The sequence below is a fragment of the Lichenostomus cassidix genome, chromosome 1 (genome assembly GCF_008360975.1).
Source record: "Lichenostomus cassidix isolate B80296 chromosome 1, HeHo_3.0, whole genome shotgun sequence".
NCBI lineage: Eukaryota > Metazoa > Chordata > Aves > Passeriformes > Meliphagidae > Lichenostomus > Lichenostomus cassidix.
The window spans coordinates 43,385,239-43,457,327 of record NC_139479.1 but is presented as its reverse complement, the minus strand read 5'-3'; the positions used below and the strand labels follow the sequence as shown (position 1 = coordinate 43,457,327).

General features: G+C 36.2%; 1 long non-coding RNA gene across 1 annotated transcript; it reads left to right on the top strand.

The window, feature by feature from the left end:
• Positions 1 to 29,459: 29,459 nt before the first annotated feature.
• Positions 29,460 to 63,428, top strand: LOC146444605 (uncharacterized). Its single transcript, XR_014851542.1, has 3 exons — positions 29,460 to 29,949; positions 52,626 to 52,721; positions 63,164 to 63,428. It is a non-coding gene; the product is annotated as an uncharacterized LOC146444605 (long non-coding RNA).
• Positions 63,429 to 72,089: the final 8,661 nt, after the last annotated feature.

The window sequence follows — 72,089 nt, the reverse complement described above, 5'->3', positions numbered from 1 at the left end:
ATTTTTTCATTACTGTATTTTCAAGCAAAATGCAGACTAGGAGTAGTAAATGTCTGCTGGTCCTAAGATTACATCAATAGTGGGAAAAATCATAGCTGTTCTACTGATTTATTAGCTAATGACAATATCAAATATTGAAATAGGGCTGCAAAGACATTTAAGAATTTTAAAATGCCAGGTAAGTGCTCAACTATAAAGTTATCATTAAATTATATATATTTTTTTAACTGAGAGAGCAAAAATAAAATTTATCTATGTGTTTCTATTATATTTTTCTTGGTAATATTTTGTAGAATTATAAGATTCCTTATTCCAAAAAAATAAACCAAAACAAAAGCAAACAGGTTGTTGTCTGTGCTGTAGGACTTAAAAAGCCCATTTTCCCATGGGTTTATATTCATTATTGTCTTCCCACTCTGCTGCAACCAAATGCCTATGACAAGTGCTTATACCTAAAACAGTATTTTTTCCATGCGCCTCAGTCCGTGTTAATGGATGTATGGAGCTTCTAGATCCTAAGCTGGTTGAGCAAGCAATTGAAGATCTGTGTCTGCTTTGGAACTGTGCTTCTGTCTGCCTGGCAAACATATATCTAAAGCAAAATAAAGAAGGGCTTATTTCTACCAGTTTCTTCCCCAGTGCCAGAATAATAATACCTCCAAGCTCTACTTTAGCTCTTAGGCCCTTGACAACATTTAGAGTGGGATTTCGGTCTCTAACAGCTCAAACCAGGTACTGCAAGGCAGGTTACTACTACCTAATAAGGTCCTTAGGATATCTCAGAAAACAGAGCAGATTTGACACAGAATACAGCGAATATATCAACATGCTTCCAAGTTAGTAGCTGGAGGTCAAGATGGATAATTTAGGACACTCCAGATGGTGTTGCATGCTTACAGAACACCTGAGGAGAACACTGAAGATAAGACTCTACATGATAACCCGGTCTCTCTAATCTTATTATAACTAACAGTGATAGTCAATAAAGTCAGCTACAGCTGAAGCTGGAACACTGGAGTGTACTCTAAAGTTAATACATACTAAGACATTGGGCAACAATCTAGTGATTTGGAAATATAGGAGTCTAAATATAGATGGTTATGGTCTGTATGATGAGTCCATCCTCATTACTCAATTCAGCTGTGTGTCTACAGGTGGGAAAAGCAACGTTAACCTGGTCAACCTGGTCATGAGAGTTTTGAAAAAGATGCATCAAGAGAGGGAGAAGATGATTCACAGTCAGGTGAGGAAGCAGTGGAGCAGGCTGGCAAGCAAGGGATGAAGGATGTTGTGGAATTAAAAGATCTTAAATATAAAAATAAACTACATCAGAACTAAAGGAGAACCATCCTGAGTATGTGCACACAAATACAGATATGTTGAGAGTACATATGTTACAAGGGAAAGTCAAGCCACCACACCAACCAATCTTATTTATTTACTTAATTAATAAATTAATATTTTATTGGTCCAAACCTTTATCTTATGTTATTTGTAAAGTCTTGTAGTGGGTTGACCCTGGCTTGATGCCAGCTACCAAACAAAGACACTCTATCCTCTATCTCTTCAACTGGACAGGGGAGACAAAATAGAGCAAAAGTCTCATGGGTTGAGATAAGGACAAGAACTGACCACCCAGCGGTTACAGTCATAGGCAAAACAGACTCAGTATAAGGCATTTAGTATATTACTGATCAAATCAGAGCAGGATAGTGAGAAATAAAAACTAAATCTTAAAATACCTTTGCCCCACCCCTTCCTTCTTCCCAGGCTCAAATTCAGGCATGAGTTTTCTACCTCCTCCCCCTTAGTGGTGGTGCAGAGGATGGGGACTGGGGGTCAATTCATCACGGGCCATCTCTGCTGCTCCTCCTTCCTCAGGGGAGGACTCCTTGCAATCTGTCCCTGTCCCAGCGTTGGTTCTGTCTCATGAGTGAAAGCCCTTCAGGAGCACACTGCTCCAGCATTGATCCCCCATGGGATCTCAAATCTTGCCAGCAAAGCTGCTCTGCTGTGGGCTCCTCTTTTCACCGGTCCACAGGTCCTACTGGAAGCCTGCTCAAGTGCAGACTTCCCATGGGGTTTCAGCCTCCTTCAGGGCATATCCACCTGTTCTGGCACGGGGTCATCCACAGACTGCAAGGATTTCTGCTACATCATGGGCTTCTGTGGGCTGCAGGGTCAGCCTGCCTCCCTATGAGCTTCACCACAAGCTGCAAGGGAATCTCTGCAACAGCACCTGCAGCACCTTGCCCCGCTCTTTCCTCATTGATCTTGGTGTCTGCAGGGCTGTTTCTTTCACGTATTCTCACTCTTTTTTTTTCAGTTACTTTTGCACAGCAGGTTTTTTTCCTTCTTATATAAGTTTTCCCTGAGGCACTGTTAGTGGTGGGCTGGGCTTTGGCCAGCAGTGGGTCCCTCTTGGAGCTGGCTGGCATCGGCTCTATCAGACATAGGGGAAGGTTCTGGCAGCTACCCCTATTGTTGCCCCATTAACAAAATCTATGCACACAAAATCAATATAAGACTACAGCAAAAATGAAAATAAATGACAGGATGTTCTAGAAGGTATTCTTTTCCATATTAGATAGAGATGATAGTAAGGTTGAGTGGCAATCTGCAGAAAGCTCTTTTTTCCCTTTGAGGGAAAAGATTCTATATAAGTAATTGAAAAAAAGGATTCATTTTTTGAATGCCTGAACTTAAGTGAGATAAAAGTCAATGCTAGTGCTTAAACTGTTATGTAACTCACTATTCCTGAAACTAAAGCTTAAAAATCAGATTTGGCCCACTGCATGAAATTTCTTAAAAAAAAAAAAAAAAAAAAAAAAAAAAAGAAGAAGAAGTGGAATCCCTTTGCTCTACTAGCAAGCTGATTTTTATTTTTAACTGTATAAAATACTCCTCTGTGTGACTTCAAAAGCTTTCTACTTGTTTTCCCAGAAAGCAAAGCTTTTAAGAATTCAGAACTAGATCAACAATGGTAGATCCTTCATCCAAATACTACATGGTGTAAGCAGCTATTTGAACACTTCGAGATTAGAATCTTGCCCTTTACAAACACATTTGATACATACAGAGGGCCTGTTGGCTGATTATTTTCTATCACATCTGTTTGGATGGCATCATGCCCATTCACAAGCTCATCAAACCCTTGCCCAAGGGCAAAGCTACCAACCAAGCAAGCTCTAGTTAAAGAAAGGCCAACCAAGAAGATACAGTAGACTAAAATACTGTAAGGTAAGGAAAATAGGAAGCACCATAGATACTTTAAATATAGAATAGCCTTTGGTTATAGTGAATGTGAAGTCTAGAGGAGTGACAGGTTTTTTTTCTGAGATAACAGTAAAGAGTTGGTCAAATGCTATCTGAGATAACAGGCAACACTTTGCTAAATGTATCATGGTAGGTGCAAATATGTGTACAAGTAAGTACAGAAACAAATATTACCTTTGCTGCCAAATTTTGAAAAGACAACAGTGGTGCTACTAGTAAGATCAGTAAGCAAGCAGATGGTGATACATGTATTTGTAGTATTTCACTCAGCCAGCATTAAGTGCTTTAATTAGTTCAGCTGTCCAAGCCTCTTTCTCCCCCATGTCATCCTTCACATATTATGTCAATAGACAAGGAAGTATTAAAATTATTAGCGTTATGGTACAGATGGAAAAAATGGGACAAAATGATAGAGGTCATAAAACAAAACTTGGAATGCCTTGGAAAAAATATAATTCTATTTCCAGTCATGGAGTATAATTTCAGAGTAAAAAACCTGAAATGGACAGAGTGCTTAAAGCTAAAGTATATAAGGAAATTAAGATTGATCTAGATATCTAAAGATTTAAAAAATTGGAATAAAGTCGTGTTTATAATCACAACAATGGGCTGTAATTACTCATTAAGTTATATTAATAAACAATATGAGAATTTAACAAAGATGTCTAAACACCATTCTTGAAGGTATTGGGGATAGTTACTAACTGGGGAATAGTCCTGGGTAGAAAAAAAAATGGGGTTTTAATTCTAGTGTTCTCTAGTTCTTTCATCATACCACAACTGTCTCAACAACTCTTTTACTTGCTATGCTAGCAAATAAAGTGTGTCCAATCCTGGTTCTCACATCAGCCTTTCTGAACTTTCTACAAATGGATTTTTGTATTAAAAAGTAAAGAAAGGAAGTGAGAAACTCTATGAATACTTTCTGAAAATTACATGCATTTGTTAATTTCTGAGTCTAATTAAAATTAATTATTACATTAACAATGATTTAATGAATACAGTATTTAATTCCTTCTTTTAAAAATTTCAGCTACTTTTCCCTGGAATGACTTTTCTGTGTTTTATGGTAAAGTTACCTATCTTCTTCAACATGAAGATGTGTCCATGATATTCCATAAAATTTCAGTTTGCATGAAGTGTCTCCAAGTGTGTAAAGTAATCTCACTTCTCCTCTAGTTTGTGCCAGTCCAAATGATGGCTGATAACCAAAGCAGTTATTGCCACACTTCCATCAGTGATTTTCTTAATGAAAATATTTGCACATTTGTTTTGTAAATAAATTTGCAACTTAGATTCTTCTTTTCTTTCTCTTCTCTTCTCTTCTCTTCTCTTCTCTTCTCTTCTCTTCTCTTCTCTTCTCTTCTTCTCTTCTTGTCTTGCTCTCGCTCTCGCTCTCGCTCTCCCTCTCCTTTTCCCTTTCCTTTTGTTTCTTTTCTGAATTAAAACCAAGGAAAAAACCAATTTTTCACAATGAGCTAAAGTAAAGTTTCAGTCTATGAATATGTTTAAACTTAACTTACCGCTGCCTTGTAAAGTATAATAAAATAAATAACTTGTGTTGCAACACAAGGTTAATGCCAGAAAATAATGACAAACTTCTGGAAAAATTTCCTGTTCATAGTTCTGTCTTCATAAGCAACATCAGAGCAAGTCCATTACTCCCAGTAACTCCTATGATACCACACTAAAATTTGACGATATATGTTAATTTACAGACAAAAACATATACTGATAATGTCTTGCTTTTATCATATCTCAATTTAGACTATACATTAAAAATCCTAGTCAGGGCTCTAGTCCCCATCACCAAGACAGTGTGAATATGTGGGCATGAACAGATGTCAGTCAAGGTGATGGACTACGCTTCAGACCTCCACAACAAAACTTTTAACAGATTCGTGCAAAAAACTCTTCCAATATTAATTTTGTTTTCTCCTGCATAGTTCCACAGGGAGCTCTGCCTCTGCTTAGACCAATTTAAATGTTTTAATATGCTGAGCAATACCTTGGGCAAAATCCCCATGATCCCTCTCCTCAGGCTGAACAGCTCCAAATCTCTCAGCCTCTCTTCAGAAGAGATATATTGTGAGATCATCCTTGTGATCAAGTTAATGGCCCTCCTCTGGATTCATTCCAACAGGTTAACATTTTTCCTGTGGGGGCCCTAAAGCTGGACACAGTACTCCAGGTGTTGTCTGACAAGAGTGGACTAGAAGGGAAGAATCACCTCAATTTTCAACTTGCTGGTCACACTGCTTTTGATGCAGCTCCTGATGTGGTTGTACTTCTGGGTCGGAAGTGCACTCTGCTGGGTCATGTGGATATTTTAATCACAAGTATTCCCAAATCCTTTTCCTCAGGGCTATTCTTGATTCATTAACAACTCAGTCGGTATTTGTGCTTGGGAGACTGCTCTGACCCAGGTGCAGGACCTTGCGCTCAACCTTGTTGAACCTCATGAGGTTCTCATGGGGCCACCTCTCAAGCCTATCATGGTCCCTCTGTATGGCAACCCTTCCACCCAACGTGTCAATGACACCACACACATTAGTGTTGTCGGGCAAACCTGCCAACAGTGCACTAAATCCCACTGTCATGTTGCTGACAGTCAGGTTAAAAAAATGCTGGAATCCATTCCATATAAAAGACATTTGACATTTTTCAGATTTGGTTCAGGCTGCTCTTAGCAGTCTAAATTTGCAACACCTTCACTGATTCATTTAATAAATCCCTAATGAGAAATGCCTGCAATCGGCGAGGTAAATTTGCATAACAAACCATTTCAAGTACTTGTTTAATCTGTGTTAATTATTCATTATTTCTTGCTGTCGGTATTTTTAAACTCCTGTCCTCAATTTAGTTAGAAGTCTTTATTTACTCAACACCTGGATACTTATTTATTTTCATTCCACTGGAATGCACTTAAAAGCACATATCCTACTACAAGAGGCACAATACATTTCTCTTCCTTGAAGGTTTGTGCAGGTTTTTCTTTCTGTACCATTTATACAATTACTATATAGAATTCTACATAAAGTTGAGCTTAAGGAAAATCTATAAGAAGTTGTGGGTTTATATATATATATATATATGTATGTATGTATATATATAACCAGAAATCAGTTTTTGTGTATTAAGTCCTTGAAAATAATTTTTTTCACATTTTTTCTAACTCTTTTCTTCTGTGAGGTATGGAATCTGAAGCAGTTACGGTGAATTAAAAAATATAATAATAACACATTTAATCCAACATTTAGGATGAAATAGAGAGTAGACTAGTTAGGCATTGTTGAATCTGGTAACTGGAAAAAGGCAAGGTTTTTTAGTTCCCTGATCCTAAGTCCAACCAGTAGAGAGGCTAAGTTTATGCTCTCCCTAGACACACAAAATCACATCTATGCAATACACATCGACTTGCAAGTACAGCCAGTACACAGATTAACAGACTCAGGATACACAGCACCCATACAAACACAAACAGCACTAGCAGCCTTGTTTCATTCTCTATACTGACTGGTAGCCTGTTAAACACACAGCTATACCTTTTGCCCATCAATTTTCTCATGATTGATCCCTCCCTAAGAACCTGGATGCCTCCTTTTCCCTTCTGAATCTTCTTCTAAACATCCCAGATGTCCTGAACAATCCCAAAATGCACTTCCCCTGCATCTTAAAATGTGTCCCATACCCACTAGGCAGTAACTCTTCTCAGCTTTTGAGGTGATCTGGAGAACCTCTACCATTTTACTCATAGTAATGGGTGTCATTACTGTCTCATGAAGCTGACCATCCTGCAGGAGCAGAATGAGGGTTCTTGTTTCTCTGATAGTTTATGAGGATTTCAGCGTTTGCCATTGTTCCTCTGTATTTCTTTATGCTCGTGGAGAAGAATCTTATCATATATCCTATAACATTATTAGAATATTTTTTGGCCTTAAGGGGAGAAAATGGGAAAAACTAGGGTACTAGAAAAATGTTGCCTAGGACTCACAACCTTCTTGCAGAGGCAACAAGCAAATGTTGCTGAAAAAGAAGCTTTTCAGTCTTGTGTTGAAAAATAGCAGCAGACTCCAATGTTCTGCAGTAAATTTGGGGTTGAATCATTGGAAATGGGGTTTTCTGAGCTGAAAATGAGCAATTAAGAAAAATTATACTTATGTGATCCCTCCTCATTTCCCTCCCTTCCTCCCTTCCTTCCTTCCTTATCTGTTCTATCCTTTCTTCCTTTGCTCTATCTCCCTCTTCTTTTCCTCTTTCTTTCTTTTTTTATTCCAATATGAACAATTAAATATTTAAAGGTTTTAACACTGCTTTTACCCTCTCTGTCCATCTACATTACTTACTGCCAGGTAAAAAAAATCCTTTTAATCTCTGCCTGCTCTGGAATATCTTTGAGACTTGAGATTCTGCCCTTAGCATTGGAAAAAAAAAAAAAAAAAAAGAAGGATTTCAATTATACTGAAATATGGCAGTGAAACAATTTTAAAACATTTGCAGATTTTTTTTCTCCAAGACTGCTTTCCAGCTATCCAGGAGCAGAACAGGAATTAGAAAATATTAAAATCATGTTTTGCAAAGACTTCTGAGGGTATTATTTTATTTGGGGATATGACACTGTACAGAGATCAGTGATAATGTGGTATCTACCTGTGTTATAGATTAAATAAAAGACAAAGTATACTTAATTTACTGTACAGCAATGACCCATATGCTTTATAATGCAACAAAAGTAAATGAATGTAAAATTTATTTTGTGCATGAAAAGTAAATGGAGGTAAACAGCATACCATAACCATTGTTCAAGTGACATTTGAACAGATTAAAACATGGAGAAAAGAGAATATTCTGCTTCAGGGAGGAAATAGCATGCAAAATTCTTCTGCAGACTGAGAGAATATTCTTTGTATAGCCTTTTAGTGGGTAAGGCATCAGACATTATTTTGTTAAAACAATAGTAATTTGTACAGTCATCTGTCTGTTTAAAATGAATCATGAATTCATAGTGATATGGGAAAGAAAATATTTACAATACTTTGAAAGCCTTCTAGTCCTGAATTTTTTCAGACATTTTTTCTTGGTACGTGGACAACGGAAGAGCAAGAGTGATAAACCTTAAATTAGTTTAATGTTCCTCTAAACCCCCTCACAAAAACCATTGTTCATACATTGCAGCTGGAGGCATATTCAAGCTTTACAGCCTGGGTTTAGAGTCTTCTACAGTCAAATGTCTTCTGGGAAACTTCAATGATCCCCTTTTGTACAAATCATATTTCTCATATTAATTTTTTTAATTTTTGGGGTAAAAGTATGTAGTGATAGTCTGCTAGTAAGAAACCATGAAAAGATGATGTCTCCAGATGGTTCTCCAGAACTAGGACAACCTTCTGGGATGCTATGAAACAGATCCACATACATTATGTTCTGTGGTCAAAATAGACAAAAAAGAGACCTTTATAGCATATTATCAAAATACCTCTCCTAATTGCTCCTGGGAACAAATGTAACCCTCTTCAAACAGGTGCATAAAATGCCCTCTAACACATTCCCCTTTCCTTTTTCTTTCCCTTAAAATAACTTTCAAAATGAGATTACTGCAGATTTTTCTTCATAGTAACCATTAATTATAGCTAAGAAAATGTAAAACAGAATTGTCTTTTTCCTCTGCTTACTATGGATACTCCATCCGAAAATGTATTGAAAGATAACATTAACTTGAAGCTACTCATTTAGTCTGTCTGTGAAGTGGCCACTTTGTGATCTGTGAAACTAAACTGACAAAGCAAAGGGGTAAATTCTATCCTGTAAAACATGAAAATAATTTCCAGCTGAAAAAAAAATGGTGCAGAGAAACTTTATTTATTTTTAATCATCTGAAATTTAGTCATATTTGGACATCTTGACAAAGCAAGCCTTCTGCACTTGTTCCTGTGGAGAAAGACAAGGCTTTCTTTCCCAAGGAGGCTGAAAATGGTTAATCCTCTTGTGCATATCTATGGCAAATTATATAGAGAGCCTTAAGGTCTAGATACCTGTGCTCTGGTGAAGTAATGTTTAGTTTAACATCCAAATACATATTTGAGAAGTACTCTTTCAATTTTTCTAATTTTAACTGAAGAATGAATTTTTAAATGGAGAGGAAGATGGTGATGGAAGTGCTCATCCTCTATGAATATGCCAACTGTTTTTCACTTACTCTTGTAGTGAAAAAGCAAGCATTATGCAAGTAAAAAAACCCTAGATTGAGAAATGAAACGCCATGTCTAAAGGAAAAAAATCCTCTTAATAGATTTGAAAATTGCAAATTGAAATACAATTGCTGAACAGAACTTGCTGAACAGCAAGCTGAACAGAAAACTGAAGACACAAAAGATGTGTTTAATAACCAAGACGTCTTGAGGGCAGGAGCTAAGCAGGGTGGTCACAGGAACTTTGCATTTGAGTCAGTGAGGAGGAGAAACAATCTGAAACAATGTTACCCCAAGGAAAATGAACAGGAGTCACTTTTAAACAACCCATTTATGAAAAAAATATGATTTTCCATAAGAAATCTAATTCTGCTGAAATTGATCTACTCCATCTCTTTTTAGACAAAATTAGGAATGTACAGATCAGTTATATGATAACCTTGTCTATGCTTTCCATGGGCAATGAATTTTAAACTTAATTAGCCATAACAGAATGGTGAATTTTTTCTCTATTCTTCCTTATACATTTCTCAAAACTGAACTCCAATATGATTTTTTTTCCATAGCAGATATATCTGCCTTTCTTTTTGTAGTTAACAAAATGATATACATATTACACCTACAGAGTAAACTTAAGCTGTTTATTTTATTTTTAAACTATAATTTTGTTTAAGATTAAAAAATGTAGCATTTAGCTGTGCAACACACCTAACTTGGGCTTCTCAATAGTAAATTGTCCAAAGTCTTGTCATATGAGGGGAGAGCACATGGTGACAATAATTTATATCAGGCTTTCTTTTTCTGAAATAACCTATTTTTCTCTGAGACTGGACTTCAAAATTATACTTATTATCCTGATAGCTTGTTTTATCTTTGCTTTGATTCACATAATGTCCAAGAGACATCCATCTTTTCTGAAAATAGATTTAGAGAGAGTAGTCTTCCAACACCTGCTGTTAAAAGATTTTAATTTTAAGGATCATAATAATCAGACTACCCAGTGGATGTCTGCAAGTGTAATACATCTTCTAGAAAAGTGCTGTTCTTTTTCCATTTTTCTACTTAGTATTTTTGAGTTTCTGAAATAGATTTTATGAGAATTTTTTTCAGTTGGTGGACATCTACACAGTCATTTATGTAAATTTAGAAGAGCAACAAAAACTACATTGTCCAATGCATGCATGCAAGTACAACAGTACTTGCAAGTATTGTTTCCTTAGGTTTTAAGCGAGAACAGCAGGATAATCCATTGAAGACTTGTTTCTAAAAACAGTAAATTCTTGAGACAAATTCAATTAAGTGTTTCTGGGAATGAAGTTTTCTTTTTAATAAAGACTTTCTTGAATGCACAATGACTATATAACTCGTCAAAAACAAAATTAATATCACTAGGGAAAAAATCCCACCAACCAAAATATTTTTTTACTTGATTTAGAAAAAAAATGTTCACATATTTTGCAGCTTTTTCATCAGCCACTAAGATTGTCTCACGTGCCAGAAGCCTAATATGGCAAATTAGACACAATACTGAATACAAAGATAAATATAGTCAACAGCCTCGTGTAGCTACCTAAGCATGTTTGCATTCTGTGTCATCCATTTTTATAAACTGTATCCATACTTCCCCCTCCCCAACATTAGCGACCTCTCTGAATGTGTTTCCCTGTTGGTGTACACAAACACATTCTGTTTGACATATTCAGGGCATGCTGGATGTATTCAACTTACACAGATTGTTGGCATCAGCAGCAGATTTGATTTACACCCAATATATTTTATATTTCATTTATATATATTTCATTTATATTGTGCTAGCGATATGTGTACTACAAGTTTGACAGTTCTGACTGTCCTGTGGCCTTGTCAAAACTCCAATTTCTGAATGTGTCAGAAGTCCTCAAGATCCACTGCAACAAAATTTATACGTAGAAAGAAGAAGAAATATCTTGGCAAACACGAACATATGGTAGGCTTAGTCTTATTTCCTGTGATCTTGTTTCCTCATTGAAAATGATGAAGCTGAAGGACATTGAGCATGAACTAGCTTCAGAATTGTTACCTAGGAAACTCTTCAAGTCAGAAATCACAATTGTTCCGTTCTGTTCCTTTCCATTTCAACAGAATCATAGAATCACAGAATCATAGAATCTTAAGGCTGGAAAAGACCTCCAGCATCATTGAGTCCAACCTTTGACTGAATACCACCATCAATGTCAACTAAACTACAGCAGTAAGAGTCACATCCAGTCATTTCTTTAGCACTTCCACAGATGGTGACTCCACCACTTACCTGAGAAGCCTGTTCCAATGCTTAAACACTCTTTTAATGAAAAAACTCTTCTTGATGTACAACCTGAGCCTTCCCTGGCCTAGCCTGAGGCCGTTTCCTCTAGTCCTGTTGCTAACTGCCTGGCATAGTTCTACTTCACCCTTTCTCCCCACATCACAAACCCAACATATTATCAAGGCCAAATTTCTTACAGCATACATTTAGGCAAGTCTTGAAGCTCAAAACTCTTGGGTCTGACCTCCGGCTACTGGGGCAGGAGAGAGTCTGGTCTGGAGCAACTGGAGAAGTGACAACAGTCCTTACACCCCTAACACAAACTATTCTCATCTTCATTGGCTTCTGGATGATTAACTGTGGGGGTATTTATAGAGAAAGAACAATTACTCTGGTGAAGTATAATCTTTCACTAGTGCCCTAGTGTCCTATTCCAAAAACATTGATGCCATTGGATTTGTTTGTTACACTGAAAATCTTGCCACATTAAAAAAAAATTGAGCAGAGTTTATAGGTGGAGCTGTCAGTCCACTACTGTCAGTCTAATCTGTGCTTTAAGTAGGGTATTAGTCCACATAATTAGTACAGTTACAGAAATTCCTGGTTTAGAGCACTGTGGTAACGTGCAGTAACACAAGTCTTCCTACTTGAAAGGATGTTAAGTTTGTGATGGAGATCTTGTCTCTTTTCTTGGAGAAGCATGATTCTGATGCTGACATTGGGCCTTACTTTCTCCTTAGGCTGGGGGTCATGCTTGGAGACCCAAATGTGCATTCCTGCCCCCCACTGCCTGCATTCAGAGAGTCCCTGCATGGGAGGGGAGCAGGAGGGAAGAATCAGCTCCAGTCAGCCAAGGCTGCTCTGGCCCTCTCAGAGACACCTGTTCTGTCCTTGCTGTGTCTGGTGTCAGGGGATGAGAATCCTGCTTGTCTTTAAATCTTCAGCATACTGATCTTGCTTGAAATCTTGCGCTCCACTTCATACATGGGAAAAAATGGCAATGGCCAAACTATTCCTTTTGTTTTCCACAGTTCTGTTTTTCATAGCTACAAACACAGAAAAGGAAAACTGTTTCTATGGGAATAGATGAAAATTTGTTAAGAGAAGTTGAGTTGTGTATTTTTAGCATTATACCACTAATAGACTGATTTCCTAGTACTGAAAAATGTTCACAGAAATAATAAACTTACATTATTATTTTTGCAAAATTGTGCATCATCTCATTGGGGTGGGTGGGGGTGGTTTTAAGTACAAGGGTCCTTTGACAGCACAGGTTGTGCATAGCTCTCATAACATCTATTCTGAAAACTGATTCATTCCTGAAAAAAATTCTTGGAAACACCTCTAAAGCTGGAATAATTCAAGATTTATGACTCTGTCCCGTCTATAGGTGCAAACTCCCTATTGTATGAAGCTATGCAAGGACAGCTGAACCACAGCATTCTGACAGAGAGAAAATCTATTAGTTTCCTAAAGAATATTATTGCACAGATCAATTCTTCATTCCCAGTCTTATCCTATAACTTTTCCCATAGACTAAACCTTTAATCAAAATTTATTTCTATTGTCTCAAGTAGAAGAAGAAATTATTCTTCATGGACATTGCTGCTTGCTTTTAAGGTTTGAAAATTGGATATGCAAATAGGTTCTGTCAAATGCTAGTGGCAATGTACTATATATGTACTCTGAATTTGTAATTATTATTTGCCAGATTTTATTGTCGTAGCAACCAATTAACTTCAATTGGAGATTTGTACTGGTTCTAGCATGGCAACTTGCTGGAGTCTGAATAGTTGACCTTTTACCATTACTAATTTCATGCATCCTCCTAAATGCAACATATAACAACACAGGATTCTTTGTTGGATGAAATGTTCAGACAATCCTCTCATCTACTCAAAAGAATTTTTCCCTGTCTTAGGCAGTGCAATATTTCTGCAGCATATTTATCTACGTATTCATTTTTCAGACTGACTGGGGGGGAAAAAGGGAGAAAAAAAGGAAAAAAAAAAGATGGGAAAACACAGTTATGTGGTAAAATATCAATTTATACTTGGTGGAAATGCTTCAGTCTACCTCTGAAATTATTTTCAACTGAGTACAAAGAAGCTTCAGGGAGATAGGAATTTATGATCTTTAAACACAAAAAGCTTATATTTCAAAAGTAGCCTCCTTTATTCAAAGGTACTACTTTTTTTAAAAGTGCTTCAATAACACGAGACCCTTTAAGTAATAAATAATATGGAGAATTTTTATGCTTAAAATAATTACATTATGTCTGGGTTTAATATAATTCAGATTAAATAGTATGTATGCTTATTGTTCATATTTTTATGGTCTCCTTATATCAGAAGTTCTTTTATAAAAAACTCCTAATTTATTATGCGCTTTCAATATAAAATACATTTTAGAGACAGTAAATGTCTGGGGGTTTTATTATTATTGTGAGAAGAATGTTCATAAGCAACATATATTGACACTGTTTAGAAAATCATGGATCTTCCATTTGTATTGTATCTTGAGAAATCTAAATTGTTTGACATCAAGTCAGCTTAATGGGTGGTTGAATCACATGATAGATATCTGTGACAAATTCTCTGCTACCTTTAAGATTTGATAACATTTCTCTCTTACATTTCTCACTTAAAAGGAAGTGATGTCACTCAGAATTAATACAAAAGTCAGCTACTGATTTGTCTTTGTCATTAGCTTCCCTTGGCTTTGACATACTGCCTTGTAGCATATTTATCAGACAAAGGACTTAATTAGAAGGGAAAGAATGCTGTTGGCTGACCAAGAATATGGACCATCTAATTATTAAAAAAATATTTATCTACTATTGTAAAAAAACCTCACAGCTTTTCCAGCATGAGGTAGTTTCAGGTAAACATCCTGCATTAAGTTCTTGTTCAAGTATTGTTATCCTCACAAAGAGTAACTTACTTCCCTCAATAATAAATCTATTATAATTTAGTCAGGAGATAGTAGTCTAGTTGCTGTAAAGAAAAAAACAACATAATTTTTGTTTATCCAGTTAATACATCTGAAGAATTTGATTGGATATGAATTATGTGTTGGCAGTATTATACCATAGTGCTGGTGAAGTAGAGTTTAGAGTTCATTACCTGGGACAACAAATCACCTAGGCCTTCATTAAAACTGGCAAATGACAGTTTCTAAGTCATGCTTCTCTACATGATTCTTCTGTTTTCTTTTGAAGCTAGTAAGCATTCCTCCTTCTCAGTACCACTCTTTATACAACTTAGTCAATATCATTCTCAACAGGTAACTGATATACAAAATTCTTGAGGTTTTTAGCTGCATGAGAGGGAATTATTTTGCACACATCTATTGTCCAGTAATTTCAGAATCCACTAGGAATTCAATGAATACATTTCCCTGTGACATTCTCTTGTATGCTGATCTAGATGGGTTTACAACAAATTTATAATCACATCTTTAGGATGGGAAGATTAGAAAAAGGGAGTATATTGGACTGACTTGCATGACCTGTGATCTTTCAGCAATGGGTCTTAGAAATTATCATGGCACTCTAGGGTATTCACTTAGTTATGCAGGACATGGATAGAGATGGACAAGTGAAAATCCATATCAAGACCTAAAATTTCTGATAGATTATCAGGAGGATCATTTACAGGGACACTGAGTTGTTAGTATTGAAATTTAGGTGCCTAAATTCTACTGTTCCTAATTTGTGAAATTTTGTTGTTAGGACATTTAGATGAAAAAACAGATTAAATTCCTATTCACTTCTTTGGTTTTGGTAATTTTTTGTGGGGTTTTTTTCAGTCCAAAAAATGTAAATTATAAACTGAAAAAAATTGACACCTAAGGTCTACATATTCTTAGTTATGTGTTGAACTCATTGGAAAACTCAAATTTCTTTTAGTGTCTTCTTCTGAACTCAGAGTTTTTTTAACTTCACAGTTTCAAAAAGTACTGCCTGGCCTGTCTGCTGGTAGTTGAGATTTTGAGATTTTTTTTTTTTTCCCCTAGAGAGATCAGGTCTTCTAACTTTTGCTGAGCTATAGTTCTATAGAAATATATTTTCTTATCTGTGTTGATAAGTCTCTTCTCTCCAAAAGGCAATTTGCTGTTTTAAACTCCAGGTATAAACTAACAATACAAAGCCATATGTGAAGGGCCTCTTTTAAACATCCTTCTGGTTTCTTATTTTTCTAATAGTAGTTTGGTATACATTAACAGAAACATTTAACATTTTATTTATTGCATGAAAAATGAAAGATTCCCCTTAACACCCTGATGTGGCCTTCAAATGTTTTCCGTTTTCTTCGCTGACGATACTGATTTACTAACACCAAAATTAGGAATGCAAAGAACTAGTAACCAGTGGGAAAGTAATCTTTGATGCTACAAAGGCAAAATTAGAAATTTCATGTAGGAGGTTAAAAATAGTTTACAGGTATGTTTTACCTTCAGCTAGCTCCACCTTATCCAGCCTGAGGACCTCAAAACTAATCTCTAAGTGTAATCACAGAGTCTTCTGCTGGGAAATTACAGCAAAATCCCCTCTACTATTCTGTCTATTATTCTTTCCAACAGAAAAGAAAATGTACAATTTTGGTCTAGCAGAATGTTTTTTAAAGCACAGACAAAGTTTAAAACAAGCTACAGCTGAAAATAAGGATAAATTATTTGGCTTTTTTACCCTCTCTCTTCTGAAATTATTTTCTGGCTATGAACCATAGTGTGGGTGGATAATGTGGCCATAACAGAAACTAATTTAGCAATGTGAAACACTCTAAGAATATGTGTATTTCCCCTTTCCACCTATATTCTTTCAGGATAGGGAATGAGGACACATTGTCCCAATTTCCAAAGTCAGAAAAAGCTCAAGAAACTTATAAAACATTTTTTCTTCTTCAATAGTGCTGATGCTCACAGGAAAAGATGAACTCCCAAAAACATTTACAATAAGACTTCAGAAATTCTATTATATAATTAAAAAATCAAAACCAACAAGAAAAAAAAAAACACAAAAAACAACCCAACCCCCCCACCCATGACCTACATAAACCACTTTTCATTTCAATATGATGCAAGCTAAAGACACTTAAAGAAATAATGAAAAGCCCAACAAAGAGTTTAGATCAGATATAAATATCTTGTGATTAATTATACTGGTATCTGGTAGTAAACCTGAGAAATAAAAAAATCCAGAAGAAGATGAGTAAAAGTATTCTGTCTTTTGAATTTGCCTGCACAGAAACGCAGAAACAATCAGTCTTTTATTTTTAATATGAAAGAAGTTAGGTGAGGAAGTTTTAAAAAAAATAATAAGATATGAAGTGTTCAAGGATCTATTTTGTAGAAAATCAAAAAACTAATTTCAATAGTGAACTAGTGGTTTTACAGCAATTAGTAAAAAACTATGCTTAAATGCATGTGTGTCTTCTAATAGCTCATGAATTTTTTACAGTGGGCTTTTCAGTGACCTTACAGCTAAACTCATGAGTAACTGGCTTGTGTGAATAAAACCACAGCTTAAAGGTTACTGAAGAAATATGGGATTATATCGGGGACTCCCAAAACAGCAAGTAGAAGCTGACAGCAATAGCCTTGAAAGTGCAAGCATGGGATAATGGACGAGGTCCCAGGCTGTAATCACAAATCACTGGTGATTAATTACTGATCACCACAGGAACACAACCTTGGGAGCTGGGTGGAACCTATTTCAGGGTTAAAAAAGAAAACAGAAATGAAATCTCAAGCATCTGTAAAACACACCATATAGAGTAAAACTTGGAGGCAATATGAAGGTTATGGATGAGAGAACAAGGAGGAAATAAGTAAATAGTGTTGACAAATATTTTCAGAAATTATGTAAGCATATCCAGGCATCGGGAAGAAGATTATTTAATGCACTTTTCCTTCAGGTATGTGTGTCAAAAATACCTGAAATACATGGGTTACTAATAATACAGACCGAAATGAGATCTTGAATAAATTAATCCATATAGCAAGGACCTACCTTTACATAATATCTAAAAAGTATACATTCATGATTTGACACTTATCCCTGATATACAGGTAGAGTGCCTACTTTCCTCCTCCCCACAAACACTTGTACATTGTGACATTGTGAATATATTTTAACCATGTTTCCTAAGTTTTGTTATGAGATAATTTGTGACAGTGGCAACTATGGCAAATAAAAAGCTATATTACATATGCTATTCCCTGTGGCATTGTGTCCCCGAGAAGCAGCCGAAAGCCCCAATGCCACACAGAAAGGCAGTTGGCTGTGCCGTGATGTGCGCCGGGCTGCGCCGGAGCTCGGGAGCACACAGGAGCCACACGGGGCTCGGGAGACAGAAACTCAGCAGGAAACGAGGTGGGACGAAGAAACATACTGATGCAGTCTGTGGTCTTCCAGGGAATTTATTAGGATCTTCGGATGAGGGTCCAGGGAAGGTGAAGGGGGACGGTAAACAGGCGAAGGATGGAGGAGCTGAAAGTCCAGAGACTGCGACAGTGAGCATACTGTGGCAGGGGTTTATATGGGACGGGAAAAGGGGAGGAGTTAGCTCCAGAGAGCCAACCCAGGAAAGCCTGATGGGAGGAAGGCAGGGGTACACACCAATAGACTTCTGATAGGGGAGGATGCATAATTCAAAAGAACCAATAACATACAGAGCTAAGGAGAACAAAGGAGAAGCCTCTGGAACGCAAGCCACATAGGGAAAGGGTGGGGAGAGACACACATTGCTACAGTTTCCCCTATGGATTAGAATAAGTTGGCTGATAAGGAATGAAGATGGGTTATTTTTGCATTTTTGACAAAGCTATCCTTTTTCTTGTGCGACTTACTTTAAAGCTGATTTTTTATAATAATATATTGATAAGTCATTTCCCAGATAAAAATTAGGCTGACAGATACATAATTCCTCCAGACCTCATTTTCTTTAGTTCTTAGGGCATGCATATTCTTTTTCTATAAATTCTATAAAGTAACAAGCATTACTTGAAATATCCTTTTGACTAGTTCTGTTGCTTTAGGGTCAATTTCCCTATGCTTTGTTGTACTTGAGATAACATAAAACTTTTGTTGCTTGTTCTTTCTTCCTTCCGGCCCATATTCTTATCTCCCTGTCAAAACTGTTTGAATGCTATGCAGTATATGATTAAAATTTGTCCTTTTTTTCAGTGATGGCTGAAACAAAAAAGTGTAACAATCTATTGAAGACATTTCCATATCTATTACTTTTTTCCTTCTCCTCTTCTGTGTTGTATCTGTACACTTCTCTGTTTATCTATATGCAGAAGTTTTCCTTGTTAATGCTTTTTTTATTAATATACATGAATGAATCTTTCTAGCTTTAGCATCACTTACTTGGTGTACTTCTTCTAACTGATCCTTTACAATATCTTTTAACTTATGCAATCTCTTTCTGATTTCCCAGTCACTGACCAACTCTCAGTGCATTCATTTCAATATTACATTATCTTTATTTCCTAATGACAGTTTGTCTTTACGTAATGATAATTTGTCATTTTGAGTTAATATACCTCATTAGATAAATTCCAGTTCCTTTCCACCTTTTTAACCCACACATTATTTTTCTAGCTATTCTATAAAATACATGTTTTAAGTATTACCTAAAACTGGTAGTTAAAAATAATAGGGTTTATTTATTCAAAAAGTCTTCAAAATGAACACTTAATTTATAATATTCTCATTAGTATTTTAAAGGGATTTCTTTGCATTTAGTTTTATTTTCAAGTACAGAAGCAGCTGTCACTGAAAGAGTGGTTTAGGCATCGCAAAAACTTACCCAGGGAGGTTGTGGAGGCACAGTCTCTAGAAGTGTTCATGAGGTGTCTGGATATGACACTTGGGGTTATGGCTTAGGGGTGATTATGGTGATGCTGGGTTGACAGTTGCACTAGATGATCTTGAAGGTCTCTTCCAACCTTGATGGTTCTGTGATTTTGTGAAGTCTGTGGTTTGAAAAAGGATTGTCAGTTTTCTCATATACCTGACACTTACTCTGCCACTTCTGAAGTTTTAAAAGCCTCATTGTTTTACTATTTCTATTGTAACTTTCACAGAACATTCTTGAGAGAACAAGGACTTAGTATCTCCAAGATTATAGTAGAAAAGAACAATTCCAATATTCTTTCTAAACAAAGACTCTATAAAAGAAAAATGACAAAACAAAACCTGATGTTATTACTTTGTTTTAAACTACATTTCTAAACAGATGGTTCCAAATCAGCATTTTCTACTAAATTACTGGTATGATCATCACATTCTTTTCTCTAAATGTTTCTGTAGCCTTACCTGTGAATTTCCTAAGACACTGGTGGCTGCTCATTTTAGGAGCCTTTTCACATTAATTTCACTCTGTTGTAGAAGAGACACACATTGCTTTTCAATTAACATTAAGGATAATCCCTGATCTCTTCAGTTACACAGGTGGGTTGCAGACTGGACTTATAGGTAAAATACTATGATTTTTCAGGAGAATGTGTAAAAATAATTTTAGTGCCATTTAGGCATTTAATATTAATCACAGGAATAAAAATTCAGTTCATCAAGCTTATTGATACAAAACTTTTGCCATAATCATTCCAGAGAAACTGTATACATAACAGAACAGTTTGTGAGCAGAAAATAACAGTTCCTGCAAGAGTTCCTGAAGACTTAAGGCATTTTTACTGAACAGATATTATGCACACTAAATGAGTAGTGTCCATGGAGCTATCACTTCAACATCAACATGCATACAAATTAATTTTTTTAAACAAAAGAAAATAAAAACATGCTTAAAATCATTGGACCTACTTACTTCTTTTTAAGTGAAACTTTGTTTCTCCTCTTATTTTTCTCCTCACAGCTGTTTCTCAGTATGAGAAAAAAGACTCTTTGAAGTACTAGCAGCACATCTTATATCTGCTGACAAAACCCAGAAGCAATCACACTGACATGGCCACTTGCCTCTTGTTTATTATAAAAGTATCTTTTTAACCTTTCTCATATCCCTGTTTGGAGTAATTTTTCCCCTGGAATTTAAAAAAAAACTATTCATTTTAAAAATAAGTAGAATTTTTCATACTGTCCTGCTCTCCCTCCACTTTTTTGTTATTTTATGTTTCCTTCTCTCCTCGAGGGCTTTATGTCACTGTGTGGCTATACATATAAAGCTTATACATAAAAGCTTATAAGTACACACTGTGTTACTTGATTATTTAATACTCAGGTTCTGCTTTAGAGTAACGTGTTCTGCAGGTATTGACTTTTAAAGCATTGACTTTTAAAGCATACACACCTAAACTGTGAAACATTATGTCTGGTTTAAGCAATGCTCATAATTTATATGAAAAAGAACAAGTGTTACAATGTGTGTATGATATTTTCTCTTTGAAATAATTATTTAAGTAATATGATAAAGAAAAATTATATTAAAATCTTTTGATTTACTTGTTGACAGAACTAGGAAAAACTACAGCAATAATTTGGGCCTAATTAATTATGACATTTTGCCTTTTTCCATGACTGGCTCTAGCCACTGGGGTAAAAGAAACCTGACATGGAAAAGGTTGAATAGGCCAAAGAGAAAGACTGTTTAATTGACTATGTCTCTAATTTATTCAAATAATACATACACATATATTTGTTCTTAGTGAAGTTAAGCAGTTATATTTTGTTATATATAAATTTAAATGCACGGATAATTTTTTTATAGGATCCAGGGCTTCCATAATGTTTTTAGATACTCAGATAATTCCCAAGTCAAGTAATTTTTTAGAGATTACATAGAATCTTTCTTCAGGTTTTTCTTCCCTGAAATTTCTTGAGATCATTTGCATTACTTATTACTGAAATACCCTACTGTGAAATCATGACAAAAGGTGTATGTACAACACAAGAGTTTCATCGAAGCCATCACAATGGTTAGGCACAACAGTTCAAAGAAAATGGTGTCAATTCTTTTCTCTGACTGGAACTCTCCAAAAACCAAAAGATGTAATTCCGTTCCTTGAAGAAACTACCATAGGAGATGGAGTCTTAGAGGGACAAGGTTCAAACCTGAATCTTTAACCTTTCAGGTATATTATTAAGTTTCAGGAAGAACTTCTTCACAGAATTGTTTGTCACGCATTGATATGGGCTGCCCAGGGAGGTGGTGGATTCACCATTCCTGGAAGTGTTCAAGAAATTACTGGACTTGGCACTTAGTGCCATGATATAATTGACAAGGTGGTGGTCAGTCAAGGGTTGGACTTAATCACTGTGGAGGTCTTTTTTGACCTTAACAATTCTATGATTCTATGTTGCCTAATACTGTGTCCAATCCAGTCTTGAAAACCTCTATCAGTAGAAAATCCATGACCTCAAGGTATGAGAACTTGTTCCACTTGACTGTCCTCCTGGTGGAAAAGTCATTCTTGTATCCCATATGAATCCTTGCTGTCACAATGTATGACCATTAGCTCATTCAAGGTCTGACAATCATGGAGTCACAATACTTGGGGTTGGAAGGCACCCCAGGAGCTCCTCTGGTCCAATGCCCCATGTCAAACAGGGTCACATAGAGCAGGATACTCAGCACCATGTCCAGACAGTTTTGATTATCTCCAGTGAGGAAAATTACACAACCTGTCTGTACAACCTGTGCCAAAGGCTAGTCACCATCAGTAAAAAAAGTGCTTTCTGATGTTCAGAGAGAACCTCTTTTCTTTCAGCTCTTGTCTGTTGTCTCTACTCCTGTCACTGGGCACCACCAAAAAAAGCCTGGTTCCATCTTCTTGCACTCTCCTTTCATGGTATAGATATTGATGAGATTCCCCTGGGCTCATTTGGGCAGACTCGATTCAAAAAGAGGTAGTCATTCTGGTGCTCTGTGCTCTCTTCTGCAACTGTAAGAATGAACTGCCCCTGTTCTGAGCATATCTAAATTGTATTCCAGGGTAACAGTCTCAGCTTTCTCAGCCTTTTCTTGTGTGAGAGGTGTTTCACTCCCTTAATGATCTTTGTAGGCCTTTGCTGGACTTAGTCCAGTAATTTCATGTCTTGTGTACTGGGTAGAAAAACCTGGACATAGTACTCCAGGTGCAGCTTCGTCGGTTCTCAACATATGTGAAGGATGACCTCCTTCACCTCTGCTTTTTTTGAGACCCCACCTGGAGCACTGCATCCATCTCAGTGCTTTCCAGCACAAGAGAGACATTGACCTGTTAGTGCATGTCCAGAGAATGTCCAAAAAATTTGTAAGAGTCCTACAAAAGAGGGCCTCTCCTATGAAGACAGGATGACTGTTGGGGTTGTTCATCCTGCAGATTTCAATCCTATTTCACCTACTTATGACAATTCCTAACTTTAGGAGATGTTGTTGATTCTTTTAAATGAGTTTCCAGATCAGGGAATGTGTCAACCATAATGACTAGTTTTAGTGCTCTTTTTTAACAGCACTACCTCTAGTAATTCTTGACAGTAGGAACTGATGTGTGGAATATAAGAGCTTGCTGACAAATTTCAAGGCTCTGAAAGAATTATTTCAATTTGCATTTCTCACCTTCACCAGAAGTATAGATTTCAACACATTGTAAGTATTCAAAAGTATTCCTTTTCCTGTAGCCTTCTCTCTTGAAATGCCAGAGCTATTATCACAGTTCCAAAAAATATTTAACTTAAAATAGGACAATTTTTATTTCAACATATGGAACTGTGGCATCAAATCATGCTTAGAGTTTTTTATAGATCAGGTGCCTAGCACACATAGAAGCCATACCTGCACTTATTTTGATTAATGTAAATTACATTGCAGCTTGTGAAAAACAAAAAATATATTAGTCATTACTAAAATAAGAATTATCACTCTATATTTTACAGAATAATATAAAAATTATGCATGCTATATGTTAATGCTCTAATATTTTCATAGCTTTGAACAAAGACGTTATCTTTCACTAAAATACAAAATTAATGTGCCAGAATCTGCACTCCTTTGCATCATTATGTTTTAAAATTAGTTGTTAAAAATCACTTGACAGGTGTCAGAACCAGTGCTTCAGTCTCTCAAAGTGTATTATTAATTGCACTAGCATAATGATGACATAAAATAGGTAGGAACTTCTGAAAATAATATTTTTTTCTTCTTTGAATCCTTTTGATGTAATTTTCCATTAAACACTGATATTTTACTATTGTATTTCCTTATCAGGTGCTCTAGACTTCTTTCCTGAAGCTGTATGAAGTAGAACATTTCAGAGTTGAAGGATGCAAATAATCAGTCCAGAACTTATCTTAGAGGCTCTAAAAATAAATAAAAAAGAATCACCATAAACATTGCCATTTAAAAAATTTAGAAAAAATACACAGGAGATACAGTTTTGCTATTTTTTCTGAGTTATCTGCCTAAATTTCAAACTTTTGCTCAATGCTATGTGAAACTGAGAAAACAATACCTAAATCTAAAATATTTGAATAATCCAATTTTATGGATTGGCTCATCTATATCTAGTTGGCTATCATTTTATTGAATTCAAACAGAGAAACAGAAATACAGACATCTATATCTAGTTGGCTGCCATTTTATTGAATTCAAACAGAGAAACAGAAATACAGACTGAAATTACAAAACGTCCCCAAAAGAGAATAACTGGATTTCAATGTTATCTCAGTTAAAAGTATATTGAGTGTCCCACATACTAGGAGAGAAGACAGTTTCTAATAAAATCAACACTATTTTCAGCGCTCTAGTAACTTTACCAATTGTTTATTTTGTTCTTAGCTAATTAGAGTAAACCTTTCCCAGAAAGACACACTATATGCTTGAGAAGCCAGATGGCTCCTGAGTACCCAAGAGCTACATAACCCTTACACTGTCTATTAACACCAACTTCTCCTCTTTTGTCTGTCATAGTCAACCCAAAATAAAGTCAGGAATACCGTACAAATTCTGCTAAAGATGTAGTCTTATTGTACTGGATAGGACCCTAATCATTATATATAAAATGTTGAGTTTCTGAACCTTGAACTGTTTCTATATTTCAGCTTAGGATCTGAGAGCGTATATAAAGAAAACCCAAAACAAAAGCTGTATATTGACATACTTGCTCAGAACTTGCCTTTCCAGATTCTAAAATTTTGTATTCTTTACTTGTTGGTGTCTCTGCTTCAGCAGGGCTCATGAAGTTTGCCTCCTGTTAATACATCTTTTCTGTATGGATGAAGACTACCTCCTGAAATGTAAAGTCTATGGGCCCTTCACCTGAATCTGAGAATCTCCAGACATCAGGCCTCACATTTCTGAAAAAATAGTCTGTATTCTAAGTTAAATTCATACAACAACAATAAAATATTTAAATATCTAAGGCTACAACAAGACTTTAAACAACTAAAATCTACTTGGTAAATTGTAAAGGATGGGCAAGCTCAAATGTATCAATACATGGCAACAAAACAAGTTCAAGTTATCAGCTAGTTGCTTTTCTTTAAGCCATTCCAGTGTCACAACTCTTCTCTATCTACCCTGTGAAGAGTTTAGAGGACCTAAATCTTCCTTGCAAATTCCATTTTTAGAGCTCGAATAGCAGCCCCCAAGTATTAAAAAATAATATTCATAGTGTTTAATGTTATTTTGCCTTTATTTATACTGCTAAAGGTGTAGCCCTGAAAAGTTTTTCTGAATACTGGTTTGCTACATTTCTGACTGTCTCTATCCACTTGTGGTCCGGATAGGACTTGAGTTTAATCTACCTCCAAATTGTCCCATTTCTTTTTCCTTTTCCTTTTCCTTTTCATTTCCTCCTTTTTTACTTAATTCTGCAGCGACATAACACATCTATTCATCTGAGCTGAGATCATATAAAATATTCTCTTTAGTGTGTTTGAAGGAAATTACAGGCCTGGAAACCAGTTATTTTTAATAGTGGTAGTGCTCTCTCACTGCATAAGATGATAACACTAAATCAATTACAAATACTCATATATTAGCCCTAAAAGGTATTGATACATGATGAAAATACTATTATTTTGCTTGGCATTAAGAAAAGGAAATTGAAAATTATTATCACCATGGCATGGAAAGCATGCAGGTACTAAAACTGCGTTTATAAAACCAATGTGCTGTAGGAAGACAAATTTTAAAAAGCTCAATCTTCAAATATAAAATATTTTCATAGGATCGTAGAATCATTTAGGTTTGAAAAGATCTTTAAAGTCATTGTATTCAACTGTTAGCACTGTCAAGTCCACCATTAAACCATATCCCTCAGAGCCATTGCTATACATTTTTAAATACCTCCAGAATCCAGAACGGTGATTCCACTCCCAGACTGTTACCGTACTGGACAACCCTTTCAGTGAAGAAATTTTTCCTAATATCTAATTTAAACTTCTAGTGAAGTTTTTCCAACTCAGAATATTCTGTGATTCTGCCACTTAGCTTGAGGCCATTTCTTATTGTCCTATTGCTTGTTAGGGAGAAGAGACAGAGCCCCGCCTCACTAAAACTAACTTTTAGGTAGCTGTAGAGTGATAAAGTGTCTCCTCAGCCTCCTTTTCTCGAGACTAAACAACCCCAGCTCCCTCAGCTGCTCTGCACAAGACTTGTGCTCAAGCCCCTTCACCAGCTCTGTTGTCCTTCCCTGGACTTACTCCAGCTCCTCAGTGTCATTCTTGTGGTGCAGGGTCCAGAACTGGACAGAGCACCTGAGGCATGGTCTCACCAGTGCTGATACAGGGGGACAATTGCTGCCCTGGTCCTGCTGGCCACACTATTGCTGATACAGGCCAGGATTCCCACTGACCTTCTTGGCCACCTGGGCACACGCTGGCTCATGTTCAGCCACTGTCAACCAACATCCCCAGGTCTTTTCCACTGGGCAGCTTTCCAGCCACGCTGCCCCAGTCAGTGTTACATGGTGGTGCTGAGATTCAGGAGCAGGACCCAGCATTTAGCCTTATTGAACCACTGGCCACTCTGAGAAGGGATTCAAAGGAATTTAAAAAAATCAAACCAAACCAAACCAAATTAAGACTACAAAAAGCATTTCACACTGTGCCTAACATAGTCTTTGATCTAGTGTAGCTCCTTCGGTGTTTAATAGCATTTTGTTCTGTGTTTTATTCCTTGCCATTAATTTGCTCTGAACAACCTTTGAAAACCAGACATGATTTCACTTGTGCTACAAATCAATGTCACAGGATTTACAATATTCTTTCTCTTTTTGTCTGTGGAATAAGCAAAAGTGATTACTCCCTTATAAAGAATAGACACACATATATATTAAGATTCTGATATATGAACAAGAATAAAAACATCTCTTCTTTTTATTTTCTGGCTGTACTTATGTATGTACTGTTTTTTAGTTTGCCTCTCTTTTTAGGCAAAGAGAAGAGGCAATTATATTGGATGTGGCTGAGACGGAGTTGCTTTTCCCCAGAGCAACCCTCCTAGTGCTGTTCTGTGGGTTGGTTGCTGGAAAGGTGTTGGTAACACACCGATGTTTTGGCTTCTGCTGAGCAGCGCTGCCACAGCATCAGTGCTGTCTCTGCAACATTCTGTCCCTCATTCATAGGCTGGGGGTAGGCATGATCTTGGGAGGGGACACAACTAGGACAGCTGACCAAATTTATCTTCAAAAGTAATAGAAATGTTACTAACAAAAATGCATATATTAACTCAACCAATGTTGCTGCAAGAAATTTGTTAATAGAATTAATTTTCAATTTTTGGAATTAAAAAGAAAATTTTTGTTTCCTTTTTTTTTTCTCTTTTCCGTTGTTTTTTTGTTTTTTGGTTTTTTTTGTTTTTTTTTTAATTCTGACTAATATTGAACTAAGCATTGACTACTAATTTTAAATTTTCATTCAGATATTAATTAATATTCCAGGACATAATTACAAAGAACATTAACCATCAAAACTGCAGACTTTAAGAATGAATTTGAAATAAAGGCCTCAGAATATTTGTGAGTGCTGGACAAATTCTTCCATGTGCAGTTCTGGAAGCAGGAGATGTTTCACCACTAGTCCTTCATTGGCAACAATCACCTCTGCTGTTTTGGCAGTGGTAGGTACAAAATTTTGTGTCAGTAAAGACAAACTAGGCAGTAATTAGGCAGAAAATCACTGGGACTGACCAAATGGTGATGCATATGGTGGAGATATGAAAAACAAGGATCATTTGTGCTGAGGAAGATGAGTTGTTTAATTTATTAGATACCATCTGGGAGAACAACACGCAGCACTTTCCTCACTCCCATCTCTTCATAACAAGAAGAGCAGCACGCCCAGTTCTCTGGCATGCTCCTCTGAGTACAGTTGTATATATCTCTCTTCCTCCCTCTCTTTTAGAATAGAACCAGCAATTTGACACTACATGTGCAATTGCCCTCTCATTTCAAGTCACAAAATTTCATTGCAAAAAAAATACCATGAGAGATTAGAAGGATTGCTGGCTTGAGACATTTCAGGGGCAGGTGTGGGGGATAGCGAAGGTCAAATCTTGCCCTGGCAAGGTGGTGCACTGTTTCTGACACACCACTCCCCACCCCAGGACTGTATCCCAGCCCTGCAGTGGCTGCCAATCCCTGGCACACCAGAGGCAATTCCCCACACCTGCCCCTGGAGCCACACCCAAGCTCCCTAGCAGACAAATGACTAAAAGTCTCACCTGGGGGAAGGGCCCAGGAAAGCCAAAGGGTATTTAAGGCAGAGAACAAGGTGAGAACATTGTCTTGACCCTACCTCCTTTGCCTTTATATTATCTGGAATACTGCTAGAACTGGGAGCGCTAGCTGTATTTGCTCTTTATCTCTTCTCTCTTTCCTCATCTTCTAATTTCTTTGTCTTAAAGTTTGATTAACGTAAGTTTGAATGGACTTAGAATTTGCTAAGTTAATGCTTTGTGAAATGCTTTATGTTTGCTCTAAAATTTTGCCAAAGTTGCCTGATTTGCCAGTAAAGTTTTTGTTGTTTTAACCTTTTGAGGAATACTTGGTAGATATTTTCTCCTGTGTCTGGTTCAGGGGGCATAAAGGAATCTTAAACCCTTTTAAGAGACTCCTTGAGTGAGCTCTGGGGCCTTACAAATACCAATCAACTTTCAGTCCTAGGATGTGAGTTCTTCCAGACAAAATGGATAATATGAGACTCAGATATTCACATGTGAGGTGTTTCTGAACTTGGCTGACTTTAAGAGGTTAAGAAGTGTTTAAATGATCCACTCTATCAGCAGTAGTGCCGAGGGAATGTTTCAGTAAATGTGGTGGTTTGACCCTGCCTGGATGCCAGGTGTGAACAGATTGAGGTCTATCACTCCTCAGCTGGAAAGAGAAGAAAAGTAACTTGTGGGTTGAGATCAATCATTGCTTATTGTCACAGGCAAAGCAGACTAAAACTTAGAGAAATTAATTTAATTTAGTATTAATCAAATCAGAGTAGGATAATGAAAAATAAAACCAACTGTTAAAATTTTCTTCACCTTTCCTTTCTTCCTGGGCTCAAATTCACTCACTGTTTTCTCTGCCTCCTTCCTCTAACAGCACAGGGAGATGGGAAATGGGGGTTGTAGTCGGTTCATCATGTTTTCTCTCTGCTGCTCCTTCCTCCCGATGGTCTCCCCTTTCTCCATTATGGGGGTGCTCCTCTGGGAGAGACCCCCCCAGTGAGATTCTCCACCATGAGTCCTTCTAATAGGCTGCAGATCTTTATGAATTGCCCCAGCGTGGATCCCTTCCATAGGATACAGTCCTTCAGTAGCAGACTGCTCCAGCATTGGGCCCTTATGAGTCACAAATCCTGCCAGAAAACCTCCTCCAGTATGGGCTTCCCATGGGGTCACAGTGTTCTTAGGGCATCCACTTGTTTTGGGCATGGGGTCTTCCATGGACTGCAGATGGACATCTGCTCCACCATGGTCCTCCACGGGCTGCAGGAGGACAGCCTGACACACCATGCTCTTCACCACGGGCAGAGGGGAATCTCAGCTCTGGAGCCTGGACTGTGTCCACTTTCTCCTTCTTCACTGACTTTTGTGTCTGCAGGTTTATTTGATATATTCTCTCTCCTCTCTCTGGCTGCTTGTGGTGATGCATCTTCCCCCTTCCTTTCTTGGTGGAAGACTCAGGAATCCTACTTAGGCCTTGGCCTGTGTGAAATGGGTTGGGCAGTGAAGAGTCTTGACCATACCAGGAACCCTTGCACGGGTAAGGTTGGAACTGCACTGAGGTGAAGGACAAGAGTGAGTATAATCAGTTGTCTCTGTCAGCCTTGAAACATTCACTATCTGAACTATTGTCTGGGTCAATGGTACCATTGTTGCTAGACAACTGAATCAAACGGCTCATAACCTTGTAAACAGTACACCTCAGTGAAGCCCTTGTAGCCATCCTGGACAGCAGCAGGCTGCAAGCGGATTTCCCCGAGTGGAACATGTTTCAGAGCTCATGAACTCTCAAGTGTGTGAAAATTGGAGGACTGTCACCAGGAGATGACAATGTTGCCTGGGCTGATACCCACCCAGTCTTCAAGGTTCAACCCTCACCCATTGGGAAGCGCAAAGACATTCAATGTATTTCATTGAACTCACAGGGAATTTTTAACAGGTACATTTGTACATCTTTGTGTGTGTGCGTGTATGATTAAACACACTACAGAAAGTATAGCATAAATATTGCACTCTCAGATCTATAATTGTCACTGTTGCATTTACAGTGAATTCTACTAAATCCCTTTATAGTTGTTAAATTAGTAAATTGATTAAGCGATGCTAATGCCTTTAGACATAAACCATTGATAAAGTCTGAAGCTAGATTCACAAGGCTGTCTACTCTGAAACTTATAATTCAACAGAAGGGTCTCCATTTTCCCTTTTCACCCTGGCCATTTTCCATCCTTATCCTTTTAATTCCTGGTTTTTGTGTAATTAATTCTAAATTGATTATAATTTTGCTTCATCCATTGTAGAGTAATGCAGACATCAACAATTTATATGCTTTCCACTAAAGCATCCTTGTTTTGTATTCAAAAGAGAAAAAATTTTAATGCAAATTTAAGGGAAATTTAAATAAACTGTTTCTTCATTGTGTTTATTGAAAAAAGCACCTAAAATATCACTACTGAAAAGCTAATAACCTGTGCAATGTTGGCATCAATTTGTTAAATCTTATATGCTCAGTTAAGCTTGGACTATGTCTGTTAGCATCAATTAAATGGTCTAGGTTGGTTGTTCACAATGTTTTTGTAGCTGAATGTAATTTAAAAAATTTCAGAAAATTTAAGTCCTGATCTAAATTACTCCTGCTTAAATTAAAGGTGTTGCCTGATAATTTATGGATTATGTCAAGAAAACTAAAGCTCAGTTGAATTTAAGTCTCACAAGTGATATCAAGAATATCTTTTACGACTTCATCAATGTTAAAAGGCTGAAAAAAGAAAATGTAGGATGAGTGCAGAAAGGGTTGGGTTTATTTAGAGACAGTGGACTGATAAAGTTGAACTTTGACTCACTCTTTACCAAGGATTGTGTGATTAGTTGAAAGGTTCAGGGAGAAGGAGAACAACCAGCAGAGGATGGAGATTGAGTCATGGTTTACTTGAGGCAACTAGATCTCTACAGTTCCCTGATGCCCTGAAGGAGGCATCAAATAATGCTAAGGGAGCTGCCAGAAATCCTTGTGAGGCAGCTTTCTACCATCTTTCAAAGGTGTTGGATACTAGACAAGATCCAGACACCAGAAGTGTTTATAAGTGTTGAAAACCACCTAATTGACATTCCTAGGAGAGCACTGAATAACATTAATAGCTCTTACAGAACATTTTTCATCTGAAGATCTTAAAGTTCTTTGTATTGGACTAGACAAAGCCCTGAGCTTCTTAGTCTCACATCAGATCTGACCCTGCTTTGAGCAGAAGGTTGTACTCAAGATCTCCTGAGGTCCTTTCCCACCAGAACACGTCTGTGAGCCTATGATTTTAAAAAACACATGGTGGATAGCTTTCATTATTTTGGAACTACCTATGTTTTTTTAAGTGTTTCTGTTCATGTAAATTTCTGATTTTCATTAAAAATACAGTACTGTCACAGGTAATTTAGAGTAACTAAATTGGTAAGAACTGATGGAGGAAAAAGTACAACCAAAACAAGGTGTGACCTGCATTATAAACCTTTGTGAAATCCTGAATGGCATTGATATGAACATAAGAGTGGGAATTCATTAAAAGTAGCCCTTTTGTTTGTAGTAATGCAATTTTCAGATCTCCACTACTTTTGTTTCTCTGCCTTGTATGCTATTGGTTCATTTTGAAATAGGCACTCTGCTGTACCTGAAACCTATTTGTGTGTACTCTCTGCCAATTTTCCCTTCCTCCTCCTGGGACTGGCTTTGAGAGAGACAGTCCCGCCCCCTTCCTTTCCCCTTATAAGCCAGCATCTGTGTCAGAGAGAGGTCTTCCATCTCTGCGCTGGCAGACCCTACCCCGTCCCTGCTTCCCTCCCCTTCTTCTTTCCCTGTAACCTCTCCCCCTACCCCAAATAAACCTCCCTGGCAGAACAGAGATGGAGTTCCAGTTTGTTTCTTTGTCCCACTATTATTTGCTGCTGAATCTCTGTGACTAGGAGGCTGCCGCCACGCCACGGGACCCCGGGGGCCGGGCGCCCCAAATCCAGTGGAATTGCGTGGACCAGGGACCCGTTTCCGGGGGGGAGCCAGCTCGTGCAGCCCTCCCGGACCCTGCCACATCATTTGTTGACCTCTAATTGCTCAGTTCACGTAAATTGAAACAGACCCTTTGACTAGTGAAGCAATGTCCTGTGTGACTTGGATTACTCATGTATGAAGCTGGATAAATTGGATTTCTTTTTCAAAGTTATTTTTGACTTACTATAAAAAGTTCATTAGAAGGCTGGACTATTATGTACAATAATATTTCTATTAAAAATATTTTTTTTCTGGAAAAAGCACTATGGCAGATAAAGATATTGGTTAACTTACAAGGAGCACTTAGCACATAGTTTGGGGGGGATGATATTATTGGGACATTTATACAGTCTAAAGCGCTTTTGCAGAAGATAGAGAATGCTAGTAGAGTGAAATATTCTGCACAGAAGCAAAAGCAAAAGAATAAAATATTTCTTTTTTTAGCAGATAGATAAATGTCAATTTTCAAGTGATATTGGGTAAAAGTTATTATTGAAAATATTTCAGCTTCAGATATGCCCACATCAAATGTCTAAGCTCCTACTATGATCACTGTGAGCTATTAAGCTGACCTACATTATACTTCTGAATCCAGTTAGCTGTGGCAGGAGTCCATTCTTTAAACAATCTTTCCTAAGGCCATTTTAGATGTCCTAATTTACTCCATCTGGCTTCTTACTCCTGCTCCAGAAGATCATAGGTAAACTGGGTCCTCTGCTGTATCTGCAAGCTCCATATGATTGCGTTAAATAACATAAAATGTCTCAGAAAATAACATTCACCATCTGAACTTAGGCAACTGAATCTCCCATTTGAACATTCCAACTCACTCTACACATAGTCTAGTGATTTTAATGGAAATTTAGTCTAAGTGACGTTCTGGTGACTGAAACAAGATGAGGTAAATAACCTGAGACAGATGAGCACAAACAGGGAGCTGATGTACTTGAATTCTGGTCAAGGTTCCACTGGACCTTGCTGTAAAGACTCTATTTTTGTTTCTCTTTCTTTTTGAAGAAGATAGTGATACTTAGCTTCTGTTAGATAGCACGCTCAGATCTTCAGACGAAAAATGTTGAATAAGAATTATTAAAATTATTCATTCCTTCCCTAGGGATGCTAAGTAATGACAAATTCTTCTATTTCCAATGTTGTTACCAGCTATAGTCACTACTGGAAAGAAAAATGTAGGCTTTCTTTATATCAGTTATTTAAAAGGAATTGTTTCAAAATTTCAGGTTACAGTGCTTATACTTTGACTTTGGTGTCTACAAGATAAACCAAACCAGGCAACACTTGCTCAAAATGCTGTGACATCAGTAACCATCGGAGTTTTCCGTAAAGCTATCACCAGTCTGTTAGTTTCTTACCTGCACAAGGTCCTATTTTATTCCTGCTATCTCATTTTAGGGATATTTCTGCTTGGTAGTCTAAAGTAGCATGAGAACCAAAAGAGAAATGTACATTTTGATATGTCAGAATGTAAGTATGCCTGTGAAAACATGCATGCACACACACAGTTTTTTTCTAAAAATTATAATAATTTTTTTTCTTTCTAACTGAACAAAGTAGGTATCTGAGAATAATAATTGAAGAATAAAATGTGCTATCAAATAAATTTTGCTTACAGCAGAGAAGCAACATACAACTTGTAAATTTATTTTATCTCTCTGGAGCTTAATTTTTATTTCTATTCATAAACATATTTCATGGAAGAGGACAAATTATCATTTTACTGTAATTCAATCTACCCTTCTATATCTATGTTGGTGCTGGTTTCTGTGTCATTCAAAAAAATCTGGTAAGGTACTTTGAATGTATTGTAAAATACATCAGAAGTAAAGGCCAAATAATTTTATATGCCACTTCACTGCTGTGTTTATTCTGATAATGAGATAGCAGTTGAAAGATGGGAAGTCTCTTCCTGCTCATGTTTTGCTAATTAAGAATCAAATATTAAGCTAGATATTTTAGATATAAATTCAGACAAGTACATGTGTTATGAACAATAATGTTCTTACCCATGTAAAATTGTCTCCTTTTCTTATATGCTCAGTTTCTTACATTTTCTGCCCTCTTTCTTTTGTCCTTATAACTCATTGGTTCCTTATTTAAGTTTAGCTTTTCAGCATACACTTCAGGGGTTGGGTTGGGATTTTTTTCTTCCCTCTCTTCAAATGCCTGAAGTCTTTTTAAGGTAAATCCTCTTAGTTCAGCATTGCTATGGTAGTTGAAGGCATGACAAGTCTTTAATTACAGCTGTCTCCATTGTACCTCTTACATATGTTTTTAATTTCTCAGGCATTTCCCTTTTAATGCCATTTAGTTATTCCATTATTGCTGCTAATTTTACTCATTTGAGAAGCCATTAGGAAATGCTAAGCTAATTAAATAAGATGGATTTCAGTGGTAAAGAAGATTTATTTTTTCATTGCGAGGGAAGAAGAAAAGAGGAAGATTAAATAAATTAATCTGCGTATTTGTAACATTGTTGAAGGAACAGTACTGAATATATATTGATGAAACATATTACTTCCTAGTGAAGAGAATAGTGGCCTGATACTCACAAATGAGATTTTGATTTGTTTGCTGGACTACCTTAGGCAAGGTACCCCACCTTACTATGTGTCTTTCTTCTTGTGTGTTAAATCAATGTAGTTTCAATGGCTCAACAGTTTTAGTTGTTTTTAGCTAAATTGTGTTAGTTTTTCAAAATGGAATTTAATTTTTACAGAGAATACCAATGCACCTACTTAGATCATGCATTCTGGTAATTTGTTTGGATACTGATAGGTACCTGCATTTACATCTGGATTTGACCACTGGAGGAAATTCAGCTTCAACAAACAAAAGCAGAGCTATTTTTTCAGTATTGAAGTTTAATAAAGTTCATGAAGTCTAAGATTCCCATTATATGACAAAGCATTCAACAAAATTATTTTTCTCACTGCCTGTTTTATAGGTGATGGCTGGTAACATTGCATACAAGAAATATGGATGCATGAAGCATCCTCTGCATCTCTGGAATCGTGGAGAAATTATAAAATGGAGTGAAAAGGGAATTGAATTAGCATTTTAAACATTGAACTAAAATGATCTAAAAGTTTGTGTATTATTCCTTGAAAAAACATCAAAGTAAATTCTACAAGTTTTGCATTTGGGTCTTCTGCAACCTGTGAATGTTCACATAAATCTGTTTAAAATAAGTTCTCTGTAGCTGTAGGGACTTTACAAATAGCAAACCAGTTTCAGAAACCTGTTCTTCCATCTCTGGAAAGATGTTTGATAAAGATTTTTAGGAGGAAAAAACCAACAAATTGAGTAGTGATGTAAATAAATGATGTGCAAAAAAAAAGCACTCTTTAAAGATACTTAAAACAAATAAGAACTTGTGTATGTTTCTAATCAGAAATTATGGTAGCTGAACACTTTCAACTTCAATAATTCTATCTAGCTTTGTACTGTCAAGTTGACAACCAGTGCTCACACTAAATATGTTATTAGCAGGGGTTTTGCAAGCTTTCTTCTTCAAATTAAATGCAATTACCTTGAGATCTCCTCTTAATACATGTTGAATTCCCAGTAGAACTTCAACAAACAGTAGACAAATTTCAAATCAATGCAGTCAATTGCTTTGCTTAAAAAACATCAAGAGAGCCAGCTTGTCTATATATTTAATAGAAGGTCATGCAATTAGTTGAAGGGGAAATAGGTAGGTGGAAATACGAGCATGAAGAAACCTCTCCAGAAGCAAAGTTTTTAATAAATTATTTACTTCTATTGGTTGTGGCATTGGTGACAACACTAGAACAAAATGAAACCATAAAACTGTCTACTACTGATGGGTATAAAACTTTCAAGCACACACTCATCTGTTTTGTCATTAGTAAGATTTCAAGTCAGGGTATGAAAAGGTTAGGAAAAGGGATTTGCTTCAGAAACCTTAATGTGATCATTATTTTCATATAAATTCTGATACCATCTTTACTTGCATGAACTTTTCTCATTGCACCCATGATGAGGATAAAATTCCATTAAAAAGTATCTCCTCAGTTCTCTTGTTTTCCCAGTGTTAAATAAGTTGCTGTAGATTTTATTTACCTTATGCCAATCTAGAGCTGTTTTAAATTCAAAATTATTATTTCACAGATAATAAAAGTTTCTCTTTTCCTTTTATTACAACAGTATGGGAATACGCCGGTAATTTGGCAGCATATATTGCGGCTATATCACTGTGAAAGAGGTATTACTTCCCTGATTTTATGAAGAGTGAAGACAAAGCCAATAGCGTTATCTTCAACTGCCCAATTTTAAAAAGCTATGATGTTTTTTCAGACCATTTTGTATGCAGCATTCTCTATATTCAAAGTTCATTGACTCAGCACTTCTACCAAGTGGACTATTGCTTTTTCATTAGCACCCCATAAAACAAAAATTATTAGAAAGCCCCAAAAGATTGTTTGCATTACAGTGATGATATTATAACAAGGAACTAGTCATAAAAAGCCTTAGGTAACCATGTATCATTTAACCCACATTTAAGGTGCCAAAGTGAAGAACAGCAAAATTCTCCTCACTCATTGCTAACCCATAAGGCAGACAGAGCATTCATCTGAAAAAGAACAACCTAGAAAACCTAGATTTCCTTAGATCATTTCAGACAGTGTAATTTCCCCACAACAATCCTGTAGCTTTGCAAGTTTTAGATGTGGTATACAAATTGAGTTTATATATCAAATGTCACTGTTTAAAGAGAAGAACATGTAACATTATGATCAAGTTAGGGGTCATTTAAATTAACTGAATGTATGCAAGTTCATAACACCACATGTGAGGTGCTGACTATGACCACATGAGTATTGAGAGGTGCTGAAATACTTATGTCACTGGGAGGTTGCTCTCTATCGTTTGTGAAAATCATAATAATTGGGGGGCGGGGTGGGGAAAGAGGTTATCAATGTTAATTTCAAGGAGAGATAAAGAAAGATTCAGGGATGTATAGGCCAGACAGCCTCTCTTCAGACACTGGGAAAATTACAGAGCAAAGTCCTCTTTAAAACTGTTCCAAACACATGAAGAGCAAGAAGGTGATGTTTTGCAACCAGCATGAATTTACCAAGGACATATCATGGCAACATTCTGATTGTATTCTGTGGTGTGCTGACTGGTCTTGTTTGTAATAGCATAACGGAGGGTGATGTTTATCCTGACTTTAGAAATGTTTGTCATTCTCTCCTACAACAACTGTATTACCAGGGCTCTGACCACACTAAAAAAACCTAAGGAACCTGATCAGCATCACCTGGGGCTTCCCACCCACCCACACCCTACCCATGAGCACAGGACCTCTATTTAAGCTCAGTCCTGGGTTTGACTTCCCTGTCTGAAATATGTTGGAAGAATATCAGCTGCTAACATCCTCTATCCATAAACCCTATTGAAAAAGAGCTTAAGCTGTGGCTTGCCTCTTAGCCATAATAGTCTGCCTGATGATCACTGGATTTGTTTCTCACTCTGTGGATAGACTTCTTGGTTTGACTTTAGGTCAGTCTCTTCACCATAAACTTGCTTGATGATTTAGACTACTGGCTGGACATTGTATGCTATATTATATTTCCTGGCTGTCCTTGAACTGTTGATAGAACCTATTCCTGTCACTGTTCTGTTTGTCTGCTGCTGGCATTGTGGCCTCTTGGTGAAGTCATTGCCTGGCAATGTGTGTGAGGTAGTCATGAAAATGAAATCTCATTATTCACAGTTAATGATTAGAGTATATGGGAGTGTGAGAATCTCTATTCCAGCAAGGTTATCTGATCAGAAATCTCATAACTGGGAGGATGAAAAAATGGCCAACTCTAAACATACAGAGATCTAAATGTGAGCAAATTAACAAGGAGACAGTGACAAGAAACAAACCTTGCTAGTCACACTAATTGATGGGCTGTCAAGAAACCACAGGTAAAATGTGGCAAAATTCCTGACACCCAATTAAGCAAGAGGCAATCTGTAGGATTATACATGTTTGTGGGAAGGAAGGATAGGGAAGTGAGAAAGGAGGAACAAAGAGGTGCTACAGACAGCAAAAGCTATTAAAAACCACAGGTGATATGTAAAACAGGGACAGCCAGTATGCTTGTCTGGCTGAGCTCTCTGCCTGATTGCTGCAGTTTGTCCTGTCTTATTAAACATCCTCATAACTGTGTCAAACTGTCCTGTGTGTGTGTTTGACTCTGCAAAGATTCAGTGCAAACTACTGGAGGGACTAGCATGAGAGGGTGTTCAGCTGCTTGAGTTAGAAAAGGGCTGTGGTTCCCTTGGACTTTTGTGTGATCTACTGCAGCCCATGGGATGTCAACATCAGCAACTGGAGACAGCAGGAACAATTAACCTCCAGTCACTGAGACAGGAATGGTTTGTGTCTGAAAAGCAGCTATTGGGGTGGCTGGAGTGAACGAGACAGGTAAGGGGCTCAGCACCAACCACTGGAGCAGGGCTGAATGACCAGAGGCCATGTGTCCAGTGCTGCCGGCTGGGACCAAGTGTCTGTATCTTCACCAAACCACATGTGTGTGTGTATTTGCCATCAAATTTTAAGTCTGATGTGCTCGTGAGCATGTAGACCTCAGCTCAAGGTTGGAGGATTTGTTGGGTGGAGGATCTGTGCTGATTTTCAAGGGGACCAGTCAATGTGGGGTGCCTGTGTGAGTGCTGTATGTTTGCAATGAACATCCAGCTGCACCAGCCAGAGAATATCTGGAATGAGGCATTGGTAAAAGAGGGCAGGATCTAGTCAGGGCTGTCAGGCCTCTGCCAGGCCAAAAGGAGGAGAGGATATGGCTGTCCAGCTTTAGGTCTGGTGTGAGTCCTGTGTGTGGCTGCTGGTGAAGACTGAGCCTTGTTTGTGGATGCCTGTGTAACCAGCCTTGTAAGAGTCCCCTCTGTGTGTCTGGGTCATGGGCTCAGCTTTGCTACTGGTTTAACCTGTAAGTGGAAAGGCAGCAGCTGCATCCTTCAGCCTGAGCAGAGAGCCCAAGTCCTGTGGGCACAAGGCAAATCGTTATTTAATGAAGAGTAGTATTAATTTGGTGCTAAACCCATGTCACTGAGCTAAACATCAAAATATGCCAAAAGAGACAGCATTGTTTGCAGAACTGGACTAGATGACCTCAAAATTGGTTCTTTCAAATCCAAGCAATGCTGTGATTTGGCAACTGAGTGTAATACAGCAAAAATTTTGATGTAAAGGAGGCCTTTACTTTACAAGCAACCAACAGTGCAGCTGAAACCTGAAATTCCTCTATAGATTTTAACATGAACACTTAAGGTCTTTTCATATCTGTAACTGGAGCTGCAGTATTTGTAAAGGATGTTCTGTAGGAACGTTGTTCACGTGAATTGATTAATTGCAACTTATGTCACAGCATTACCTTAGAAATGTTGGGCAAAGATGTTCAAATTTAGCAGTTCAGAGGATGCTTTCTAATTTAAAAGGAACAAATGCATATAATAACCAGAAATACACATATTACACCAAAGCTGTGTATTCATGGAAACACTTCAAGTGAGCTTGTAAAAGCTTCTTTGCACTGCCATAGTCATTAATGCCAAAAATTACAGAATGAAAAAGTTCACTAATGGAGCTTTGCAGGCAGGTGTTTTAGTGTTAATGCACCAGGGTAAAACACAGCTTCTAGTTATAACAGAGTATCTTAAAATTACTGTTTAGTTAACCAAAGAGCTTATATGAGTGTATATATATATAGCATCTTCATTTTGCTTCCTCATAACAGTAATGTAAACCACATTCAACAGCTGCTTGCTGCCCATTTTATTAAAGAGTTCACAGTGAGTTTGATAATTTTTTCTTAATGAGTAAGTAATTAGTTCCACTACCAGTAAAAACAACTTCTGAAATATTTTTTTCACAGATGAGAGTATAGTATAAGACAAAATTACACAATAATTAATATATAACCAAGAAATATAACCATATTAATCTTATATTAATCCCTATATGCCAGAGATTGTAGAGAATTATGGTCTCTAAAAATGACAGGTACTCAATTTAGAGAATACAAAGTATGTACAGTCTTTTGTGTGAAAACATAAAGCTATGCTATTCATAGGAATTATTCTTTTCTTTGCATCTGCTCAGAGTCCAATTGAATAGAGTAATTCTAAATGAGTACATTCCTGCAGTAGCATCATTAAAAGGCCTTTTTATTCCTCCTCATATAAATCTTAGAAAAACAAGAGAAATTTAAATAGTTTGATGGAAATATAAGATTGATCAAGCAGTAGAGCAAGCTGACCAGAGACATTGTGCACTAGACTCTGTCCTTGGAAGTTTCCAAGACACAACTTCAAAAATTCTGAGCTGCCTTATTTAATTTTAGACTTGATCTTGTTTTGAGCAGGGGGTTAGAATAGAGATCTAAGATCTCTGAATTACTCAATAATGGTATGATACTATGAAGTCTTTACTATGTTATAAACACTTTCCCCCCTAAATGCACCAGCTTGTCACATGACCACAATTTTGGAGAGGGTCTTAAGTTTTTAAGTGAAATATTGAAATATAGATGAATATTTATAATATGCCCCTGTGCATAGAAACTGCATCTCTGAGATGAACACAGCAGTATAAGATAGAACTATGACAATATAAAAAAAAATCTTTAACTTCTATGCATCAAGAAAAATCTGTCCTTTTTTCGTGTGTTAACATCAGATTGATTCATTTGATTCTACTATGCTCTTTAATTGTAATCTACATAGTCTAATGAAATAACTATTATTCATCCAAAACTATTTTTTGTAAGAAAAAGAAAGTGCATAAGATAAAAGATTACTATTTAGGGAAAGGTCTCCTTAAAATTTTACACATGCATTTGTTTTACTCTTTTAAATATCTTTTACATATATTGGGTATCTACATTTTGAAAATGTTGAAACACCTTGCCACTAAGGCTCTGTCCTTCAGTCAGTATTACCTTACCTTTGATGATTTATTGTAGTCTTGGTGTCTCAGTGTCATGCTGGTTTCACACACAAAAGGTACGTCACTGACCTTCGTTCCTATTCTAAGATCCTTTACAGCAAAAACCCATGATTGTGGCATCTGTAAGTAGTAAATCTATTAATTAGGATATAACTGGTATTGGGTGGCCTTAAATCCAAATGAAAACATGCATTTAGACTTGTCAGAATCACTAGCAGAGGATAAATTCTCTGTAACTGTGACAGCATAGCTGAACACAAAAAAAATATTTTGCAAAAGTATATCTGAGCACTCTGACCACCAGTGGGTCAAATATATGTGTAACTGAACTTAAGGGGCATATAAAAATGTGTGAACAGTGACCCACAGAGCAATTTCAAGATATAGAAAAAAAGGAAAAAATAAACACAATGGGCTGCAAAAAGGCAGGACATCCTGCTGAGCACACCAGAAGGATGACTGGCAAGACTGAAAAACAGATTAATCAGCATCAGGAGCAGGGCATGAGGGAAGGGTGAGTGGACAACACAAGAACACGAGGTGTAAGTAGAGAAAACTGGGGAAGAAAGAGATTATATACTTTAGAACTCACTTCTTTTGTGCTTTTTAGCATCACCTCTGCTGCAACATATACCCACAGCTAATTTAGAAGTGTTAAGACCTAACAGGCTTTTATGTGCAGCGATAAATAGTGACAATGATTAAGAATTAGCCATTAGCACAAAATGTGTTGTTAATAAATGGCTTTGTTCTTAAAGTTTTTAACTGAACTAAATTTTTTTGGTCTTCTGAAAAGTCTTGTCACAGAGATACCTATTTCCAAACTGGAATGTGTGTGTATATATATACACTCACACGCACACACACAACCCTTTTTCAGCTTCATCATATAATTCCCTACACAGGTTATCAAGTTGTCATTGACACTAATTTTTCCTTCAATGTATCAAAATTACTATGATGATAGGTTTTATACCAGACAGCAGCACAAAATGAAGCATAAAAGGGTCCTCTCTGCTTTGAAGGATGTGCACTGCCTATGCCAGAGCCTGCTCTTGTAGGCTCAGTTTGTACACAGCAAAAGAAGTGTTGTATGTTCCATAAAAAGAAGTTCCATAAAAGAAGTTAGTATGTTCCATAGTCTAAAGACTTTTCTTAAAATGCAGGGTAGACAAAGCTTGCATTTTTAAGAGACACACAGGCTAGACATCCTGCATTAGTATAATTCTCAGTATACAGATAAATAGGGGAAGCAATTTTTTTTAATACTCTTTAAAAGTAGCTAATCCTTTAATAGGTGTAATTTTGAAATGTATTAATTTATTTTTGTACAGCACTACAGCCGTTATAAAGACTTCTGCTTTCCTGGTTGAAAAGTCTGTGATATTTCTGCACTTATTTCATTACTCTCTTGTGTTCTCCTGAGTTTATATGCAATTGGATCATGTAGAGATAACCCCAAATCACAGGAGTCAATACCTTGCTAAACTGTTACAATTTTGTCGGAAATACATTGTTTACATAGATTCTGAGAATAAAGCGATGTCACACAAAAACACGTGCAAGAGGAGTCCTTGGAGATTTAGGAGTTTAATTTCTCTGCAACAGACAAATTAAAAACTAGCAAAAAAAAAAAAAAATCAGAGCTCAGAGTTCTGTCTTCTGGACTGCTACAAAAAAAAATCTGAAAATTCTAAAATAAATTCTAAAAAATTCTAAAATTCTAGAAACAGTGTAATTAGACACCTTTTTTTAAATTCAAGCATCTAATTTTGGATTTAGCTCATTAAATAAACCCTTAGTTCATTAAATAAACCCTTTAAAATTAGGTAATACTTTTCAAGTATGAAATATTTGACACAGAAGTGTTATATAAACTTCAACAAACTTCCAAGGAGAGAAGAGAAAAGAAGAGAAAAAAGCTTCTTACAGATGCATGCAGTCAACACGGTCTGAGTGGACATATCTTTTACATTAAGATAATATGTATTACCTCTCTTGAGGGCTGATGATTCATCAGATACCAAGAGCTACGAAGAAATTGTACCTCATAGTATTGTATATGATACAGGGAATTGTAGCCAATTACCTGTGTCGTATTTAACATTCAAATACAAGTTACTACAACAGATTTTTGACCATTTTAAAAGTAGTTTTAAATGACTGGGCAAATGAACTTACCCTACAGAGGTTGCCCAGAAGCAAAGAAGAAACAGCTGTTAAAGGTGATGGGTCTTACAAACCCATTAATCATGTTTGGACAGAAAAAAAAAAGCCTATGAAAAAAGAAGAAGGAAAACATCTTTAAATAATTTCAGAAAGTAATTAGAACATATGCCCTTGTATACCAGGATCTCACTCAATAGTGATAAATGTGCAAGTAAGACAAAATGGAAATGTGTTTTTGACAGCTGGAGTTTCCGGCTATGAAATGGATTTCCAACTCCATTAGCTCCAATATGCCCCAAACAAATTTAGGCCACACTGTTAAAATGGTTAGTAAGAATTTCTGCCAAGTATGAACTAAAACTCAATTTTCTTTAGAAGCTCATAGCCACTAATGACAGCAAAGGCAGCTAAAGACCTCTTACAAAAGCCTAGCAAATAGTAATTTTAAAAATGTCCAACCAAACCCCCTAAAACTTTGCTCTGGTTTCTATAACACTGTTAATAATGAAAGGCAGGGATGGAAGGGCTAACTCCATGAATGGAAGGCAAGGCCAAGGATGGACTAACTCCACGAATGTAGCATCCTAAGTTAAAGGCTTTCCATGAGCAATATTTAGAGACATATACATTTGAATATGTTTTTCTGCTTTGAAAAGGATCTCACAGGGTTTGACAATAATTTACACCTCTAGCAGAGGCAGATCATAGAAAAACAACACTATGCTCATGGGGTAAACTTCCAAACAATACAATAAACATTTCAATTTGCACATATACACATATACTGATATTCTCTGCATCAGTATTGAAGCTATATTCAAACTAGAAGTGATATTGTGTAAATAATTTTTTCTTTCAGTTTTTAAACAATTTGAAATATTAATACTTTTAGATCAATTTTTTTTCAGACAGTCTACTATATTCTCTTTTGTCTTCAACCTACAAAACTAGGTGTTAGACAGAGAACAGAAATTTAAAACAAATATCATTTGGAGTTTGAATTATTTAACATGCCTTTTTATCCCCTTCTTCATCCATGTTCAAGAATACATTAGTGTCTGTTTCCAACAAAATGAAATATCTCAACTTTTGAATCAAATTGCCTCAAATTCATTTTCCTGTATTTTGCCTGAATCATTAAATAACTATAGTCCTCTCATGTAATAATATTCTCTAAAGGAATTTCTCTTTTCAGAAAGAAATCTTCCATTTCTGGTTTTGATTAAACTGCTAGAGCTTTTATTTATATGTTTGTCAGGACATCTTGCCATGTTAAGCTTTTAAGATCAAAGTCTGTTTAGAAACCTGTAAAGCTGAGAGACAATATGTATTTTCCTCCCCATAAAGCTTCTTTATTCTTCCATACAGGAGCAAAATTAGTTTGTCTGCATTGTTCTTAAAACAACTTCTTTTTGGTCAGTTTTCTGTTTCTTTTAATTCATCATGTTCTGTTCTCTGATATGCATCATAATAAATCCTGCTCTATCCTAGCATTGAGAAAGAAAAAGAAAAAAAACAAACCTCAACTAGTTTGTTTTTTTTTGGTTTTTTTTTTTTTTCCCATAAAAGCAGAATTATCAGTCATAGCTTAATTTTTCCAAGAAGACTGGAAAATCAAAGGTCATCAGTGCAGTGGAATTGGTTGTGATATATCTTACTTCTGTCTTCACCTGTTAAGGTTCTTCTTTCCTCACTAACCCTGTTTTTCTGATCTGTTCTATATTGCAAATACAAAGAACAGGTATTCAAACCATACAATAACTGTTGTTTAAGTAATTTTGAAACATCACAGGTATTTGATTTTCAGGTAACACAATCTCCCCCTACCCCTTTGCAAATGTAATTATGAAAATTGTATTTAGATTCTACCAAAGTACTTAAGGCCATAAACATTGTTAGAGAACAAGGTGTTCTAATATTTTATTTTTATTGAATGCTTCAATTTCCCTAGCTTCTGCAGAGATAAGAATAAAGACACTTGGATCCTTTGAGTTGCTTTCTGGAATACTCTGTGTCATTCTTTCTTACACAAGGGACTAACCAAGGCACCATAAACTACATTAAGGTTCTAGAAGCATTCTTACTCCACTCCCCTGGGACTTATTCTAATGTACTGCTTTTGTTTGCAATAGACTTAATCTTCTTCATAGTATTTTGCATGATGCTGCATTTTGGATTCGTGACCAAAAGAGTGTCGATAACACTAACAAGTCTTAGTTATTGTCTGAACATCAAGGATATTTCTACTCCTCACACCACCCCATTAGTGATCAGGCTGGGGGTGCACAAAAGGTTAGGAGGGCAGCAAGCCAGGACAGCTGACCCCAACTGAACAAAGGGATATTTCATACCATATGGTGTCACGCTCGGCAATAAAACTGTGGGAAGAAGGAGGAAGGGAAGAGCTGGGTATATTTGTAAATACAGCATTTGTCTTCCCAAGTTACCATTATGTCTGGTGAGCCCTGCTTTCCTGGAGATGGCTGAACACCTGCTTTCCCATGGGAAGTGGTAAATGAATTCCTTGTTTTGTTTTGTTTTGTTTTGTTTTGTTTTGTTTGCATTCCTAGCTTTTGCTTTAACTATTACACTGAGTTTTCTCACTTTTGCTTTTCTGATTCTCTCCCCAGTCCCTGATGTGAGGAGTAAGCAAGTGGATAAGTGAGGATTATCTGCTTGCCAGTGCTAAACCATGACAATGATCAGCCACCTTCAAACTTGAATTAAAGTGAACATGTGGCAGACCATTGGTTCAGAAATGGGTTAGTCAGAAAAATATAGGATTAAGAAAAACAAATAAACATAATATTATGAATGGTGGAGGCTGCAAAAGAGAGCCACTGTGGTTACACCTGTGAACTAAGCAAAACCAAGGCACTAGATCCAGTGTATGATAATCTATGGTGGTTTTCTGCTAGCACTCTTCCTGACAGGGTTTAGGCTTTATGCCACCTAGAGCTCTCCTGTAAGAAAACAGCAGAGATGAGATGATTGTTCTTCGGGGATAAAGGGCTCAGCCACAGGAAAATAGGCAGTACCATGCAGAAAACAGTATGGGAAACACACTAGTAAAGTTATCATTATTTAAGCTTGCAGTAAACTCTTACCTTTATGTATTAGGCATGTTCAGTTTGCCCACATAAATATTTTGTGGCTTATTTTGAAATACTCTCTTTCATCTATATTTGCCCTTATGAATAAAACTCTGGCATAATCAACTACCCTAATTCACCTTTGTTTAAGTTCCTGACCTTAAAGTGAGGAGGATCAAAAGCTTTAATTGTTCGTATTCCCCTTTTAACAACTAGAGCATGATTGTGTAGGAGGCAATAGTTATGAACAACTGAAATGCTTTTAGTATCATGGAAAAATCCAGCTTCTTAAAAGTCAGTCTGAATTTATCCATAAAAAAAATAATGCATGGAAGAAGTTCCTAGCAAATAATAATTTTAAAAATATCCAACCAAAACCCCCAAAACATTGTTTTGGTTTCAGAAATTGGAAGCAAATTGGAATTTGATAAGGAAAGAAAAGAAAAAATGTACCAAGAGCCATTTCTTTGGAGTCAGGATTCACCTAAATGAAAATGGAACATGCTTAATGGAATTTAGGTAATAAAAAAGAGATATAGAGTTTTAAAATTAAAAATTATAGGAAATCTGGGAAGTTCGGATGGCTGTACAATTTAGTAATTTTTAAATGAAGTCATAAAATGAGGTATTTCAGAAGAAATTATTTTAAAAAAATAAAGACCTTGTCAAGTGTAAAGCATTGAAATAGATTCTTGAAGCAAGTTCAAATTGTATTTCTGTACAAATACTACCAGACTGAAAATGTAGGTGCCTTGCTGAGCATTGGTAAATGAAATAACAGGAATTATTATAAGCATTTCAAGTATTGTTTGAGAAGATAATCATTGGGATGCTGCAATATGCTTCAGCAGAAACACCTTACAATTGTATTCAGTCAATATGGTAAATGGAACAACCTAAGATATCACATCATGTCTTGAAAGAAACAAATGCAACATATAAATTTATTTTAATTAGCTTTCTGATCTTCTATTTACATGGGAATTTTTCTTGTCTTCTATGTAAATTCCATAACTAAACCTGGAGAATTTAAGTATTAGCATCACACTATCAACTATATCAAAAGAACATTTTCAGTATTTATGAATATTTCAAGGCAAATAGAAAAGAATAAACGTCAACCAGAATTAAGTATCTCAGCTACAGGGTCACTGAGAAAAATAGTCTATCTTTGAATACTGATGGACCCTAGCAGCCATCAAATTGTGGCATTGAAACAGATTGTAGTAGAAAGTGGAAGAGAGATATCCTGCTCCCTCAAGGGTATGTGTCTGTGACTTTTCAATGCAAAAGTGGATAATAAGAAAAAGAGGAAGCCATAAACAAAACACACAGAGACATAAATCATACACAAAAATTGTTAAGCAGGTAGTAACCTACTTAAGGTAAGAACCAAGACTGGTGAGTCACGCTAACTGATTAGAGTACCTGAAATGTGGGAATGTTTATTCCAGTAAAATTATCCAATCAAAGATGATATCAAATGGGATGTTAAGGAAAAGGAGGAAGTCGTAAGGAAAATACACAGAGAAATAAATCTGACAGACATGATGAAGACAAAGATAATAATCAGTTCTTAAAAGTCACACTAATTAATGGGCTATGAGAAAACTACAGGCAAACTTGAGCTTTGACACTGTTAAGAGTACACATCTGAGGGTCTGTGATGTAAGAAAGATATACAGGACCCATTGGGTAGGCAGGAGAAGCTGGGATGCAGGTAGGGGTATCAGATCAGTGCTTGAGGCTTTCACAAATGTGTTTCTGCTTGTAAATCTGGAGAGTGAGATATGTCTGCCTCTACGCTGCTTCACTGGTGGCCTCCTGCCTCTGGCAGCCCAAGAGGATGGGATGTGGCTGTCTGGGCTTGTGTCTGGTGGGAGTCTTGCATGTGGATGCTGTTAAAGTCAGCATCTTGTCTGTGGCTATCTGTATGACTGGCCTTGTTGGTGTTTTGTGTGTGTGTCTGTGTGTCTGTGTCTGTCAGTGTGCACTAAGGCTGGGCTCCAAAAACTAACAGTAGGGGTCCTGGGCCAGAGGTTTTGGAATCCGAGGCTGTTTGTAATGTTCTTTGCAATGAATTTTCATATAGGTAATGATTTTTGGAGTTTCTAAAAAGCCAGAAACTTTTTCAAGATGTTACTAAGATTTCTGGATATAGCAATTATCATAGAAGAGTCACAAAGAATATTTTCGTGTAAGAAAAATTGCTGTGAAATTCTTTTTCCTTTATGGGATGCAATTTATTTTTTCATCAAAAAGTCAGAATCAAGGATTCTGCCAGAGAATCAAAAAGGCATGAGAGGTAATCAGAGTGTAAAATAGGATTTCAAAGAGTATAAAACCAGTGCAAATGAAGCTAAATTAATTATTTGCTTCAAAGTTTATGAAGAGGCCAATAGAGAGATTTGAACATTGAAACTATTTTTAGCGGGGATTAGTCAGAGTATTGCACCTGGGTAAAGAGATTTTAAAATAAGTAACTGAAAAGAACTGTAAGAAAAGAGTTAGCATTTAATGGTATATTCAGTGAGTTCTAGGGGCACTCCAATATGAAAGCAGCTTTGCAGAAAAGAACCTCTTGGTCCGAATAAACCAGCTGAACACAAAGCAGCAATGCACCCTAGAAGTAAAGAAAACCAAGAGCTTCCTGCATTACATTAGGAAAAGTGTCACCAACAGGCCGAGGAATATAATTCTTCCTCTCTGCTTTGCACTGGTGAGGCCATCTGGAATGCTGGGTCAAGTTCTGGATTCTCCAGTACAAGAGACACATGGACCTACTAGAGAGAGTCTAGGAAGGGCCACCAAGATGATAAAGGATCAGGATCATCTGCAATATGAGAAGAGGCTGAGGGTTCTGTTCAGCTTGGTTGAGTGAAGTCTTGAATATTTATGGGATTTTTTTCAATATGCACACATATCTGATGATAAAGAAATAAAGAAAATAAAGCCAGTCTTTTCTTAGTGGAGCCCAGTCAGAGCACAAGAAGCAATGGGCAAAGCAGATATGCAGGGAATTCTTATACATGAGCAAATTTTTTTTTTTTTTTTTTATTATGGTGGTGGTTATATTGGATATAGGTTTCAAGATTTTGGGAGTGGTGTGGGCTGCAGGAGTGGCCTCTGTGAAGAGTGGCCAGGGGCTGCCCTCTGCCAGGCACAGCCAGTTCCAAACAGCTCCAACTCACCGTAAGGCACAGTGGAGCCCTGCAGCCAAGATGATAGTGCATATTTAAGAAAGGATAAGACAAACCATAACAATCTAACCCTAAAGGCACTGTTACAAGCATCCTATTGCTGTGCCTACATAGTTAATCCATACTTGCAAGTATGCTGAATTGTATATTAGCCCTATTCACTACCACTATTATTATCTACTCATATTTCCCAGTGCACCTACTTACTGTATAGTGTAAATTTATATAGAATCATAGAATAGTGTGGGTTATTATAGACTAAATCCTATGCCTTGGAGTTTTTCACATACTTGTCACATTAGGTCAGAAATAACCAAGGTGTTCAAAAAAATTGATTTTTAAAATAGCATTGTGATATCTCAAAAAATTGAAAATTAAGAACTTTAACTTTTTTTTTTCCTGATTTCTTAGTAATATAATGTGTGCTTTGAGAACTTGAAACCAACTTCTACCTTAGTGTTGAAATGCTGGAGTACATCATAGACCTCTCATCCAGGTGGCATATTAAAAATAGAAATTAAAAAGTCTAAAACATATGTTTCTGAGATATTGTATTTTTTCCTCAGAAACAAATTACTTCAGGGGGAAAAAAAAAAAAAAGAGAACAGGATTTCAGTGATATCAATAAAATCTTCAAAAAGCTAGTCATTATTCATCTAAAATAAAGTTTTTCAAAAATTAAAATTTCTGAAACCCCCTTTTTTCAATTATCTTCAATAATATTTGCTTGGTGACATGAATAATCTAGTGTTAATAACATAATTCACTAATGTTGCTCTTTCAGGGAAATCTATATTACCACAACAATCCCTATCAGTCATCCTTCACAGATCCAGATACTCTGATTACGTAATTTATTTCTTTTAGCTTCTCTTAGGATAGATTTCCATATAAGTTGATTGATGTACATATGAAGTTTATCACTTATTTTAAGGAGTCATGATAAGGCTAGAAGACATTTTTAATGAGACACACAGTATATGATTGCTTTCATCTCGCGAATATTTGTGTAGCAAAAGGAAACAATTTCAACCATTTTCAGAAACAGTGGCCTAAATCACTCTGACAGTACAACATGTGATGGGAATATTTTTAAGGGAAAAATCACCATGGGCTGTTTACTGTCAAGCATAGCAAGAGAAAAGGTTAGTTCTCTAGAAGGAAAAACTCTATGATAAAGCTGAGGCATAGGCCCATATGAAATAATATGCTTTTCTTGTATAACATTGCACTGGTAAAGGATTTTCTGCATATTGGTAAAAAGTAAGCACATATAAATATTTTATTAAGAATCCATGTTAAGTATTTTATATATTATTTATTCTGGATATATATTGAGGTTTTTCTATGTGGCCAAATCAATGTAATGCAGTAATAGAAATATATTATGATGCTTTGTAGCATACAACATATATGTACTCAGAGAAAAGAGACGATAATAATTATAAGATTACTATATCTTACCTTTTAAATAGGAAAAAAACTTAAACTAAAATAATATAGTTCTTCTTGAAGATAAATTCAGAAGTACACTATGTCACAGTGACTTACTTGTCACAAATTACTTCATGTATTTCTATAAGTGCTTGGATCAAAAATGTATTTAAACACTGCTTGCAAAAATTTGTGTAGGCCAGCAAACCTAGAACTGATCAAATGAATATTTCAATGTGATCCTTTAATTTCACACATAAAATAACTCTTAAAAAAAAAAAGAAATTGCATTTGTGCTATTTCTGAACGCTGCCAGAGGTAATTCTACTTCATCAACAAACAGTAGGCATGTACTTTTTGTGCAACACGTGTAACTGAATATATGAAAATATCATGAACCTTATGATATTGAACTAAAATTCAGAAAAAAAAATGGGAACTCTAATGAATACTAACAATATGTCTGAAATTAATGTTGATTACCTCTAGTAATATGGGGAGATGTTATTTTTCCATGATGTTTCAACACAACTTTTTATGTATGGTAATATTTACAATACAGTGTTGTGATTAATTTTCAGTGTCTATAGATAATTCAACATTGAGATCAAAATTGCTCTCATTTTGAGTTAATTTGTATTTTCACACAATACAATTAGCAATTCATATTGCTATGTGTTGAAAAAAAATTACAGAGATGATAGAACAGAAGAAAAAAATATTTTAATGGTTATAATATATATCCTTGCTGATCTGTACACCACTGCTCAGTATTGTTATGTCTTCTAGTCTAACTCAATAAATGTCTTCTAAAAACACAGCAGATGTTTTACTGGCTTTTTAATTTTTGTTCACTCTAGTACATGGATTTAAATACAGTTGAATACAGAGTTGTAAAATGTGTTAAACCATGTAGAGGAATGCTATTTGGATATATGTATTGAAGCCTTCATAAATCATCCATTAGCAAGCTGGTGCCTGAGGATAGGTGCATGAAATTGGAAGAAATTTTACACATTCCCACACAGTAACTAAATGTGTTCAGTTGCACAGAAACGAAATATTATCACAATAAGTTGTTATATTAATTACACCTTCAAGAGATCTCTTATTTCTTACATTTACTTAGGGAAAAATCTTCCTGTTGTAGGAGCAATGAAAGTTTAAAAGTTGCTTGCCCATATACCTGCTATAAAAATTTAAAGCAGCTCACTCCATACACAAAATTCTACTGTATGTTGGACCTCAGACAACCAATTACTTTAGCATTGCCTTGATTCTTTGCAGTTTATGATTTGACCTGATCCATCACTGTACTCCATGCTGCTGTCTCCTAGAAAAAAAATGGAAAACTAGAAGCTTGAGTCAGGGAAAAGGGTGAAGGTATGTAATCATCATAATAGTTTGTTAAAATTCAACTGAAATGAAAAAAACCCAAAAACTTTATGATTAAAATTAAAAGAAAGGTGGGTAATGGATAAAGAATTATACTCACACAAGGAAAGTAATAGCTGTGTTAGTTCTTGACATATTTTTTGCTGTTGCTACTGTTTTGAGGTTTGAACTGAAAACCACAATTTTATGTCTTCCATTTTGACATAAATTGTATATATATGTTTAAATCAGATATATTTAAAAAACAGATTCACTCATTTTCCTTTGGAATATTTGAAGTGGGGCTCTAAATTTACTGTCTACTTACTGTTTGTTAATATTGTTTGATGTAATATTTCCTCTGTGGATTTTCATGAGATAGGCCAGATATGAACTTGCAACAGTGAGTGCATTTTATTCTTCTCTTGACTTCTTTCTAAGGTGAAAATAATGTGTGGTGAGAGTCTCAAACATGTAGTGCAAACACAAATTTAGTTTTGTGTTCCTTCTCCAAAAATCTCCAAAATCAGAATATGAAAGAATTTTTTATCTCTAAGTTAGAAACACATAAATCTAGTTACCTACAAAGACACAAATATTGCTAGAACAATTGTCTCAATATTTCCCAACAAATAAAGCAGAAAAATATGTGACAGCATGAGACGACTGCTAGGCCAGAAATCTGATTTTGGTCCTTTTAATGAGAGCTTTTAAGAAATTAGTAGATGTGTTAAAATATACTTAAAAAGAAATAACTAAAAAGTGGCTTTTAATTTACTTAATTGGTTTCAACAGAGACAGACATGTTGAACTAAATGCACATATTGTACATTCAAAACTTGACAAGCTTATTAGACCTCTCAGTGTTAATTATGATTTTCATTTTCCTTAATAGTAGTAAATGTCTAAGATAGTGTCCTCTTACAACAGTATCAAAATGTTAGTGCAAAGAGTTCTATATTGCTGTTGTAAAAATATCCTCTTTTAGGACTTTTAAATCAAATTGCATATTTATATTTATATATTTCTCCTACAGATGACCTCTTTTCATATACAATATTGATCGAAATATGTCTTTACCACTGACATCTCTTTTTCTCCCTAATCTGCATCAACTTTTCATTAACAAATTCATATAATGCAAACTTAAAGAAAAGCAGTGTTTTCTTCAAACAGTATACAACACCATTGCATGATGGATGAACTGCTAACACATTTAGGTAATACTTAGGGATATTTAAAAATGTAACCCTTTTTTCTGAGAAAGAGAAACCAAACAAATTGTAATAAATATAAGCTAGAATACATTTATTTTTTCTAATGGAAAGCACAGATTTTCACCAACATAAAGTCAATGGTAGAACTAATTTAGATTGCTTCTGTTCTGTATTTTATGTATGCATATGTGCTTCAGCCTGCCTGTGTCAAATGTGATGTATTTATTTTTCAAATTATTTTTTGTCTGTTTCTCATAGAATCATAGAATGGATTGGGTTGGAAGGAACCATCAATGGTCATTCAGTCCAATGCTCTGGCCATGGGCAGGGACACTTTCAACTAGATTAAGTTGCTCAAAGCCATGTCCAACCTAACTTTGAACACTTCCAATGATGGGACACCAACATCTTCTCAGGGGAAACTCTGACAGTATTACAGCAACCTCATTATAAAAAATACAGCCAACCTAAAATAGCCAAACTATGTCTACCCTCTTTCAGTTTAAAACCATTGCCCTGTGTCCTTTCACTACAGATCTTCTGAAAATACCCTCTGTTTCTTGTAAATCCTCTTTAAGAGCTGAAAGGCTGCAATAAGGTCTTTCCAGGACCTTCTCTTCTCCAGGCTGAAGAACCCTCAGCCTGTTGTCACTGGAGAGATGCTCCAGCCTTCTGATCATCTCTGTGGCCATCCTTCAGACCTGCTCTAACAGGCACATGTCTTTCCTGTATTGTGGATCCCAGAATGAGATTCAGGGCTCTATGTTCAAGCACAGGTGATAGAAAAAAAAAAATACATCTGAAACAGAAAACACTGATTCTTTGTTTTAGGAATTTAAGAAGAGATTTACAAGTGCTGTGGATGAGTTGGAAATGGTCACTGATTGCCTGCTTAGCTTTAAGCCATCAATACACACTTTGCATGGCTTGAATAAGTACCATATGACTGATGGAGGATGGACAAGGTTTTTTAAGACTTCTTGGGTGCAATATGTAGAGGCTGAGTTATGATTATCACAAAGACCTTTTTCAAACAGATGGAACAAAGGTCACAGAGCATGCTGTGTTTCAGCCTGCTTTCAAGCCATCCCACTGAGGACCCGAAAATATATCTAGAAATAAATATATCTTCATTAACTCAAATGAAGCCCTGTTTCCACTGTTCTTGCTGTATCCCAATTCAACTGGTATTTACAATATAATGATATTAAGCAGAAATTAACTTCTGTGAACACAGAAAATAATGTATATGGACAAAGCTTATTTTAAATTGAAATTAGTACTATGGCAATTTAAGCCTAATTTAATAGGCTTTTCTTAAAATGAATCAGGTTTTAGTCACTGTTTCTCACTGTACACACCAAATTATTCCTCTTCAAGCTGATTTCCATTCATGATATTATTGGTAGTAAAGCACACTCCACACTGCAACATGAATCACAGTATTTTAAAAATCTTAATTGCAACTTAAATGCTTACAATGTATTTAAATGTCAAGTATTGCTAATGGAATTATTTCTTCAATGTGGTTTTGGATAACAAAAACTAGAAGATTACTTTGATCTCAAAAGTTATGTATTCCTATTGGATTTTACTTTGGAAAATCTACCTTTCCTTCTTAGCTGTAAAAGTCTGATTTGCTTTGTAATCTCTTCTGAATCAATTGACACCACTGTATCCAATCTAAATTTTGCTGAAACCCAAGACCATGGATTACTAAATTACAGAAAGGAGAGTCTAAGGAATTCACATTAGTATTGCAACAGCTTTTAATAGAGACTATTGCAAATCTGAGAGCTTGACACCAAGAGCAAATGACAGGATTACTATTCTGCTGATCCAGTCAGAGTTATTTCTGCTGTGTGAAATGGTCAAGCACAATCCCTTGAGGTATGGCATTAGGAACAGTATCTGTTCTTAGATTGTCACTTACTAACAACTTCTGCTGCTTTGTTTGCTATGTTGTTTGGTTTCCATATTAAGGTCTACAAAACCTATTTTTCTCTTTATATAAACTTTAATTATACACTAGAAAAAAAAAAGGCAGTGTCTTCAGAAAATGTAGTAAAGGATAATGTAATTCTCTGTGTGTCTCATTTTTTAAAAGAAAAACTATGATTTTGTGTCCATACTTGTACCTCAAATGGCTGAGATATTCTTAATTGAAAGAAAGCCAAAACCAAACAATGGACATAATTCATACTAACTAACCTCCATTCCTGGAATCCTTATCAGATTAATGAGTAGACAAAAGAGTTTTTATCCCTGCAAATATTCACCCCTCCTTGGTATTACTTTCTGGGGTTTTTTGTAGATATGACTGCATCTGCATCTACATCTATCGATAGGTATCTGTGAGATTGCTCTCATATCTGCCTTGGATAGGCAAATAGTAACTATAAAAGGCATAATATTTCTGCTGTTTGATAAAGAGTACTGAATGGAATACTATTACAACAGATATTCATAATCCCTAAAAATTTTGGCTCATTAAACCTTTGAGAAAGTCACATAGCCAGGCTTCTTTTGTTATCATTAAAATTATAGATATATTGAAATTTCATTCCTAAAATTCCAGCATTTTTGACCTCAGATCCTCTGCTCCCAGTTAAACCAGACAACAGGAAAGAGAAGAACTGGGACTGTATTTGTGAATAGCTGTTTTCATTCTGTCCTTGAAAGCCTGTACGGAAATCAAACTAACACTCAAAATGCAATCATGCATAAGCCAATCATGCTGTGTTGCTTGAGGTTAACAAGTCTGCAGGTACGAATCAAGGAAACACCAACTTCTTTGCTTGTTTTCCACCAGCACATTGCCAGTCTTGCTGGGGCCTCAGAAAGCCATCATCCCCACCTTTCCTCAGGGCATTCAGTGGCTGACAATAGTAGTCACTCATTCAAATGGTACAGGCAAAATCCTGGTATCTTCTGTGTCTTGTTAATGATTCCAGATCATAAATAGTGCCACTGCTGACAGATGTAATTACTCATGGAAATCCACTCCATTGTACCCTAGTGTTTGCCTTATGAGTATCATAAATGGGCTCTTCTCAAAAATCTGACATTCCAGGAAAGTGCAGCCCCAATTGAAAAGAGATGTGAGAGCTGACAAGAGATGACAAATGTCAGTAGTTCAGCTACACTGTTGACAGGTCTGTCCTTGTTAACATCAACAGTATCAGAAGAATGGTGAAATAACCTATTACTCACATGCCAAGGTTTTGCTGTTAAAAACTTCCCAGTCCCCTGTAACTCTACCAGTCTCTCCTGCCAGCTACCTACCCAGCACCACTCCCACAGACACCTCTTGGTTTCATTATTTTTTTTCCCACCCTTATAAAAAGATGAGACAAAACATGAAATATCTGAAGTTAGAGTGTTCTAAAAAACCCCTACATCTAAAGTTCTGTCAAACATCTTATTATAGGAATATGTCTGTTTATTAATGTACACAAGAGGTCTGCAGTAACTGTGGACCATACCTGAAGGACAGACTAAGGACATGTGCAATGAAACAAGTTTCTCTCTATATGAATTTGTGTCCTTGAAAAAAAAACTTAAAAAGAAATAACAAAATAAAGACCTTTATAATTAATTTTTTAAAAGAAAATAAAAAGACATTTTTTAAAAAGTTTTATCTTGCCAAAAATAGGTCAAAATAGTCATAATTTGCACAGATTCAATGGAGAGTATGTGTATTCTTGGATAAGTAGGATTTCTCCTTTTCATTAAAAATGAATCTCTACATGGTAGCATTCTAGTTTTCTCTGTCTTTTTGTCTCTCTTTTTTCCCCCTCCAGAGAGAATTCATTGTGGAACTCATGGTAAATCAAAAATAAATTTCCCAGAAGTAGCCCTAGTTCTCTTCTGTGGCATTTTACTCTCTATTATTGGTAGTCCACTGAAATCTTTAATGCTTTAAGCTCTTAAATCTTTAAGCACCTAAACCTTAAGCTCTTAAACATCAAATTTTGTGATGTTTATTTTGGTAAGGTAGAAAAGTTCATTTTACTGATGTTGCCAAACCCATACAAAGTAGCTGTCCTAGACTCTTCATGGGCTGCATATAAATATCTGCCTTCAAAATAAGTGTCCTTCATCCTTGTGAGACACCTGAGTCCAGCTTCTACAAAGATGTTTTAGAGTGTTTCACTTATGCTTCTGCTTACTGAGATGAATGCCTCTTCTTTGACTGGCACAGTTCATTTTCACATGTAAACATGTCTAATACCACTCAGATGCAGCACAAAGAGGATTCCTGCCCTGTACAGCCTCAATCAAACATGACATAACAAGTCAGGCTTATGAACAGATGTGGTGTATCTGGAGGGAAAACAAAGGACAAGGCTGAAAAAAAGATCAGGTTGTTTGTCAGCCATTTACTCAGTTTGATGTCTCAGATTCTTCCATCCTACATTTTTTTAAAATGTTTTTCCCCCTTATTTAAGAACTCAGAGGTTGAATACACTTTCCCTCCCTGTGGTGAGCAGACAGTGAATATACAGTAAGCAGATAGTAACACACCTGTAAAAGTTACAGTATATTCCCTCCTATCAGGGTTACTTTATGACACTAAAAAATTAGCCTTTATTGCTTTCTAATGTGCAAGTCCGTGTTTTATTTTTGTTACCGTTTGGATGTGTGAAGTAATAGTTATCTCTTGGGGTGTAAGTTTATCACAACGTGGAGGGTTGACCTGGACTGGCTGCCAGGACCCCAACAAGCAGCTCTCTCACACACCCCGTGCTCCCCTTTGCTCGGAATTCAAAAGGAGCCTTTGTACATGCTTTGGGTAAGAGTTGCAGTGCACTTCAAAAAGTCTTTGCAGAAGCCAGCCCCTGTATGCCTGTATGTAAAGGAAAGTATTGCCAAATGAGTTGCTCACTGCAGCAAAGTCCATGAAGATGAGGAACATGGAGGAGATTTTGTTATGCATTTGTACAACCTCTATGCAAGCCGGCAGCATAGAGGCAGAGAAAGAGAAAATAGCTCAGAACTGGATTACACAGGTCAAAAAGCCTCCAAAATTAACAAGCTATGAGGAAAAATGTGAAAAGTTAAGGGAAATTTGATAGGTTGAATCCAAAAAAAAAAAAAAGAAGAAAATCAGAGATATAATCAGAGAAAATCGATCCCTTGATCTTAGCTATAGCAATACAGACTCAGAATTTTATACCTGTTTTTCAGCACCCTGTACTCACAAATAAGCAGGTTCTTTTTCAGTGACTCAGGTACACCGGTGGTAGAAAGGCAAGCATGCTCACTTTTAATTACAGTATTTCTCATTATAGAAATCAGTTTGAATTAAGTTCTTTGAATTAAGATTATAGAATCATAGAACCATCTATGATCATCTAGTTCCAATGTCCTACCATAGGCAGAGGCACCTTCCACTAGATCATGTTGCTGATCCTTGAACACTTCCAGTGATAGGGCATCCACAACTTCTCTGGGCAACCTGCTCCAGTGCCTCACTACTGTGGCGGCTACTTCTGAAGTCATGACCAGAAGTGCTTTAAAATGCCACAGGAAAGTTTTTTCAGTGGGGAGAAGGGCTGTTTTGAGCAACACAGGAGATGAATTTGGGCTTCTGGAAGTCGACTTAGGCGAGGGGACGAGATGAGGTCTCTTCAGCTTTATTGGGGGTTACATAGGGGATAGGAGAGTTTGGAGAGACATCTGAAGAGCCCAGAACAAAGGCTCTGCAACAGGTTATAAGGGTACATAACTGGGTGGGTTTACAAGTTTTCAGAACAAATAGAAAAGTGAATACAAGTAATTTACAGTTTAAATTTACCAATGTCTAACACTGAGATATGCAGGCGTCGAGTGGTTGGGGAGAGATAACGGCTCATACTATCTGTAATACTTTTCTGGGAGGTTGTTGGGATAATCCATTTCTTCTTCACTTTCTTCTGGCACTTCTCCCATTTCATCCCAATCCTCCACATTCTCAAGGGCACTGAGCTCTATCTCAGCTGCTTGGGCCGCAACACACTACCTTCACAGTAGAAATTTTTTTCCCATTATCTCTTCTAAATTTACTCTCAATTTGAAGCCATTTCCCCTTGTTTTATGATATGTCCTTGTAAAAAATCTCTCTCCATCTTTCTTGTAGGCTCCTGTTAGGTTCTGGAAGGTCACAATTAGGTCACCCTGAAGCCTTTTCTTCTCCAAGCTGCACAGCCTCCATTCTCTTTGGTTTTGCTCACAACTGTATCACATAAATGTATTTATTAAATGGCAGAAGAATGTATTTTTGCAGGTTTGTTGGACTTAAAAAGGAATTAAATCCTTTTAAGGATGGTCATCCTGTCTCTTCTTGGGAAATTTTGGCTATATGACAAGCTGTAATAGTAGATGTTGAGGTAATAGCAAAAAAAAATTAAAAAGAAGCATTGGTTACCCCCATGTTGAAATTAAATGTATAGGAGTACTCAGGTCACAAATAGACTTTGGCACATCGAATATCCAAGGTGAAAATGTATGGATTTTAAAGTTTCTTTTAAAATACATTTTTAATTCCTAAAATAATCAAAATTGCACACAAAATTTACTGTTTTAACCTTAAATTTTTCCAGACTAAAAAAAAATTATTATTTACTTTTATTATTGCATAATCCTAATACTGAAAAGGCTGTGCATTGGAGTAGCTAAGTCCTTATTTGGGTCTGGCCTCCAATCTATGAAACAATTACTGGATCAATATAGAATTAACTTGAAACATTCTGGTTCTTCATCTTTGTGATCTTCAGCTACTGCTGTTTGACTTTGTTCTGCTTTATCATTGTAATATGCATTGAAAATAATAGGCTTATTTGGGATTTGATTCATTGGGATCTGCGGAGAACACTTCTTAGAACATTTGACATACTAATTTTTTATATATCCTTCTACACAATTAAAGTTTGAATTAGAAGGTATTATTCTTAATTTTTTATTTAAAATTGTTCATATTCTTCACATAATACTAAAATGATATTTATGGAAATCTCCACAGTTATTGTACCTACAAAATACCTTCAGTCATTAACACAATCTTTCTGCCAATTAATATTTGCCAAAACTTTTCCTTTTATGCAAATTAATTCTCATAAAAAATCAAGTAACATATTATTACTAATGCTAACCTTGATCCACTTGAATGGGTTCACTTTTCCATGCAGTGGAACAGCACTACATAGAAACTTCAGTAGATCTACAGGGTTTTTTACTGAAAACCACCAGCTCAGACAATGTTATTATTCAGCATTTAATTACACAATTTCAGAAAGAAATTTTAGACACAGAACTAGGAAGACTAAATTATTGTTGAAGGTATTTCTTTGACTTTGGAGGTTTTTCTCAGATTATAATGGGCAAAGAAGAGAAACTAGACTATAACAAGGGAAATATAATTTATTTACAAAAACTCAATCAACCTCCTAGAATTGCAAACAGAAGCTTTGGCATGCCTTTTGTGATCTTCATATTGAAACATCTCACTAATTATTTTTCTGCCTTGCCTTGTCTCTACATGCAACAGAATGATTGGTTTGTAGTTTGGTTTTTTTTTCCTTTTCCTTGCTTTTCCCCACCAGAAGAAAACTGAAACATGAAATAATTCATATGAAAATAATAATCTCCACAAATACTTGAAAGCTGGAAGCCTTAATGTCATGGAGTGATCTTGTCTGGCCTCCATGCCACTCTCCCTCTTCTCTTCTGTGGGAAAGGGGAAGAAAATAAGAACCTCATGGTTTAAGACAAAGACAATTTAATAAGTAAATGCTAAGATCACACATAGAAGCAAGTAAAATCAAAAATATTTATCATCTCCTTTCCATCAACAGGTGATGTTCCTGGTAGGTCTTTACCATGAGTAGCAGTTGCTTTGTAAGAAAAATACCTTAATAATTAATACTCCTCCCCCTGTCCTTTCTCTTAGCTTTCATTGCTGAGCATGATGTCATATGGTATGGAATATGCCTTTGGTCAGCTTGGTATGGAATATGCCTTTGGTCAGCTTGGGTCAGCTGTCCTGGCTGTGTCCCCTCCCAGCCCCTTGCCCACTGCAGCCTGCAGGCCTTTGGAGAGGAGGGAGGGGTGGGGAGACAGCGCTGATGCTGTGCCAGGGATGCTCAGCAGCAGCCAAGGCTCTGGAGTGTTATCAACTCTTCCAGCCATAAGCAAAACACACAGCTCCATGAAGGCTGCTATGGGGGGGATTCACTCCATCCCATACAGACTCAGGACACTGAAAAATTATTAGGTGTTTGTCCTAACTCACCATTAATTTATTAAAATGAGACATTATTTAGATTAGCCATAAAAGATATAGGAAAGATTATGTAAATATGTCAGATTCTGGAAATTATTTCCCTGCATTTACTTTGCTTACTAATCCGTAGAATGTAATTTTCTCCCACACTGCTCCTAACTTAAGGGACTACTGTAGTTTTGCAATCTCTTCCGAAAATGTCTTTAAATAAACACTCATCTTTTAGTTCTTTTTTGGTAGAGTCTTATTGCTTAAATTTTTTTGACAGCTACCAAATGCCTTATAAGGAAGCAGCAACATATTTGTTTTTCCAAATCTGTTATTCACAAAAAATGAAGAACTTCATAGGATATATTCTATAAAAAGCAAAATAAGTTTTTATATAACACTTTTCATTCTTGTTTGTCAACGTGCTTTTACAATTCTCTAATAAAAGTCAGTTTGTTCAAAATGTATTGAAATTATAGCTCAGAAAAGTGACATGACATAAATATTGATATAAAATTGCTTTATCTATGGGGTTATCAAAAACTATGGCCCAAATGAGCCATCATTAATATTAAATATAACCTGGATTTCTAGTGAAAAAGATACTGTAATTAAGCTCCACCTTTGACTGATGTAATCAAGAGTGTTACTTTTGTGTTTAATCTGGACATATTCTTAGCCAGATTCAAGTTCTCTGATATTGCTTGTGGTTATGAAAAGTACAGTTCTGGTCTTCCTAATGATCATCTGCAGGGAAATTTGAGCAAATATATAATTGAAAAGGTGAGCTGGTGTCTGGATTTTATGCATTATGAGTACACTGGGGGTATTTTAATATGAGTTGAATGACTTTTAATTTAAAGGTAAGGGCTTCCTTCCATCAGCTTGGTATAAATTATACAACTTTATTCAAATACTTAATGAATTCACTCTTCAAATAATCCAGCCAAAGCTGGGAGCCATCTTTTTGCCTTCTTCTGCAGGTAAACAGAAGCATGGCCTTGAAAGAAGGATCAAATTTCCTGTATACTCTATTTCTTGATTTTCCCCTCTGCGATACTGCTGGTAGAAGATACACACTTTCCACCTTTCAGATTACAAGGACTTTTTACCCTTCTGTGAGTATAGGTCTCCAAAACTACTTACATAACTCTTCATATCTTTTATGGTGTCACTGAAAAGGATGTTGGTATGTCTTATGGACATGAAGTAGGTTTAGCCTGCTAGACTTTTACAAAAGGTGTGAAACTCGAGGAAGAGGAAGAAAAATAAAAAAATGAAGAAAAGGAAAAGGGGAAGGGGAAGGGGAAGGGGAAGGGGAAGGGGAAGGGGAAGGGGAAGAGGAAGAGGAAGAGGAAGAGGAAGAGGAAGAGGAAGAGGAAGAGGAAGGGGAAGAGGAAGGGGAAGAGGAAGAGGAAGAGGAAGATCAGTACTAGTATAGCACACTGTAACTGAAAGTGTAAGAAATTAAACTCTGACACTGACACTCATCTTGAGTGTTAGAAGCATTAAAAAGTAACATATCTAGTAACTTATTTTTAAAGTGTAAGCATAACTTATGCTTATAGTGAAAGAATCTTCACAGAATAAAGTAAATGTAACTAGATTATTTCCTAATTACTGTTAATCAAATAAAATAATTTTGTTTTAAAATTACGGCTGTTATTGTCTATTGTGTAAATAGACTTACAGATAACATACTTACCACTTTGAAATTATGTATAAGAAAGCCCTATGGAAATCAACTGATTTATTAAAGTTCTTCTGAGACAGGAAAAGTCAACCATTTTTACCTCCACAGGGAAAGACATTTATATTCCTATAATCCATCCTGGAAGCATTACCGTATTTAAACAAAGTATTGAAGAGTTTTCACTGGAATATTGGGCAGTTACTAGCTGACTTAGATCAATATAGCTTCACTAGCACCAGAGGTTTGCCAATTTACACATTTCAGTGAATGTATGCTAATTTATACCAGTTGAGAATCAGGCCTTTAAGAGATTGTAAATTTGTTTAAAGGTTTATTCATAATCCTGGATAATAGGAAAGGATGGTTGGGAGGATTATTTCAGTCATTTAAAAGATGCAATTAAGCCAAACATGTAGACTTTTTAAAAGACTTTCAACAAAAGGTTGCTATTTTTAAATTACCATTTTTTGTTGTGGGAAGATATATATATATGCCAATAAATTCACCTCACAAAGAACAGTTTAGCAATTTCCTTAATAAGGTAAAAAGAATCCAGAATACAGAAGGACCATAACTCAAGTTTCCTATGAATTTATACACAGATTTGGACCACTATGAGAAGCTAAAATTATCTTAATCACCATTAAGATTCAAGCTCAATATCTAAGCTGCTATTAATAGTACATAAAGCCTGCTAACCCCTGTAATTCTTCACAGTTGCTCTGATCTCTTGTAAAAATTCTATCTTCCTTAAAGAAAGTTTCTCAGTCTACAAATCAGAAAACTTCAGATGTTATAGACCACCTAAAATTTAGAGTCAAGGAGAAAGGAAAAGGAAAAGGAAAAAGGTTTGCTTTGTCCTTATTCCTAGCAAGTGGAATATTAAAGATGTGGGTTTATGTACCTGCTACCACTCTGTTCACAGCAGAGCATTTCAGGCTCAGAGTTCTCATTTTCAGTGGTATCTTTCCACTGCTTTCAGTGAGTTCTCCTGTTGGATCTGACAGACATGGAGGAAGCTTCTAGCAACCTCTCACTGAAGACACCCCTGTAGCCACCACCCACCCCACTACAAAATCTTGGCCATGCCAACCACTGATCCTGACCGATAAATTCTCAGTCACCCCTTAGAAATATAAATGTACACTCCAACTACTCCACATAGGGTGAAAAACTTAATCTCCTCTCTCTATTATGCTTTTTGAGGAGCTTGAATCCATCCAGCACTATAGTAATTGAAACTGCCCCACTATGTGTCTTGCATCATAATCATATTGTGGTACTGTGACTGCATGTAGTCTTTTAATACTTCCTCTTGTGCTTCATATGTTCACATACACACACAGGAGACAGGACTTAAGCTTTGCCATTTACCTTGAGGATGGAATGCTACACCATCTTATCTTCCATCCCCTTCACCCTGGCCCTTAAGTCCCTTTAATCACAACACTAGAGCTGCAATAAGAGACATAGCAAATGTCTCTACATAGCATGTATTTATAACAAATTATATTCCAAAACAGCTGTTGAATTTCTAGAACTGGCTGGAATATTATTTTGGTTACAGAGTTATTGAAAGAAATATTTTCAAATGCATAATTTATTAATGGTCCAATAGTATTAAAAGAGAGACAAACATTTCATTAACTCCTATCTATATAAAGAGGAAGGATTGTAAGCATTTGCCTTTAAGAGAGATTCCAGGTCTATAGGCTCTCCTTTGTCAGACCTACTGTCTTACAACCCAGTTAAACAAGCAATTTAAAATGTATGACTGACCTCAACATTTGTAATTACTTGACAGTATGTAACTGCATGATAAGGGCAGGTCTCTGTTCAGCATTCAGTCTGTTCTGTTCTTAAATCTGAAGCACCAATCTTTCTCACACATTGAAAGGAGAAGGAAATATTTCATACTCAATATCTGTCTGTGTTTCAGCAGCTGGGTACCTAAGCATTATAATCAGCTGAGATTCTATTTTCTTTCTCCTGGACTTGTGCTTGAATGTCACGTGTATATCTAATATGTTTCTTAACACTGACACTGAATTTCACAAGAGAAGCAGCCTGGAGCACACAGCAGGAGAAATGCAGGAAACACAAACAGCATATCAGAGCTGCTCAGTAAAGGTTCTTGTTTGATTTTCAGCATTTTATAAGCAGTAGTACATCATAGTAAAGCTCAGCAAAACAAATATGAACATAGAATACAACTCCCAAAATGGTCAAAGTAAATTTTCCCATGCTTCTCACTGTTAAAGAAACTGAACCTGATGGCCCTCAGGACATTGGGAATTCCTCATTCCCAGTGTGCTAGAGCTCAATTTTATGAACTCTCATTCTCCAATACACACACAACTACACACGCACAAAAATAGACACGCGCAGAAACCAACACAGCCCAGTGCCTTTAATGCGCTGAACTCACATGAATACAGACAATGCTAAATCATGTTCCTCCCCTCCCATTGACCAGAACTGAAGATAGACTTGTTGATAGATAGACACCCTTACTCCTTCACCCACAATCATACTCACACTCACAGATCTGTTAATTATTAGCACACGTTTTACATTCACCTAACACCCACGTGATCCACCCTGGATCCTAGGTCCTCAACTCATTCAGAAACTCAGACTCTGGATCTTTCCTAGGCTCTTCATCTCTAGTCCTGCTCTAGTCCTGCTGTTTCTCATGGTGTTGTCTGAATGTTTTATCAGGTTATTATTTTCCATTTTGTTAAGTTCAGCATTTTCTCATGCTAAGCTCACATTGTCACATTTTTCGTTTTCTGATCAGTTAGCTATATACCAGGTCAGAGCCTAGTCATCTGCCTGCATATGTTAATACCAATATTTGTGTTCTCATAAATCTATGTGTGTGTGTTTATTTTCCTTTAATCATCTTGCTTTGAAGTAGACATGGAAAACATTGATGTGTATTGATATAATAGAGGTAAATGCCAAATATACTAAGAACATATTGAAGTAACCTGTATGTGTTCAGCCCAAAAGAAACAGTTGTTCCCAGTAAAACCTCACTAGTCTCTCTCTCCCTCAGTGTATGGTGAAATTCTGATCATAATGAAAAGGTAGGAATGACTGGACATTCTATTCTGGAGACACAATCAGAATTCATTGTTTTGTACAGAAACCATTGTCCAAAGGAAAGGTGCAAAGGCTGCATAAAGAAAATTTTCATGAGAACTTGATTTAATGTTTTTCACAGTCCACAGTGCCATTCTCACTTCAAGTCAATCTAAAAGCAGGGAAAGGAGAAGCAGTTTCATTGAGCTCAAGTAATGAATTTACACATTTACAGTGGACAACCATTTTTATTATTTAGGAAAAGACAGTTGTATCTTAGTTGCTATTCCAATCTAAGGGATGGGAGAGCAGTCATCTAAATGAGAAGGTGAGTCAGAAGCTGCTTTTTTGATGGACAAGGTTTTCTATTGCTGTCATGAATATGCAGGTACAGTAGATGCAAGAAGACAACAGAGGGGCAGTAATGGGTGACAAAAGAGTGAAACCAATTCTCAACTGCCTTTTCTCTGCAATAGTATCAGCTGTCATTTAGTTGCTCCTAGAAACCCAGGGTTTGCTTTAGGAGAAATTTGCTGACTCCCTGGAGACTGGTCTCTGAGTGACAGACCAAAAAGGCTAAATAGCAGCAAAAAAGAAATTTAATTGTCAGTTCATATGGATGATGCTTGGCAGGAAAATTATTCTATAGAAATGGGCACACTGTAGTACAGGAAATGTTACCCTAATAACAAAGAATGATCATACCTTTTTATCATCCTATTGTGTTAATAATGAACTAGCAAAGGTCAGCCCTATTTTATGTAACAGTGGAGACCACAGTTTACAACTATTTTGGCATGGCTCCACCTTCATGTGCCTGGGATCCTGTCACCATCTGAAAACAAAACAAGTAAATGTTTCATAGGACACAGCTATATAGTGTCGATATATTCAACATAGTGGAACAATGAAATAAATTGTTTTCCATTCCCCATGCAAAATAAAACTAAAAAATCATCAGTACACAAATTATCCCTGTTTTTTCATCAAGTCCTACAAAGAGACAATATGAAAATCTCTTTTAGATTTAATGATTTCTTTTCATTTTTCTTACTGCAAAAGTAAGCATCAATCTTTTAAATTCCAGGAGTTGCTGTTGTTCATAGGTGAGCAATGTTTTTATTGCATTCAGCTGTGGATTATTTTATCAAACTCCTCAGACCATCCCTATTGGGCATCTTTTTAAAATATGGTACAAACCATTATGCACGTGTTGTCTCAATTTTTCTTCTTTTTTATTTTTTTACTTGCTTAATTTATTCATATACTATAAAAATTTGAACATTAGTGAAAAATAAAATCAAACAAACTGTGTATGGTGATGATCCTGTAATTTTCACTTTATGTGGAAACATTTTTGTGTGATACACTTGTCATTGAGGAAATAAAACTAATTTTGTCTTTATAGTTTACAGAGCTGAAAGAATAATCTGCATAACCCTCATTCACAAAGCTTCATGATTGCTGTACCTAACTGTGGATTGAATTTTTTTTTTTAAGTTTTTGAGCATAGTTTTGAGAACAACAGGAATTCACATGTTTCTGAGGAGCAATTTCACCATTTAGAAATTTTGAACCACCTTCACAATTTCAAAGTTCTTAATAGAAAGTGAATGTCTCACACCTTGTTTCCATATTGACTGTAAATAATATGAAGGATAAAAACCCTAAATTATGTTATCATGCTGTAGTTTTCCACAAAAGGAAAAAAATTGTATTAATTTATTTCAAGCATTCAAATTAATATATCTATTTTGAGCCAATAATCCTTTGCTGATATATATTCTAAGTAAATGAATGATATTTTATAGTTCTTAGTTTAGTCAGTTTAGTTACTTCATTATTTGGCCCCAAGAGTTAAAGAGAATTAAATAAATATTAGTTCTACCCTGTAAAATTCCAATAAACCTCATTCTGACAGAAAGTCAATGGCACTTGTAAGAAACATACACATTGATAAATATGGTCCACCTCACAAGATCAGATGCTAATCTATAAGTAACTGCTTACAAATCAACACAGACACACTACCTGAATTATAAGATGGATCAATTATTATTACCCTGAGCATAAGAGCAGCATAATATTATTTAATGGAAAAAAGGCATAAGACAATTCTGCAGAGAACTTGTAGAGTGCAGGTAAAGTCCCTCTACTCCATCTGTGTATATACTTAGCCATGAATAGTATGGTTAGGCTTACGCTAGAGCTACAATGTGAGGACTTGGGGAATTTTCCATCCCTTCCCAGGTGATTTTTTTTTTTTCCAAATTATACAGCATTTATAGATGTATAATGGCATACATTTTTGTCTAAGTTAAAGTTTTCTGCATGTGCGTTTAATAGTTGGACATATTTTCCAGCTGGTCTGTCTGGAGAAAAAGAGTAATAAAAATAAATTTAAAACAAACAAATCAACAACAAAAACCAAACAAAACCGAACCAAAACAACCAACCAAAACCACACCCAAAACCAAATAAAAAACGCAATGAGGTTTCTCGCTCCAGGGAAGCAGCAGAACCCAGAAATCTCACAAAAACGAGGTCTGCCACGATGCGTACTTCCATACAAGTCCGTGCCAGGCGGGAGGCTCAAGCAACAGAAATTCTACAGGAAACATGAGGTGAGGCAAAGGAACGTACTGGATGCCATCTCCAGTCTGCCAGGTAGTTTTATTAGGATCTTCAGGTCGGTTGCAGGGAAGGGAAGAGAGAAAGGAAAGCAGGAGAAGGGAGAGGGGGGGCTGGCAGCTCAGAGATGGTGACCCTGAGGCGTATGCCGCATCTGCTTATAAGGGAAGGGAAAGGGGGAGGGATTGGCTCTCTCAGAGCCAGTCCTGGGAGGTCTGAGGGGAAGACAGACAGGGGAGCACACCAACAGATTGCTGATAAGGCAGGGTGCATATTTCAAAAAGAACCAATAACATACAGAGCAGAGGAACAAAGGAAAAAACCTCGTGGAAACCTGAAAGACCACATTGCTACAACCCAAAATCAAAACCAAAACAAAAACCAAAAAATCCAAACAAACAGAAAAATCACCATACAAAACCAAAAAAAAAGCATTCAGGTAACAGTGATTCTGGGATAGAAGTGTTTGTCTGCAATCCTTTAGGTCGTCAGTTTGATGACTCAGATCATGGAAAATTTCAATTCCCTTCTCTGCCAAAGGAATTTACACAAGTATTTGTACTTTGGGGATTCTAGATAAACTACAACAGTGCAAAGAGTAGTGGCTTCTTTGCTCCTCTTCCATCTGATCCACTTTTACTTCAGAAATACTCCAAAATTGTTTTCAGAGAATGTTTCTCTTTGGTCTGGTGGGCAGAATATTAATGCAGAAAGCCAATGGAGAATGGCTGCATTCCAGCCCCGTGTAAAGCCAATATTTTTTATTATTTGTACAGAGTGGAAGAGCTCCAGTAATGTAGTTTACACCAGACTTTGTGCTGGTGCCTGTGGTATTTACTATATAATTTAACTGTGTAACCTAAACCTGTGTATATTTTTATCTATTCAACAGCAAATATATTCTGTCACTCTCATCCCAAGATAAACAAAACAAACAAATAAACAAACAAAATAATATCAGGTATTTGAAAACAATTAAAGTCCTAAATAATCATGCCAACCTATTTAAACTGCTTGAATTCACACTGTGTGACAGGTTTGTAGTCTTTAAAGGCATTTGTAGAAGAATCTATGCTCACTCTCTCTTTTTTAACATCTACATTTTCTTTGAAGTGAATTTGCTGATTCTACATACTTGTCATAGCTGAGGAATATTTAGATCTTACTTGATGAGTAAGATCTTTATGTTTTGCTGATCTAGTACAACCATTGTGCAGATTCAGAAGACAGGGTCTGTCATCTGCTTCTATCACAGTAGTAAAACTCTGTGAGATGGTTGAAAAAATGGCAACAATTAATATTGCTATGATTAAATCATGTTGAAGGAAGACAGTCCTGAGGAAAATAGTCGTCATTACTTGGCATTTTACTGACTGGTTGTCTTACACCACCTAGCTTTTCCTTCAGGATATGCTTATAATCTTTCAGTTTGAATATAAAAACTAGCCCAACATAATGTATATACACATTTCTAGATATACATTGTATATGCACTCATATATGTACATACAATTATATACCATTTTCTTCAAAGCTCCTGATGCTAGAAAGATGAAAATGTAATTAACTGTCTTCAGAAATGTCTCTCATAAATAACAACACCTGAATATTATTTTAATATGAAAATTCCATTGGTAGATCATATCTTGATTGCTTCCTGTCATAAATGTCCTTGATAAATATATTTACCAGCACAATTTTCATTCCTTAGATTTTGCTCTCTGACCTTGTTTCATTTTCCTAAATTCTAGCCACCTATTCAAAACACATAATTTGGAATCCTATTCATCATGAACTCACTCTGTAGTTAGTTGAAAATGAAAAAAGAGACTTTAAAAAGCAATTCAGTGGTAAATATATCAACATCTAGGGAGGACTATCTCTTTCTACTTATTAAGGAGGAAGCCAAGATAAACATATTCCTCCTCAGTGACTATCAGCTAAGTGGTTGTTGTTGAGTGGAAAAACCTTCATTATTTTTTATAACTTCAGCCAAATTATCTTTTATCAGCCAAATACCTTTCATGCTCTGCTAATGGCATCATAAACTTAGCAACTATTCTTTATATTTGGGTTCCAAAACAGAAAAGCACCATATTTCCATTTCACAGAGGTAAACAACCTTTACAGATGAAATTTATTTCCCAAGATAACAATGAATACAAATAAGAACTTCAGGACATGTAAACTGACCAGTATGCATATGTGAAGTATTCTTTACCATTTTGGATTTGTCTCACTTAAATCTCACTGTCTATAAAGTGTAAGGTAGTTACCAAGTTGTTTCTCACTTTGGAAAGGCCTTTTTGAAGGGATTGTACTAGACGCCCAACTTCTTGTGGTGATTTAAGCCCAGCTGGCAATTAAGTACCACACAGCCACTCACCCACCCACTCCATCCTGATGTAAAAAAAAAGTAAAACTTATATGTTGAGATAAGAAGAGTTCAGTAATTGAAACAAACGTTAAATAAGGCAATAATAGTAAATAATAATAAT